Here is a 71,149-nt window from a genome sequence, read left to right on the forward strand (position 1 = left end):
TCCTCATTCCTTTTCCTAACACAGTCTGTCTGGGGTCATACAGGGTTAGAAGACGAGAGGGCTGTAATAAGAGCCCTGGTGCCCTGTCAGCACTGCTCAGCTGCCAGCAGCCTGCTCATCATGTATAGCACCCGTGACAGTGCAAACTACACCATACACTGGAATAAACTTGACACATGGAGAAGTCAGAGATTACAGCAGCACACCTCTTTCCTCCATCTACTAATGCAGCTGTGACCTTGCAGCTCCAGTTTCAGGCCGTAGGGGGGTGAGCTCACAGCGCACTCTGGTGGTCGAAAACAATACAACCGCTCACACTTCCTTTTTTTTTTCCAGTTTTAATCTGATATTAAAACACATTACAAAGTCAGTATGCAAATACCCTCATTTATTAAATTAAATTATTGGAAATGCACAAGTCTTGAACAGGTTTTGTCGTGATGTGAGCTAAAGCCAAGAGCATACATTTATCCAGGTCTGCACCTTAAACAGAAGGCCAGAAGGAAAACCAATAAATATGACACTACCTTTTACAAGTGTAAAAAACAGGCATACCACTTTGACGGTAAGTATATATATATATGTTCTTTTATATATTGACTTAAACAACCTGTAGCTTACACTACCTATGGCGCTGAGGAGAAAAAGCAATAGTTTTGTGAATTGAATCAGGCAGTAAATAAACCACTGATTTGTAAAGACATGTTGCAAACGTCTTCCTGTTGTCCAACACAGTGCAAAAACAATACAGCCTGGATAACACGCTACGACACAACAGACAGTGCAATTCAACTCAGCCTCAAGTAGCCCCAAGACTGTAATGGGTAGTGAGTCTGATCAACAGGTTGCGAGTTACAACCTGGCCCCACTGAATATGTGAGTGTGTGTGAACTGACCAATCATGAGCACATTTAAAGCCCTGCATGTTGACTTTACAGTTATAGCCAATTTTCTTTAGGTTGTTTGTGGAGGCCTCAAGGATGAATTTTGTTCCAGCCTTATTTTCCAGGCTCCGGTAATCATTTAAATGTTTTTATTTTTTTTTTATTAAAAAATAAAATAAAAAACTAAAATATGATTAATGCACTGATGTTAATTACTAAGACCTGGGAGCACAACATGTTTACAACTAAGTGTGATAAGGACATAACTGTAAGCAGAGCAATAACAGGTTGTAAACAAGCAAGATGTTTTAGCCGGTTATCTAAACCAGGGGTACAAGGTATTTTGCACCACAGAACAATTTCATATTGAGAGATTTACTGCCTGATATCATGACCAAATTAAAAAAATTTGACTGTAAGGCAAAGGATTAGGATTAGTTGAGGCCCCTCATTGATTGAACTGAGCTGCTCTGTTGGTGCAGGGGAGGAGGCTCTCACAGAGGGACTTCAGCAGCAAGTCGAATTTGGCACAACTTCTGCTGGGGCCCAATAGGTCATCTGACAGGAGGTCCAAGTCGATTACTTTGGAACCTGGGTGCCAACATGGTGCCATTTCTGTTAAACCCAGGATCTTGAAAAGCCATTAAGAGTCACAAAGCCTATAGACTGTTGTGCAGCGTTTGAGCCTTTAAATGCATCTCTTTCTGGTTTTATCGAAAACATCCATTGAGCCTGGAGAGATGTCCAATGCAGAGGAACATTAACGCATCGCCCACAGAGCAAGTAGATCTATGTAGAAGACTGATGAACCTGTGTGCTGATCAAAATGAGTTACATAATTGTTGTTCTGGAATTCTGGAAGGCCTCAAGCCGGTCATTTAGAAGTGAAAACAACATGCTACTCAAAACCCATTATTGTACTTAAAAGCAGTAAATTCAATCACAACAGTCTGCAAAGTCGGTCTGCAAACTGGGATATTTTTGTTCTAACTGTACCAATTTCCGTCTTCCTCCTTGAAATAAGTTTGGCTGACCTATGGGCTTGTTTATGACCTTTCTTGAAGTCTGACTTCCTTTCAGTAGCGGAAATGTGGACAGATCCCAGCACTTAGTTCAGTATGTACAGTGTTAATACTGCAGATACAAATGATGGCCAAAACTAGAAAGGCAAAACCTTGAGCTGACCCTCAAGTACAAAACTAACAGGAGCATACAATGTAGTCTTGGTGGTGATGCCTCGTAGCTTTTACATACTCACACTTGCACATACTCGCTCTCTCTCTCTCTCTCTCTCTCTCAGCGCACGCGCACGCGCACGCACACACACACGCACACGCACACGCACGCACGCACGCACGCACACGCACACACACACACACACACACACACACACTCAAAAAAGGAAAATGGCTACCCTAATGCTTGGCCTTAGGCCAAGTCAATTTGCGGATTTGGAAATTTGGTGTATTTACAGTTTCAAAGTCTGTGGTAGCTCAGTACAAGTTCAAATCTTCTCTGCTGGGTAAAAGAGGAGGTGCATCTCATTTCACTTTATTTTCTTCCTGAGTATTTTCTTCTATCACTACAATTTGTACACCTGACAACTGTCCGCTTGCATCCAGCTGCAGACCCTCAACCCCTTCAGTCTGCGCCTCCTGCATTTGGCATTGGGTCTCCTCCCCTTCTGCTGCCATTGTCACTTCCATCCCACTCTGGACAACCATGGCAGTGCTCTCTCTCCCTGACTCCCCGGTCAGCTGCAGCTCCATCACCCCCACCCCCTGTTCCACTGGAGCTGGGTTGATCTCAATGACCGTGTGCTCCTGGCTCGCGTCCACCTCGCCTTGCATCATCTCCTGCTGCACCAGCATGGTGCCATCCACCATCTGGCCCTCTATGGGCACCATCTCTGTGCTCCCAGTCTGCTGGCTCAAGTGCACCAGCTCCACCGGGCTCACCACTGTGCCCAACTGGCTGGAGTCCTGCATGGCTGTTGTGCCCACCAACGTGAGGCCCGAGGACGGGTGCAAGGTGATGGTGTCCGCCTTTCCGTCTCCAGTCACCATGTAGCGAGTGAATAGCTGTGAGCCTGCAGGAATCAGGGTAACCGTGCTGGAGGACTGGGCAAGAGAGGCGATTGGCAGACCCGCCATGGTGAATGGCTGACCCACAGAGGACAGTGAGATTGGTGAAAGAACTGTAAACTGCTGCGGCTGCAGTGTGGCCTGCTGGTTGACGGGCGATGTCACAAGCGTGGTGGTGGAGCCAGGCCTCTGGAGACGAGGCCTCTTGGTCTGGCGCTTGGTGGGAGTTTTGTTTTTGGCAGGCTGTGGGCAGGAGAGCAGAGTGCGCACCTGCTGCTGTTTCTTCTGTTCTTCCAGTTGCACCTCCAGGTCTGCGCAGAGCAAACAGCATAACACAGGGAATCAGGTATTTCACAGTCATTTTCTTGTTTTATTTTCTTAGATTATATTTTGCATGACCTAATGCTGGTATGTGATATAAATATTCATCAGCGATGGTAAATGTTACTTAAACATGCAAAGATGAAGTCCAAGTCTTATGCAACAAAACATATTCTTTTATAGTTCAGTCAGTCCTTTCGTGCATTGACACTATGTTAAATTCCACACTTTTTCCAAGTTGTTTCAGGTCACCTCACTATCATCATCACATTTAATGATTAATTAGCAAGAATTAAGAAGTTGGAACACGGACCTCCGCAGACAGGAGGCACAACTATGAGGATAATTAATGTCAGCCTTAGGAGAATCCACATAGACAATTAACAGCCCTTTAATATCTGATCTGTATCACACCGTAATGTCACACAGGGATATAAAGAAGTTTTCTCAATGCTGATGATATGTTAACGGTTGCAACAGCAAACACCTCCTCCAATTGCCCATTTTATCTTTGGTACTCCTTCAGGTGCTGTCCTCGACCTGCTGTATTCAGCTTACATATTTCAAGCACCATTTCAAACCAATAATGATGATCATTTGTCTGTCTGCCTATGTGGTGTTCAGCATTGGCTGTGCCTGAACTGTTCAAAATTCAGTGATGGTAGGACAGAGGTCATTATCCAACAAACTTGGCTTTTTGTGCTTTGTCTTTCCATCTTGTTCTTTTCAAGCCAGATCAAGCCAGATCTCTGGTACAAGTGAAAAATGTTTTCCAGTAATTCCTCAACTCATGCAAATTGCCAAAAATCTGGTCATCTCTGTCTCCTACAGATTTACACACTCATTCTTTCTTTCATATTCTCTCATCTAAATCACTACAACAGACTTTGTGCTCAAATCAGTCAGTGCCCCCTCGCTTGGCAATAATGAAACTGGCACTAAACAATATAATCCCATTTCTCTAATACAAAAATGCATTGACTGGCTTTTGCATTAAAAATTTTAATTTTAAAATTCTTTTTAATGCATATCAACCATTATTTGGCCTTCCAGCTTCAATATGGGCCTAGGCATTCGATTAGGTTAGTTATTTTATCTGAAAACTTACTGTTGGGAAAATTGTGGAGAAAAAAAATATCAAGTGTTATCCTTTAAGTTAACACTTAAGAGTCTTTTAATATCAAACCAGATGTCAAAATCATCATGAGGAAACCCAGTGGTTAATGAGTTGCTGTTCTACAACCTCCAGTATATAATTAGGCCATCAGTCATCTTGTTTTTTTTGTTTTTTTTTTTAAGATAAGAAACCATATCCATAGGAGAGAGTGGAGCTGAAGAGGCCTTAGGGTTGGATCTGATCTGCTCTGCTCTGCTCTGCACTAATTGTGTGGAATAAAGTGTGATTCACACAATAGCCCCATCCTAATTAATCCCCTGCTTTATGGTCTATTTTCCTATATTGGGATCCTTATTTAAAAAATGAACATCATGTTGCACTGAAGACTTGAAACTAGAGACTGAGACCCTATTCTCATTATGAAACATTAACTTGGCTAATAAATTGCGTGAGAAGCAGGGACAATTTTCCATAGACTTCGAAGCAAGAAGCACTAGCTTCCTAATGATGATTTTATTGAATGCAAGATTTCTTCAACTTGACTTCACAGACCCAGAGTCCACAACCACTTTATATACAGTCTATGGTTGAGACACACTGTACTCACTGGTGAGTGTGCTTAGGACCTGTTCATGGCTTGGATCCGTCTGCTGCCTCCTCTTCTCCAGGATCTTCTTCACCGAGTCCAACATGCCAAACACCTGGGCAAGGTTACTTAGCACCGCCACCTCTGCAAGACAGGAATGTGGGATTAGTGTGGCAGTCAATCTCAGGGTCGCTTTGTCAGCCAGAAAGAAAGAACTAATGCAGCTGCATTTAGTCAATACTCTTATAGCCTCCTCTAGCAGCTGAATCGGTTCTTTCTTTCCATTAGTTCATGCACCTTTAGGTTCTGCATATGCCATGTTATGATGGTGCCACTCACAGCAGCCAGTGCTTATTAGTGTAATTGCATACCTGTGTCCTGTATGGCAGACAGATCCCTAAGTTGCTGCACGCTGTTCAACAGATCCAGCAGCTCAGTGCTGATGTTGGTCACCACTTCTCCCAGTAAACCCACATCAGCAATACCTTTCCAGAAATTTAGCGTGTCCTCTGTGGAAACACAGCACACAGCTTAGTCATTGCCACAACTATAATGAACTATGAGATGGATGCTCTGAGGAGGAATGAGTACTCTCTGTCACCTGAGATCTCAGCCGACTCTTTCTTGTCTGCAGACTCTAGCGAACTTGAGATCCAGTCTCCCTTTCCAGTCAGGACGTCCGATCTGTCCTCACCCACTGCCCCACCATTACCCAGAACCACTTGGGCTGCAATTACACAGGAGATACTGGGATCATTTAGATGATCATTTAGTTGTAATTAATTTACTAAGTAACAACAATATATAAATACAACAACAATAAATGAGGCAGACTAATATTACCCTGTCGTTGACAAAGGCAGCAGCTATCAGATATATGATTTGACAGCTCTCTGATCACTGGAGATCACAGAGATTATTGTCCACCTGCACAATTCTGGTATAAGATATAACAATGTGGGAACCCTGACAGATTCGCTGGGAATACACCAATCATAGTACGTACTAATGTACAGCACACAAAACAACACAAACAAGCCTCCCCTTTTTAAAAAACACAGGATACACTGTAAGTTCAAACTGGCATATCACCAAGCCTATCACAAAAAAAAAAAAAAAAAAAGGCAAAAAACCAACCAACCAAAAAAAAAACAAAAAACAAGCAAACAAACCCTTCCACGGTCAAATTTTCTGTCTTTCATCTACTGTTTATCCAAGTCTACTGTGTCATTGGTCAAGTTGACTGACTATTCATGTTAGTGTTACTGTCTGCATGTGGCGAACACGTTAAGTAACATGGACAAGGAAAACATGTTAAGAGCTGAATTTCTTTTGCCTCCAGGCCTCATTAAAGTCTGGAGGCAAGTAGCAGCTTCTATTGGAAATGTCAGGATTATTGTAGGTAACTGGAGAAGTCCAACAGGCCAGAGTTTACAGGATGGCTAAAACCTATAACAGAGTGGCACAAAATAACACTGCCAAGGTAAATAATAAAATAATTGAATAATAAAGGAAAAGAAAAAAAGTCAGATGCAATCAACTTTCATAGCATGTATTACTTGATTACTATAAAGATTTTTCACATAATTTCACAAAGAAAGGTGAAGTATTTCACGATTGAATAATTTTTTATTTTATTTATTTTTTTTTATTATTTTCATAAAAAGTTTTTCAAGCACAGTGTCCAGTGCATGGCAACAAGTGTAAAAACACCAAACTATGGCTTTGATTTCCTCATTATTTAAATTTTTCTTTCTTTTTTTAATTTCTGAAGATCACAGCATACTTAATTTTTCAGGAAATATATTTGCTGCTGCTTTGGTCTTTAGTAAAAATATATAAAAAAAAAAATAGACTAACTCATTAACACTGGCATCACATTACAGATCACAATATTGTTTGTTATCAGATTTGTGTAAATCTGATATGGTCATGACCATGCCATTGTCTCACCTTGAGAGGACGTAGGTGTGGTAAGTCTGCTACCATCAGGTGGAAACCGTGTGTTGTTAATTAGAAGGTCAAACTTGGTGCTGCGACACGTGTTGGTACACAGCGTGCTGTGCTGGTAGAAGTCAAGCTGACCTGAGTCCATCATTTTTCTGGTGAGAGGAAAACTCAGAATGATATCAGCAACACATACAAACCCACGCAAAACAAAACAAACCCCTCTGCAAAAGAAAAGCAAGACATATTTACATTGGGTATACTATATAATGTAAATGCTGTAAAACGCATGTATATTTAAATAGCAGCAAATTAGAATTCTAATTCTAACTATCAGATGTGTCTTATTTTAATATATATGCATTGTGCAGCATGTACTGACATATTGTTGCCTACTGTGTGAGGAGGAGCAGCTGATTCATGCAAAACCTGGACACACAAATGGGCTGGGTTGTAAGAACTCAGTCTGAACAGGCTCACATAAAAAGCCCATACAGTACAAGCAGAAGATGTTTATGTCTAGGAGGACATTTCTGCAAAGTATTTTTTAAAATTGTTTAAAATGACAGACAGCTAAAAGGCAAAAAGCCGGTTTCTGTTGTCAAGCCCTAAATCTGGTAATGACTGCAGAAACAAGGTTCATAACATCTCATAAAACATAACAGCAAAATATGGTCTGAAATGACAGCAGAGATATTATAATCAAAAGGGGACATCTCAGTCAAGGACAATTATAGATATCAGATGATATGATGATGCCCTTGCCCAGAGTGAGCTGGGATTGGCTCCAGCACCCCCTGCAACCTGGAAACAGAAAAGCGGTAGAAGATGGATGGGTGGATGATATTATGATGAGCCCTGACAATGTGTCAGTTCTGCTGTTTGGATACAGGCCTATTTGGTTGACTCTAAAACAAAAACAGGCAATACAGTGCATATGATAAACAAAATCCCTATGGAGAAATATTGTTGAGCTTTGATTCATTCAGTCATATGTACACTGCTCTTAGGATCCTGGGGGGGGTTGGATCCAATCATGAATGACACTGGATAAGGACAGGCTGACACACCTTCATAGGACTTAGCCTCTTCTACTAAAATAAACAGTTTTGTTTTTTTTAAAACAAACTGTTTTTTAAACTCAAGATAAAAACTGATCCTTTTTCCTCTACCAGTCAAGTTTGCCTTTCAGCTCAGACTGAAAACACATGCACTTATATCAGGTTGCTCCTGCAAAATTTTTAACACTTCTGGGTGAGACACTAAGATTGATGAATATGTGTTTTTAAAAGTTGATGACTGCAGCTCACAGCTTTTCTTAGTGCAGCCACAATGACTCTGGTGTACCAGCACTTGGGCAGGAGCCACGTCTGTACACATTGTCTGTGTTATGCGACACACTAAAAGAATGAAAAAAGGTGAAAATCTGTGTGATCGCCTGGGGGTTGTGTTGACATCACAGCAAGAGCCAATAAATACTACAGTGACTGCAGAGTCACTTAACACAGGTGTGTATGCAAGGAGTCTGCTGTGAATTGCAGGCAGTGATGATCACTAATCATTACGTGGAGTGTATATGAGCAACTCACTTTACTCACTCACCTTAGCATGACTCCACCCATCCTGATGGCTCTCTTCCAGTCTTTCAGAGTAGCTTTTCCAGAGATGTGCACAAATTGCTTGGGGCTGATCAGCTGATCTTCATACTGGTGGAGAGAGTGGTGGTTAAGTCACTACCTTCATTTCATTCACTAAAATGTAAAAGATACAGTGGTGGAGGCACCTAGAAGCAAAACAGGGAATATCAGTAGCGTGGCATTTTAAAGTCACAGTAATACCATCGTGTCCATAGTTTTTAGTTTTGTACTGCTGGGTAACATCAGGTGGTAGAGAATTCTTTTGGCCGGGGTGTCAGTCTGTTTATCACACTTTGTTGTAAGTGATCATTATTATTTTTATTTTTAGTGGTGGAGGCCTTTTTTGATCCCCTCCAGTCCTCACGCTTCTGTTACTGTTGAGCTTGTTGCTCCCTTGTCCCTGTGTGTTACACAGGCACATTTTATGAACAAAACACTTGACAACAAATGTCACTTTGCTTTCTTGTTCCTTGACTATTTTCATTGCTCATTTCTACATTTCCTGTGGTGTTGTCCAGCTTAATGCCGCATGTGCTATTGCGCATGGATTGACTGAGTTCTATTTTTCAGCTTAATAAATATGTGCAGTGTATGTAGCGATGCTGGCAGTGGCCAACGTCCCCTTGTACCACTTCAACACATTTCTTCCATCAGGCTTGTTGCTACATTGAGTCAACATTTTATTTTCCTCAGAACATCTGTGGCACAACACTCAGTACAGAGTGCTGCCAGACCAGCTATGGTGGCTAATAATAGTTCAATGTGACTCATTCATGACATTAAGTTATCAAAATGTTTTAAGTTTAAAAGAGAACAGACACAACTCAGGCAGCCATTTTCCATGCACATTCATAGCTGTACTGAGCACAAAGCTTTGTAACAATTTGACAAAATATTCAAGTGGTTCAATAGTTATTCTTGGACACATGTAGAGCTACTGCAATTAGTTCTGCAAGTAGTTTTTCAGTGTCAGCACATCATTTCCCATATATTGATTTCATTTGTGGTGGCTGAACAATATATTAATTCCCAAAAACATCTTATCAAAACACCTTCGCAACAACCATCTAAAAAAAAAAAACACAAAAAACATAAGGATATAGATCCAAAGATTAAAAAAAGATATTTTAAACTGTTTTGTCCACTATCATGTCCACTCAGTATCAATCACACAACACTATTGTGCAGCATAATCTAACAGTGAATAGAGGAGTTTTCTCATAAGCTTAGTTCACCATCAATCTTTAAATGAGGCAAATTGTTGACAAGGGGCCTATCATTTCATGTTCATTCTGTGTGAACTTTTTAAGGCCTCTCCTGTTTGATTCTCATACAAGTTGTAAAGTCAGTCAGTCAGTTACCTCAGAGTTTACAATGCATTAGTGGTAGAGAAAATGTCTAAAGCAGAATCTGGACTTACTCTCCATTGACTGACTGTGCCAGTGTGCCATTTTCTGGAAGAAAATGAATCATTTGGATTAAGTAAATAATAGATTTAATCACTGAGATAAATACTCATTAATGTCAGATATGTGTTAATTTCCGTTGAATGACTGTTCATTGGCCTCCCTTACATTATTTATGTATGTTAATCGCTGGTAACAGCTATATATTAGTTTTGTGTGTTGTGTTTTATAGTTTTAATGTTTTAACGATGCAGCTTATATCCCCTGTGACACATTTTCACCCAAAATGTATTTGCATATGCATGAACCTTTGAAGACAAAAAGTAAAACCTATTATGTCGTGGCCATTTTTGCTTCATTTTGGGCTATAGCTGTAAAGAATACCAACCTTCACACATTTCACATTGATTCCTGGGCACACAAACTTCTTCACTAGCAACACAGCTTTACTGTCACCACATGTTATGGGACAGCCAATCTCTATGTCATCTCCTTCGGTTTGTCCTGGAAAAAAAAAATAAAAAAAAATAAATACATTAAAAAAATAGCAGAATAATTAAAAAATATTGCAGTCATATAATTTACAAAATTGATATTTCAGGGAATCATTCAAGTAGTCAAAAACATTATTCTGATAACGTCTCACCTGGATGTGCTTCGACAGCCATGACAGCTGCATCTGTTTCAGCAGATTCATCTCTATAAGGAAAAAACATTGGGCATTTTCCTATTTCTTTCAAGTACTATAGGATGTTGTGTATCTCCGAGTATCCATGCATCTGCAGTATCTATATTGTATCAACAGTAAATAAAATGACTGTGGCCCCATACTAAAACTTAAACCAATGGCTAACCATCCAACCTTACAGAAGTTGCGTTTTACACACTAAATTAGTTTGAATTTAACATTAGTCCTCACCCTGACCTTTAACATCATTCGCCTTGTTTCAGTACATACCCTGTGGTGATTGGTTGAAGCTGAAGGATGACCTGAGTCTTGTTGGGGTCATCGGGGTCGCCCTCTCCATCAGCCTTTACCATGACCACCTCCCCCATGGACACGGTGACCTCATCAGTGGCCGCCATCGCACTCAGGGTAAGACTCAGAGGGAGCCAGCGTCCACCACTGAACAGCTATCCAGGACCTTGTTCATCTAAAGGGAAGAAACAAAGAAAGCACAAGATAGAGGATAATAAACCAGTTGTTTTTTTGAGATCTTCATGTTCTGTATAGTAAGAAGCATATAATATTTATACATATATGTGTGTGTGTGTGTGTGTATATTTCATTGACATAAATACCTGTCAAGTCAGTTACTGTCAAAACCAAAAAAAAAAGAAAAAAGAGAGACAAATTAGGTTAGTTTAAAAAGCCAAAAGTCTATAATTGGAATGCCTTCATTTTAGCTGGCTATCTGACTGAACTCTCTCAAAACATGTCAGTGTGTGTACACATGTGTCTTAAGCATGATATAGTTTGGCCAGCTTTTAAAACCACTAATGCAATTGTTTTTAATGGTTGGTTGCTAGTAGAATGTTTCCCTCTGCCCATGATTAAAACAAATAAACAAAACTTCATTCAAAAATGTGTAATTTTTACGTTAATGCTGGCTCACTGGTAGTACAATAACAGGTTCAAATTGAAAAAAAAAAAAGTAAAAAAGTAAAAAAAAAAAAGTAAAAAAAACAAAAAACATATATATATATATCACTTGTGAGTATGACATTTTCAATATGAATAAGTGGGTGGAAAGTGACATATATATATATATATATATATATATATATATTTTTTTTTTTTTTTTTTTCCCCCCAGAAAAGCCTAGACTCCTCCAAATTGTAGCAGCTAATTAATAATTATTATAAAAGCGTCGTTATTAAGCTAACGGTTTGATGAGGTGCACAGCAGGAGTTATCACGTGACGACAGTGAGCGAGAACCCTCCATGTTTCCGTGCGGGCTATCTCCGAGTTACTGTGCTCGATTCCCCGCTCTTTCGAATCTCCCACTGTCACGTCCTGGTGAAACAGCAGCGGGGTGGGTTTCCCCCCGCGAATGGGGAATGGAAACTGCAGATATCGGGTGGTTTTGGGTGAGAGAGATGGGGGTGGGGGGGGTAATACTAACTCGTGGTTAGTGGGCCGCCTATGGGTGCTAAATTCACCCCTTTACATGAAGATGGAACGCTTGTTCTGGTACAGCTGGGTGTGCGGGGACGGTCACGGCGGGAAGCCGATAGTTTCTGTCTGTCGGGATCCACACACAGCTAGTCTCGGCGGTAGCCATTGTGGCTAACGCTAGGGCGTAACATGGTGTGTGTGTGTGTGTGTGTGTGTGTGAGCGCGCGCGAATTGGACGACATTGTGAACTATTACCGTCCGAAACGGGGTAAAGCTTTGCATTTACAGTGTGACGGCTACGTGCCGCTTGTCTATGAACCGTACGTCCCTTCGTAACTCTGCATTTTAACTCTCCGCTCCCCCTCAAAATGACGTCTCCCTGTGCGGCGGCACGTACAGCAAACAACGGCGCGGCGACGGCGTTGCCCCTCCATTCTGTACGAGCCTGGCCGGCCGAACCCCCCCCCCCACCCGCTCTCTCGTTCTCTCTCTCGCCTTCTCCGCAATTTACCCGAAAACCCCCAGTTAAAACGACCGTTTGTGTCGTGGGAGCGGTTGCCATCGCCGCCATGTCTATTTAAAACCGTACGGGTGAAAAAGAAGGCTTGTCCTCACCGTTTTATGAAGAGAAACGCATCCCGTAGATTGCGGAGAGCCGCGGCACATGCGCACTTCGCCAATGTGTCTTGACTTCCTGCCGATCTGCGCTCGCCTTGTTTTCACGCTCCCGCACACTCCGGACAACATGCAGCCGCGGCTCCCTCCGGTCTCACCGGCCGCTGGCGTCCGGCACCCGGTTAAACACGCGGACAAGGAGCCGGCCCCGCATTTAGCAAGCACGCTCCTCCAAGTTTGTGCAGTGTACTTGGAAGATGGCGTGGGTTTTAAATATCCCGACCGGCTGTCTCATTTGTGACACATTGGTTACAAACACGTTGAGCACAATAGCAGCAGAACAGAACAGCGCTGCCACATATTTAATAAAGGCCAAACTTGAAGCTACGCATTCGCAGTCTCCCTGCGACTTATAGATCTGTGTTCACGATAATACCCGTCCTGCTGAGTGAGCGGGGTGCCGTGCTTCAGAAAACACAAGAAATGGATTATATTACACAGTTTAGCGCGGAGCGCCGGGACAAGTGATCACCAGCAGCTCCTATGTTAAAAATTATGCTTCCGAAATCTCTTGATAGCGATTCCGCAAGAGCAACAGCACATACTGCTGCTCCTGTGCCAATCACGGCAGAAGCCCTTTTTAACAATACACCTGAACGCTCCACAGTATAGTCACAGAGCGGAGGTACCTCACTCAGAGGTGCCCTCACCTGCACCACCAAAGGGATGTCAGGGTGCTTTGTATGATTATACAAAACGTCAACTACTTGGCATCTGAAATATTTCTGTGGAATGATCGAGGCAATTTGAGAAGAGCTGGTTGTTTCGATTTGACTGCCGTAGAGCATGATGGGTACAAAAAGTGCCTGCCAACGAACGTTGCTCGGCTGTCATAGGTCGCCTGTTCCTGTGATGTGCGGAAATCCGCCCATACATAGAAACGAAGCTGATGTCTGCCGTCTTGGCTGCTCTTACGTTCGATCGGTTTGTTTAACTTGTATTTGCTGTTCTTTAGATGTAGCTAAGACATTTTTCTCCTCTTCACAAAGATACAATTGTGTGAGAAAAATACTTCGTCAACTCGTTATATGTCAATAGGATTTCGTATTTGAATTTAAAGATGTCTAGTCTAAAAAGCATCAGAATTACCCATCAGTGTTGGCCATACGTAATTCATTTTGAGTTTTGTTTTGTTTTTTTTTTTTTTTCATATTGCCCAGATATCAAACACTTAAACTGTTATGCCAAACTAGAGTTTACTAGCAGGCTACAGAGTATCATATTTTTTACCCGCCTGACCTGATGCTAACAATATCACACTATTGGCCTAAAATGAAAATTAAACTAATGTGGCTCTTTCTTTGGGCATAATTAGACATCTAAATAACTTAACAAAATATACAATCTAGGTCACGAGTATCCTCCTCCAATCTGCCAGAAGAGGGTACCAAATCCACGTCAAACAAAACTGCAAAGACAAACAACATTCATTGGACATCTATTTATTTATTTTTTAACCAATCAATAAAATCACAACATTTGAGCAAGTCCTTTCTACGTAATATATAAAATAAATAACATTTATTCAATAAAGCTGTGAAATGTAACCATGGAAGCTGTACAATTTTTGTGCTGTGAACCATTCCTGCAGGCCAGACAGTCGCTGATGTTTCCTAGGACGGAAGCCTGGTGGGCTTTTTTTTATCATTACAGTGGACTAAGTAAATTATTAGCACAGTTTAAAATTTAGAAAATTTCTACAGTCCAGAGTCTTTGAGAGTGAAAAGAGCAGACTGATGTCAATGAAATATACGATAGTTGTGTCAATCATTAACTCTCACAATCAGAGAGAAAAAGAATAATCAAATACAGAGAAATGATGAGCAACTTCTTTTCAGGTTTTATTTAAGAGAGAAGCTAGGCATGGACTGAAGATTGGTTATGGCCACCATCATGACCAGCTGGTCACTGTTATGTACAGTGTAAAATTACCAATGGAACTGCAAGTAGTCTAAATTTTCATCTGTTATCATTGGGGGATATATAGGTTTCTGCTATGAGCTGATGAGAAATAAGCGCAAATAATGAGTCCTTCAATATTCAGAGTATTTCGTCTTGTCTTTCAGTTTCCTCCTTCAAATATAAGTCCATGCTTCAGATGCATTGAGTTTTCAATTTGCCATTCATTGCAGTGATCAACAATGTTACTCGTTCTCATTTGCTCACAACAGTCTCAACACAGACATTCAAACAATATCATACAATTGAACCCTGTTTATATAATAAACCAAAGTGAGGAAGGTAGTTGTAGTATTAAACACAGTCAGATTGGCTGTCAAATGGTGTTTTTTTTTTTTTTTTTTTTTAAGGATGTTTAGCTATATTTAAAGGCATAGCACCCCTGTGATGAAGTCATCATCTTTACCATGAACATGAAATGTTAACAGCTGATTGTCCTAGAAACAAAAAGCACGCACACAGCATATTTAACACCTGGCTATAACATGTGGTAGTTTACCAGAAAGACAGCCATTTCATTCTGTACAGAAAAGTAAAAAAAACTAAGGGTTGGTGCAAATCTTATAGAATACATTCCTTACCAAATACTAAGCTGTCCCCACATACTATACAGTATATTCACTAGATCCAGCATTTATCAAGTCAAAGTGAAAATGTAAGCTTGATCATGTGAATGCAAAGTAAAAACTGCAGAGTGCATAATCTCTTGCTGGTTACAATGTGCGTGTGAGCAGTTTTTGTTTATTTTTTCTTTAATGAGATGCTGGTGAAAGGTGACTGGATGATGTGAGGTGGGGTGAGTAGTTAAAAAACTCTAGTTATAAAAACAGATTAAGTGAGGTCTGCAGTCAAAAGACTCTGGAAATGTAAAAATGATCCTGTTAAAGGGAATTACTGCCATCAGAGCAGCATAAGTCATGTGCATGTCATGTGTTTTGTCCATAGTATGTCAAGATTAAGTAGTTGAAAAATATTTTCAGCAATGTAAACAATTTGAGATTTGACTTAAAGTGGATGCAAATCCTGCACTTAATGGTCAGCTGATTAAGAAAAAAAAACACGTTGATAACTTTAAAGAAAATGTCCAGTTATACATTTTGGGGAACAAACCCATTAGCTTTCCATTTAAAGGTGTGAGGGTTAGGTAATAGAAAAGAAACCAGCTTAGTTTCAGGACCATAAGCAGGTGAAAATAGCTACCCTGACTAAGTAATGTGATAAATGCACTTACAAACACTTCAACGTATCGATTTTCTTTCATTTGTATCCAAATACAGTTATCAAAACAAATATTTGTGGTTTTAATTTCCCTACTTTAATTAATCATCTGTAACAAGCAGGATGTCCCATGGACTGCACTTAGTGAGGACAGCAATTGTCTTCACTCAGACATCATTATCGAGACATTCCAAGACAGCAGCGGTTACTGCAGCCAGCCAAAGAGACCTGCTACCCCTCCATTAAGCTCAGCTCGAAAAACTTCCTCCTGATTCAGCCAGTCTTTTCATCTCATTCACAGAAGTAAAGCAGACAATATTATTTCCCAAAATATCAAATTCTTCTTTAAAGGTGATGCCAATCAGTCCGAAAGGGGGAACTACCACGGCATAAAGGTGCCATTTGCCAAAACCCACTGTGGGTGTTGTGGTCTCATGCGGTTTTCTGGGCTGCTGAGTTGGTTTTTGCAGTTCCATGTTAAATTGGCCTCTTCGGGTTGGACAAATCATCAGACCAGATTTTCTGCTTTCCTCCTGACTTATATTTGCTAATGACTGATGCCTCTGAAATGCATCCAGGGTGCAAGTGGATTTAATGAGTTGGCATTCATCATTGCCTCAGGCCTGAATGGATTATTATTCTTGTGGAATGCAAGTGAATGGCAAAACTGCACGTTAAACTGAAACTTCTTGTTGTTCTCAAACAAACACACCTTTACACCTTCGTAGAGACCTTTTTATGTCTGATGTCTGAGATACAAATCTCTGGTATACTTGATGTCTTACTCCTGTTAATGCTATAATACAAATACCTAAATTGGATCTCGCATAATAACACTGGCCTATCTTGTATGTATACAATTCGACTAGAATTAATCTTTCTCCCTCTCTCTCTCTTTTTTTTTTTTTTTTTTTTTTAAGAAAGAAAATATTTATGTATTCACAGAATGATGAAATATTTGGCGGAGGTGCACATACAGCTTACAGTAGCAGTACAGTAGGAATGGCACATTGCTTTCAAATGCTGACACTTATTGTAGAGTGCACTGTGTCTGTTCAGACTATCTGTTAAATAGCTTAAGTGACTTTTTAGCTTTCATATCTATAGGGTTCACTATTATTTACAATATTTCAGTCACACAGGATTACAGGCAAAGCATTGCACAAATTTTGACGGCTATAGACCCACAACAGTGCCATATGAGATGGGAGTGATGCCAGACCACAGTATGTCATGGCTCATGGAGTCATATGGACCCGTGGGATCCTCAGCAGGACATTTTCTCCAGTGTATAAAAAGGACTACGGCTACACTCTCAGAACCAGATCCTGATCTCTTCTGCATGCTTTCTGTGTGTTTTGAACCTCACAAGGCCAAAAACAGGTTGATTCATGCCACACCACATGAACTCAGAGATACCACTTGCTTATAAGATACATATCAGGAGGTGCAGGAACCCCCTGGGCGTGAAGCACAAGGTGAAGGAGTGATGGGGGACAATATCACAGGGTGCTGAGCCTGAGTGACTTGTTGCTAATTGACAGACGAGGCAAGCTGTTAGTGTGACAGGACGGGGTGCAGACAATGAGTTCTCAGTTAGCAATGGCAGCCTTTTTCTGCAGATGTGGTAGTGAGTTCCTCTTCATCATCCGCCGGGTAGAGGACCTTGGCAGTGAGACCGCTCTTCACGCCATCCCAACCATCACGGGTGACAATCTCCCCCATCTTCATCAGCTCATAGATGTCTCTGGTCAGCAGCTCAAAGGCCCGGTCTACGTTGCTGTTGCACTTGGCCGACGTCTCCACATAGCGGATGCCCAGATCTGCCGCCAGCTGCTCGGCCTCGTCTCGGGTCACTTTGCGGTCCTTGTTTAGGTCGCTCTTGTGGCCAATAAGGATGTAGACCATGTGGTGAGGAAGGATGTGTTCACTCACTTCCTTGTGCCATTCCCTCACATGGTCAAAGGTTTTGCGATTGGTGAGATCAAAAACTAGCAGGCCGCCCACAGAGTTGCGGTAATATGATGTTGTGATGGACCTGGTGGATAGAAAGATGATGTATTAGTCAGTGACAGCAAACTCATCTGACAAAATCTGAGCATGCCAAAGTCCTCTTTCCAGATGAGACAAGTCCAAGCCAAGTCAAACCAGTCAGAGCCAAGCCTCAAGTTGGTTGCAATTTGTTTGGCTCAAGTCTCTAGTCAAATGTAACAAGTCCAAGTGAAGACTAGTCAATGAAAATCCCTAACAGTCGTTAAAAAGTCCAGCTCAAGCTTCAAGTTAGTCGATACAAGTCTGGGTTTAGTCTCAAGTCTTGTAAAAGCAGGTCTCAATGCAAATCTTACTCTAAAAACCAGCCAATCCTGTGCTAGAGTCTTCCTCTACAGAGAGGCAGGGGTTTCTGTTTTGACTTAATCGACATATGAACCACGCACCCACTGGATAAAATGAAATATAAAAGGTATTTTGTTCACACAAGGTCCCCATTAAGAGATCGGGCCTGGAATGGTTCTTCTTATAATGGGATTTGCTGTTTCATATTCAGCTGCTTTTGATTTCCCTGCTTAAGAAAGTGATTTAAATCAGTTAGCAGAATTGATCATATAACCACAAACCAGGCAGCAGACATATAGGACCTTTGGGGAATAGACTGTTTCCTATTCGGGACAATCTTCCATATATTTACCCACATATATTCAACATGCAGTCCATGCACATGGTAGCTTATTTCACAAAGCTTCTCACAGGCTGGAATATTGAGAAAGAAGTGAGGTGAAGCCTGATGGAAAACACCCTCGGAAGCCCGAGCCTCTGAAGAGAAAGTAGATCTAAGAGCAGAACAGCTTCTCCACACAGAGCCGTGTTTGAAAGGAAATGGTCCATGACAGCTGGGACACATGAAACAGAACGAGCAACAGGGTGGTGGAAAGATTTGAATACGTAGTTTTCATCTCGTGTGTCGCCCTGGAGACTGTGCTGTCTGAGGGAAATCAAACTGGGGCCTGAATATGAGAAGGCTGCCCGTCATCCGTGAATGAATGCGATGATGCGACTCCATTTGCGCTGTTTTTCTTATGTAGGCCAGGACATCATAAGATCGAGGCCCGTATAATCTGCTCCTGACCCTTTTTACCACTGACCAAACTCACGTCATTACATCACAATGAGAGAGGAAATGGCTTTCATTTCAATTAAACGTTCGCGTCTCTTAAACACAACACTAAGCAAAGGCCCGTCCATTATTTACGGTCAAATCTCGTTGAAGAATGGTCGTTATAACCAATTTCAGTATTTTTCCAGTTCAAAATGTAAGCCTGATTTCTTCTTCTCCGCCGTACCTGAATCGTTCCTGACCAGCAGTGTCCCAGAGCTGGAGCTTTATTTTCACCCCAGGCTCGATATCGAGGGATCTGGCATAGAAATCGACTCCGACGGTCGGATCAGCCACATCGCTGTAAATCCCGTCTGTGAAGCGCTTCAACAACGACGACTTCCCCACTGTCGAATCCCCAAGAAGGATGATCCTGAACTGGTATTGCCACAAAATATCCATGGCATGACTAGAAGGTGGGATGCCGGCGGAGTGAATGTGAGTGTGTCTGTGTGTGTGTGTGTGTGTGCGTGTGTGAAACAAAGCCCTGTGCTCTCCGTGTTTACATGAGGCTCCGGCTGTTACTTCTCCTGCCGCCGCTGCCTCTGGCTCAGGAAGAGACGGAGCCACTGCAACAATCATGTGATACATTCACCTACAAGCTTCACTGTTACAACGCGATATTACAACTACAGGCGCGTTATAAAAGGGCACAGAGATAAGCCACGAGAAACACACACATACACAACAAAATGGTTATTAAAACTGACGTTTTAATAGATGCACACGATCTATTAACTTCACCGCCGCTTTTGCCCATGCTGTCTTTAATTGTGGCCTATCCTTTCAGGTAGACTCAGCTCTGAGCACGAGGAGCAGCAACTAGCTGGCCGCTGCTGCTCCTCTCTGTGGAGGAGCGGCAGGGAGCAGGCAGCTGTCCGTGGTTCTGAAGTGGCTTCATTTCCACCTGCGGCCTTGCTTAACTCTCCTTTTAGCCGTTAAAACACAACTGAATGCGGTCCATTTTCTGTGGATAGTACACATCAGAGTGTGACTACGTTGTGTCGCTTGCATTAACGTGTCAGGCGAATCGAGAAACAACGGGCATTCATAAAACTCGTGAGCGAATACAGATCCCGTCATGCAAAGTAGGCCACGTGAGCAATGGGGACCAATCAGCGGGTGGCTGCCTGGCGCCGCTTTATATAAACGAAACGGGCCGTCCCCTCGCTCTCTTCCTCCTCTTCTCCTTCAAGGGGTGAAACGCAACTGTGGTCTTTTAATGTAAGTAAGGCCTTCACTCGTTCTGTTTTACGGCCCAAACGTCACATTTTGAGATGTATCGTCTTCTTTCTGGACCTTATGGCCCATTTGCTCCTGAATGGTCGCTTTATGGTTTCACGTTAGGTGCGGGCTAGCGTTTTAAGAAGCTACTAACAGCATAGCTAGCAGTAGATGGCTATCCATATCTAGCATAGCCAACTATTCTCAGTCTGGGTGGTTAAAATTAAAACTATCTTTTTGTTGTTTTTCATTCATCGTCAAACCGAACTACCCGGTCATGTTTTATATTAGGGATTCGATAAAATCTTCCTGAGCTAGGTTATTAGCAACGTAGCTCACTGTACGTGGTTTAACATGTGCGAACCACGTGCTTGAAGCTCTCGCTCGTTCAGCGAGCATTTGCCCACAATACATCTGTTCAAACCCTGCTGATCCCCTGGAACAGTTGTGCACCGTAGTGATCTGTGATTAGGTTTGGCGTCTACTCTGTTAAAGTGTTTTAGGTCGGTCCTTGTCTGAAACGTGGCGCAATGAGGCCTTCAGTTAGGCCGAGTTGCGTAATTTAAAGAATCCAGTGCTTATAAAAAACCAAGAATAACAAAAGGCGTACGTGTATGGGTCAAATACTACCCTTGTCGTTTTTATCAACGCATAATTAAAGACTGGTTAATAAGATCGTTCTGATTCATCTAGCTTAATGTAGACATGCTTTTCTTAACAGGATCAGCGAGTAACCGCTCTGAGACTTGACTGGATATGGATGTCTCTACAAAAAGCAGGTACGATGTGTCAGGGCTTCATCCTGCTCTCTCTATACAACAGGCTCCTATCGAAGCCGTTCATGCTCTCATGTAGCAGTGAACGGTCAAAAGGAAGCCCAGATGAAGACTTTCACCGACGGTCGCTGCTCAGTTTGACAGTAACTGCTCCAGCAACATTAAGGGGAAGGACACTAATCTACAGTGTTGGCCAAATGATTACTTAAACCTATAAGTGATGTCTAAAAAAAGTAACTCCTCTCTTACAGGTATTGGGTGTTGCTGAAATCAAGAGGTGATGATTCAAACCTTGCCACAAATGGGTAATTTCTTTTGACTTGCATCTTAATAAATGGTCTTGGCTGTGATGACACACTTGCCCTCACTGACATTAGGTCTGATTGAGACACCTTATATTGCTGAGCCGCATCTTCTAAAAGTTTAATCTTCAATCTTTTAGGATCTTTTTCTCAAAATAAACTGACGTTCTGCTCTTTCAGGTGACCCTCATGCCTGACCAAATGGTGACTGAATAAGGAAAGCTTATGTTGAGGTAACTTCCCACACAAACTTTGACTTTGAAGTTTATGGCATGCTTTCCTAAGGACCTGGACTTGTTTGTAGTCTTGGGTTCTCCAAGTGCATGCAAGAAAATGGGGTGGTCTTTGACTGTTGTGGCCCTCTTCTGCCATCAGCAGCCACTCAGCTGTCCTACAGATGTCTATTATTTTTGCTGATTCTAACAGAACCATTTTCCTACAGGCATTGCTCAGGCTCATGATGGAAAGGCATCGGGCTGGGGTCTCCAAAACCATGCTGGTTACGGTGTGTAAATGCATATGTTGCAATTTCTTGAAATGTATTCGATCCATGATGACACTTCATATAATGTGGACTGTTGGATGAAGCTTGCGGATATGGGACTGAGATCAGACCTGTACCACTGTGTCTTACAGGAGGTATGTGGATTGTGCTAATTTTATCTTGTTTTTAATTTCAGGAATGGCAGTGTGAAGCGGCGCTGTGGGTAAACTGCTTCAGATTGTCCAGGAGCCACGAAAGCACTGAATGAGAAGCGTGTGTGTTCAAACGGCCCTCACAAGTTGATCAACATATCTTCATTCTGAAAGTTTAAAATCCTGTCACTGAATATATTTTTTTATTAAAAAGTTATTAAACTTGTCAAACAATTACTGGAATTCCTTTTTTATATATTTCTTACAATCTCAATATTAGGAACTCTGAAGAAGCTGTAAATGCATTACCAGTCAATGCAGCACCTAATTACAGTAAGGCTACATAGTACAGCTGTAGGGGAGGGATAGTACCTGGTAGTGCTGCTCTGGACTGAGTCCTGAGTGTTGCTGTAGTTGACTTGAACCTAAGAAGGCAGGCAACATGCTTACGGCCTGGAAATCCTAGTTTATTTACAGCTCCATTGGCGGAGGAGAAATGCAACAAATCAAGTCGTGATAGAGTCCAAAGCATCAATGTGGATACACTGCATCTAAGTGTGAGTCAGTTTAAGAACTGGTGACACAATGTCAACGTGAACATGCTGAAATGGCATCACTCGCTTGAGGTCGATGGCAATTTCAGCTCAGATATCTCAGAATCCGGGGTGCTGCTGCCACTCCGGTCACTGTATGTGTCCCTGTGTTAAAGGAAAAATGCAGTAAACCGAATTGGGATGAAACAAAAAACAGATGATTCATAACGCTGCATACTTACCGTGGAGACAGACGGCAACCCTTCTGTAAGTAGCTCTGTAGTTTCCCTGCTGCAGCCAGCAGTAAACCAAGGTAGGGAGGTGATGGCTTAATGGGACGTGAGGTAAACTCTGGGTGGTATTGTACTCCAATGAAATAAGGATGATCTGAAAACGGGTAATTTGGAAAAGTTACTATTTAGGAGGTTCTAGAGGAATTGATCTTATGTTGACTGTAAAAAATGTAATTTGATTCATTTTCAGTACCATCCAGTTCTATGACCTCCATCCTTTCCCCTTCCACATCCTGACCCACAAAGTGCAATCCCTTCTTTTCAAAGTGGCTCTTCAGCTCAGGATTGACCTTCACAAGAGCAATATGAAGTTGAAATAAGTAAATAAAAACACAGCTGTGAAAATGTTTAATGCTGCTCATGAACTGAGCAATCATACCTCAAAGCGATGTCTGTGCCTTTCATCCACATATTCGGCATCTCCGTATAGTTTGCCTGGAACACAGAACAGCTCTGAGCATAATGCAGACATGAAAACATCAAACATTGGCTCAAAATGAATTCAAAACAAATTCTTACGCAATACACTGGTATCATTGTTAAATATGGTCCGTCTCTTCCCCAACCTCATTGTGCCACCCATTTGACCAGGGTTGTGTTCTGGCATATCTATGACCTGCAAAGGTGAAAGATGAAATATTGTAATGCTTGCTTCTTTTCTGTGAAATTATAACTGGACTGGTGGGGGATTTAAAGCGTTCTCACCACAGGATGCTTCGTCTCTGGGTCAAACTCTGTTGAGTTGGCATCTAAATGCAGAGTAAGTAAAGACATTCAGTTTGTTAAGAATTGATTAACTTGCCACTGTTAATAATTCGGTAGGTTAACATACAATATACCTATAACCACTAACCCCGCACTAGTTTTGTCAACACACCTTTTGATGACAAGCCTTTTAGAGTTAGTCTAAATTAACTCCTTAAGTTAATTAGTTGTTAGTTAGATGACACTCACCTTTCCAGCCAAGCATGTTTCTGGCAAATTCACACACAGCCAACTGCATCCCAAGACACACACCTGGAAAAACACACAATACAGCTAATCTTTAAGTCTGGCTTCCAAGTGTATCACATTACACATACATTATGCTACAACAGTGTGGTGATGCAGCATCAGTGCAGCTCTCTTACCTAAGAAGGGTTTCTTCTGTTTTCTTGCCCAGTTGATGGCGTGAATCTTTCCTTCAGTTCCTCTGACACCAAAACCTCCAGGAACCAGAATTCCACTGAGGATGGAAAAGAGAAATAAGAGTTCGTGTAAGTAAAGATCTCAAGTCCAAGTTGTATTACTTAGAAACGATACCTTATGACTCACTCAGCACTGCAGAGTTTCTGCCATGCCTCGTGGTATTTGACCGGTTCTTCATGCAGAGTGCTTGGCTCTAAGTAGGCCGAGTCTATATACTGGAAGAGAGGGAATGTAGACTTTAGGTGGTGGGTCTCAAAATCAAGACTTTTTTTTTTTTTTTTTAAACCATCTTTTCGTTTCTGCTTGGTCCATACTTTTCTGCCCCTCTGAATAAATGACATGTAGTCACAGTGAGGCATTGATTGCTTCTCCTGTCCCCACCTTCTGCTGTTTGTGGAGAAGGCACTGCTGTAACTACTGTTGCATCTCAGCTGGGTGTACATGGGACCACACCATGCTGTGCTGCAACAGTGGTTGTAGGGACAAAGCACAGAGCAGCACAGATTTACTGAGGGGATCTAGATCTTCTTCCACCAGCAACTTCTTTTAGCTTGTATATCAATGGACATGACATATAATAACAAGTGTGATGGCATTCAGTTCCCTAACATGCCCCTCTGGTGATCTGGTCAGCAGGGAACAGCTCGAAGCATCTCTTCCCATCCAGCAATGAAATGTCGTGAGTGAGACATATGATCAGAAGCAAATATACATGATTGCATTGTTGTATTTTTCAGGCTAACTGACAGCAGCTTTCCTTTGAATACATTGGAGAGAGGGAGAGGGGCAACAAGGTGCACAGCTCTAAATGTAATGAGGTTTTCTATGTTTTATAAGACTGTGTTGGGACTAATCAGACTGCAGGAATCAGGGTTCCTTCAATGTGTCTTTGATCTATTCAGACATGAACTTAGAGCTGTCCAAGTGTGATGGGCACACTATAGACAGCTTTTAATGCTAGGTCTGAGCGGGGCTTGTGTGTGCTTACCTTAACCTCCAATTTATGACTAATAGCCAGGGCTGAGTGCTCCAGTGCCTTAATAACAGAAGCATAAGAGTCTGAGAACTTGGTGTACTTCCCAACCAGAGCTATTGAACAGTGCTCCAGCAGTCTGTCTGACCTGTGAAAACATGTGCATCAGCTTTAGACTGGAACCATGACGAGCAAAACCATCAAACCAAATGGCACAGAAGAGACCAAGTGGAGGAGTGGTTATTTTCTCCTGTCTTCATCACACCTGTCAGACATCTCCTTCCATTTAGTCAGCATTTTTCTGGGTCTGGACTCTATGGGCATATTCAGCCTCCTGCTCAGGTAGCTCACCACGCCTTGATCCTCCAGCAGCAATGGTACTCTGTAGATGGACGAGACATCCTGCACACAGATAACCTGCAATGGGACAGGATGCTTTAGTGAGTCTAGAGCTGATGGTTGCAGGGCTCATCAGAAACTGAACTCTGTCAAAGATATACCTGTTCAGGTTCGACGTGGCAGAACATTGAAATCTTTTCTTTGACAGAATTGTCCAGAGCAGTGGAACAGCGACACATTATCTGAGGAGAGAATATGATGCAACAATGTAAGGACTACACAGTAAATCACAGAGACACTATTTATAGTGTCATTTCATATGACAGTGTCAATCATCTGAAGGACTAACGAGGCAGCTTGTTGTACATATACACATTACAGTATGCAGTCTGCAGCCTTATGCTAAAATCATTCAAATTCACATTTTCCAAATCTATTCAAAAAGGAGAAACTGATATACAAGTGACATAAATATTCAGACAGTTTGCTATGACACTTGAAATTTAGCTTTTTTCTACATTTCTTTTAAGTATCTGTAGTTTGTGTGGAGCTGATTGCTTGTATGTTATGAATTCAGGGAGCAGCAATATTTTACAAGAAAGTCATTTAAAGGACATTTATTTATACAGTAGTTGTTTTTATTCGTTGGGGTGGGTTGGTGTAGGGTCTGGTTTCTACATTTTGTTGTGGTTTGCCAGTTTCTATGATTAAGCACAGTTGCATTAAAGTCCCGCTGCATAATCCTGATTGCCAGGCAGGTCGTATAGTACAGCCTGTCAATCAAACAGTACATACGCCCTAATATATCCTGTTTTATGGTCTATTTTCCTCTTACATAATGTCATGTTTGAGGTTTTGAAACAACAGTCTGAGACAATAACCTCATTGGGAAAATGTTTATACAGCTAATAAGGCCTGTGAGAACTAGGAACATGGAACGAGAGGTGAGCAACTTGATGGTTAAGCCCCAGCAATCTTAGAGGTGACTGAAGTTTCTTTAAAAACATTGTGATGGATACACTACCCTATAAATGTTATCAGAAGCTATTAACTGCTAGTTGTGTTGTTTTGTTGGGGAAAGATTTTCTTAGCCCATCTTTGGGTTATTAATTCAAAATTTTTTTCATAATCGACTAACAAAATGTACCGATGTGACTCACCAGGTCAGGAGACAAGCCCAGTCCTCTCAGCTCTCGGACGCTGTTCTGTGTTGGCTTGGTCTTCTGCTCTCCTGTTGCACTGGGCTGAATACAACAGATTAAACCATGAAGAACCTGTCTGCTAAAAGTTAGCAGTTAGGTGCAACATATGACAATTTGTATAACTCACTCAAAAACACTTACATTAAGATACAAGAAACTTATAAACAATCTACAAACAAATCTTTTTAGGTAAAGTTGTCTTCTTCCATCTTCGTAGTGAATTTTTCGTCATCTTATATAAATGCTATGATATTTACAGATTAATAGTACTTTTGCTCTAATCAACAAAACTCTAAAGGATGACTAATAGTAATTTATCTATCAATATTTTTTTTTTTAATTTTACGTGTTAATTTGTAACTGTTGCTGTTCTTGCTTGAAAATATAGCCAGTGTTCACACCAATTTCAAGTTGTGAGTCAAATAGTGTTTCTAGGTACTTATATGTTTGCTCGATTTGTGTCTCTTCACTGTGTATGAGGCTGGCTTTCAGTTCCGACACTACACTTCCTAAGATCTATAATTAATTATTTAGTTTTTGTCACACCAGTTTACAAACACGGGTAGAACATAGCTGTGATCTGATTGGCGATCCTGAAGGAGAGACCAGAGGACAGTGTCATCAGAAAACTTGACAAGCTTGACAAGCTGCCTTCTTGGAAAGTCCTGTCTGTGTGTATGCAATAAAATGGAGGGGAGAGAGGACATAGCCTAGAGGAGAGCCAGTATTTGAAATGATGAAGGAGGACGTGTCCATTTACAAAAACATTCTGAATTCTCTCTGTTAAAAAGTTTAAAAGTAGCAATAAAATCTGGTCTGGTAACATAAAATGAGAGGATAATCACTCAATTAAAATATGCAGCTGTATCTTGTTTAAAGCTGAGCTAAAATCAGTGAATAAAAGTCTTGTGTGTGATTTAGGTCATTCTAGATGTTTACACAGTATACCCTAACTAGGATGAAGATCTTAGCATCCTCCACCTCATTACCAGCTTGGTATACAAACTGCAAAGGGCCCAGTTTGGTGTCCATGAGAGAGAGGATTTAATCTTTTAAGATTTTTTTCAAAGCATTTCATTGCAAGTGAGGTTAGTGCTACTGGTCAAAAATCATTAGGGTTTTTTAATTTGGGAATCGGTTATATAGTGGACATTCTCCTTACAGTGGGTATCTGTCTACTCTCTACACACATCTGGAAAAGAATCTGGAAGCATCACTCAGGTGATCAGCACAATAGCGCAATGTGCGTCCACAGATGGCATCAGGGCCTGCAGCCTTCTCCATTTTCACCCTCTTAAATAAAGTTGCGCCTAAGGTTTATTATCAGGGTAGATAACAACTTTTTCGGTTTGGAGGGCTGAATCCACAAGGATCCACACAGTTTCTATAAGTTCATTGATGCCATCACAACCATCAAAAGCATTTCCAGTATGTGCAGTCAAAGCATGCCTTGAGTGAGGAAATACTGTTCTCTGATCAGATTTTAACAGTCCTCTCATCCCATTGTAGGTGCCTGAGGTGCAGGTTTGTACACAGGGATGGACACTGCTATGGTAAGACGCCGAGAGTGAGGACATGGGCAAGGCTTTGTAAACGCTACCTACTGAGCCATAGCAAAGATCCATAACTTGTTCTTTCATGTGGTAGCACAATTTATTTACTATTCATAACTCCTTAGTGACTTGTTGTAGAATACAGTTGTTAAAATCTTCTAAAATAAATTTTGGTGTCTCAGGGCAAATCAAGTCTTTGAGAGACATCAGCAATCAGCTGAGCAGCAGCTGACACGTTGCCTCGTAGTTGTATACACACTAATCTAAATCTGGTGTAGCCATCTATTTATTTTTATATATTTATATATTTGCTGATTAATGATTAATGTCACAGCACATTGTCCTTTATAAATTAACTAAATAAATATCACTCTTAATTTTGAATCTCTATGAATGATGTGTTGTGACTGAGACCGTGTAAATTTGTTTAACTGCCCCTCAGATACAACCAGAGTTGCCTGGAAATAATTGTCTTACCTGGGGTACCAGACTGACATGAATGTTGCAGAAGTTCTCCCGCTTCACTTTAAACTGGAACTGCCTAAAGGCCTCGATGAAAGGCATACTCTCTATGTCGCCCACAGTGCCTCCCAACTGCAAACACACAGATGTTGTCAGCCCCAGCAAGAATTGCCCCTGTGCAATTTAACTAGAATGAGAAAATGGAACGGTATAGCTCACTTCTATCACACAAACTTGTGGCTCTGCATCGTCATCAACTGGTACTGCAGCCTGTTTCACAACCCACTCCTGGATGGCATCTGTGATGTGTGGCACCACTGGAATAAAGGAAATATATCTTATCAAAACACATTTCTCTAGCATGACACCCTCATTTGCATTTGAACAAAAGATGTTTTCTTTTTTTTTTTTTTTTTACCTTGCACTGTTTTTCCCAAGTAGTCGCCCCTCCTCTCCTTGTTGATGACAGACTGGTAGATCTTGCCCGTAGTTAGGTTGTTGTCTTTGGTTAGTCTGATGTCAAGGAACCGTTCATAGTTGCCCAGATCCAAGTCTACCTCGCCCCCATCATCCAGCACAAAGACTTCACCTGGACAAAATCAGTGTGACACAGCAACATTAGCATGTGGCCCTTTAATTATGAATGTGTAAAATAAGAAGCCTTACCATGCTCATAGGGTGAAAATGTGCCTGCATCTATGTTGATGTAAGGGTCAATCTTGATGGCAGTCACATGTAAACCACATGACTTCAGGATAGTACCCACACTGCTTGCTATGATGCCTTTGCCAATGCCGGAGATGACTCCCCCAGTTACCAGGATATACTTCATCATATTGCTCTGGGCTCTGGAAGATGGAAGTAATTCACTGTGAGCTAAAAATCCAATGTTCACACTGTTCTGAGTGTGTGTAAATTAGATTTTTAGGCACTTTTTTCACTTCATACACATTAAAGTAATATAGAACATCAAATAGAATTTTAAACATCGCTAAAGACCAACAGTTACTATGGTGTCAAACAGGGAGGCACGGATCAACTACTGATGAAGGCTACAAGATGTGACTGAAAGAACTTTAAGTACATTTTGTCAGTTTAAGTGCACCTTGAGTAGATAACTTTAAGAGACAAGATCTACATGTCCTTAAAAATCACCATTTGAATATAGCTGAACGAGATTGAATTTTTCTGTAGTCGTATATTGGGTACAGGATGTTCTCTAAGAATGCGGATTTGAAGAAAACAACACCAGCGGCTGAAATGCTTTTCACCTGTATGTTTCTAGACTACAAGGTCTTCAGATGTTTGGCATGAGGATGAGGATGGGGAGCGTTGCCGTAAGAAGCTAATTCTGCTGTGTAATTTAAACAAACAGGGTTAGGTTTATTCCTCCTACATCGTGGAAAGAGTTGTTGTTGCCAGGGTAACTGAGCGATAACGTTTACTGCCAAAAAGTTCAACTAGTTAAATGAACGGCGAAGAGATCGATGCCGACCTTTGAATTTTGAAAAAAGATCCGGAGAGATAAAAGTTCAAAGGTTACACATCAATCACTGAACAAAGCGTGGCACCAATGAAGCGCTCGGTATCTAACACGCCGGGGCCCGTGTGGGTGGGGAATGCACTAATTCCGTTACGGAAGACCACACAAAGTTAGCGGGCCGCCCGATCGTAATGTCACCATCCACACAGACAACCACGCGTGAGCATGTTAGCTTTGAGCTAACCGCGAGTCCAGACATTCATATGCAGCGGTTTCTCGCAAACAGGCTACACCATTACATACTTTGGTCTGCACAGCGATAAATGGGAACCGTTAAATGTCACTGAACAAAGTTTCACTGGTACACGGCGCTGCCTGTAAACAGAGAGGATAGGCTAACACGCTCGACATTTTTGACGAACCGATCAAGCTGGCTAACTCGTGTGTGGTACATGTAGCAAACTGCCCATTCAAAATAAAAGCTAATGAGGGTATTTGTTAGCTTCTATACGAAAAAACGCGTGATAACACGTGCAGAAACAGACAAACAAGCCCATCTGAAATATAATAGTCTTAGCTTTAGTTGTTATTAATAACTACGGCCCGGCTATGTGTACTTTGAGTGCAATTTAATTTTGATTTTTGAGCGGAAGTGAAGCTTATTTTGTCTAGCTTTTCACTCACGAGTGTTTGCTAACTAAGCTACAGTCTCTCCTCTTTCAGCATCAAATTTCAACTCACCAAAATATTCTTCAGCCAGAACTCTCCTTCCAAACAGTTGTAAACCACGAAAAACTAATCTAAATCACAAATTACGATCCTAATAGCGATATTTTTGTCCCTGTGCTTTCCTAGAGAGCCATCTGTCCTCAGTTTAGACCAACACGTGCATGGACCACGAAGCTGAGATGCAGTACATCATTCATTACACGCTTACAACGTAGTGCTACCTTCAGGTACACCTCGGATCTTTGCTTATTAGAAAATTGATCATCGGTCACGAGCTTGTCACTTGAAGACTTCACATGCTCAATATGTCGTCAGGGCACATTTTGAGATTTTTTGCATATTTTTGATAGTTTTTGTGATGAACCCATTTCCCCCTAGCATTTACTTATTTAAAAGAATCTCAAGTGTTATTTATTTTTTTTTAAAACGTATACCTTGAAGTATATGCATTCATTTGAAAATAAATCACATCACTATCAAAAAAAAAATAATTCTGTTTTCTGTAGAGTCGAATCATTTTGTACTTCTGAAACATTCCTCTATAATGGCATAAAATACTGGAGGTTCAATATTTGCCATCATGTTCCTTTTACAACGAAGCAGTCTATGTGTATATGAGGTTTTAAATATGGTGATTTAAAAGTGAGATTTTTTTCTGAATTGCCCTAAAACAGAAGTACAAAGTAATATAAAATGGATGGCGTAAAACAAAATTTTAAGCAGCCAAATGTACAAGAATAAAATGTAAATGTACTAAGTTAAGTTGCCCCTTATATAGTAAAATCGTAATTTATACAACATTATAACTGTTATATTATAAAGATGGCATTATCATTTAAACATTATATGATATTCAAAGTACCTCAAAACTGTGATGGTAAAGCAAAAATGGTAAGTTAATATGGAAACATGAAGGCAGCACAATTTCCATTTTTGAATCAGCAGGGGGAGCTTGTGTTTCACGTTTGAAGGCTCACATTGAGCAAGGGATGAAAAAAACAGTAACACTTTCTTCACTAATGACGGTCTTCAGACAGCTGATAAAGAAGACTCCATGTTTGGTTTGGCTTTATAGATCGTACACGGTTTTTATAATCACAAGATCACCTCAAGGTCTTCATCTCTTGTTCTCAATTGAAAATTTTCCCACCAAGTTGAACAATAAAAAATATAAAGAATACTTGAATATTTGTCCAATGACAGAATATGGTTAATTGTTAGTGTCAGAGGCATTGTGTGCTGACGGTAAACGTAACACTGTGCTAGTGTGGCTGTATTGATATTGCAAGCTGCTGCTCAGAAGCAACAAAGGGAGACTGAACTGGGCCTCGCAAGAGTTGCTGGAGGCAAAGAAATGTGTGTTTTGTTTCTGTGGGTTTACAACACACAAGTTGCTCTTTCTCTCCCTGGCACAAAACAACACATTCTCCTGCTTTGCTCTATATAATAAATGGCCGCAGTCCAAAGTTGTTAGTTATAGTGTACTGTGGAAAGGTCAATGGCCTTGTGATGTGGATCGTGGTGTATTATCCTCAGTGTGCTCAGTGAGATATGAAGTCCAAGCAGGAATTGCAGCATCTCAATTTAGTCAAACTGTGACTCGTCCAGATTAAAAAACGAGGCGTCCATGTAGCTTGCTGCTGTTTGGATCATTTGCAACTGGTTTCATTGGGTTCACTGCGTGGGTGAGCACTAGCGCTGCAAATTAAAATAACAAAAATCATGGAGTTGGTGACTGATAGCTGACTCACAGACAGATATCTGCAGAGATGATTGATGCCTCCATATAACACCCAAATTTCTACTTGAGAGCCGTAGCAGCCGGCTTAGTCTCTGGAACACAGGACGGGGGCTTAATGAGAGTTTTAATTCATTTTTGACCGAGGCTGTGATTGAATTAAACTCCCACAGAAGGGCTGGATCCTCTCCTCACCACAACCCATTTCCTCCTATTAGAGATGTAACAGAAGCAGCAGGCAGAGAGGCAAGTAAGCCTGAGATGAAACTCTCTGCTCTGCCTTTGTGTCATAGACATATATTCTCTTACTTACTGTCTGCAACTTGTGGTTGGGCTCTGCTTTACTGTACATTTTTAAAGAAGAAGTGCATTACTTGGGGGTATACAGCACTCTTATTTATTCCTTTACGAGATTACACGGAAGATCAGGACCAATGATGAAAAGTACACAGCAGATTAGCCTAATTGAGCATTAACCTGTGCACTGTGTGAACAGAATGTAAAAATAATATACATGGTCACACAGAGGCCATTTCACTACAGGTAATGCTTCTTGACATTTTCCATGTATGTCCCTCTGTCTATTGGTGACTAATGTATCAACTGGTCAATCTAACTACTGTCATGTGGTTTCACCTGTACCCTAATACTTTCTTTGAAACAGCTCCAAGAACTTTTTCTTTCTTAGTACAAGATATTTAGCAATTGCTACATCCCTTGGCATCTTGGAATGGAACACGGTCGTTAAAGCATTGAAGTATTGCAGTGTTTTTAGTAGCAAATGTTGCAAAACAAGAGAAATTAGGGTGACTGAATTTGGTTGCACAATGCTACCGAACTGAAACCAGGCCAGTTGTCCTTGACTTTTCCTTGATTACTTGGAACTGAGAAAGAGTTATTATATTGTATTGTATGTGTATTTTTTACATTTATTTTATAGCAGGATTACATAGAAAATTACTAAACCTGTTTTCACTGAATTTGGTTGTTGAAGGATGTTGCGCAGGCAGGGGGAGATCCCATGTTTTGGGATAGATTCAGCTTATTATTTAGTGTACATTGGTTGACACTCAGGCAGCACGGCGGCATAGTGGTTCGTGCAGTTGCACCTAAATAAGAAGGTCATGGGTTCAGTTTTTTCTGTGCAGAGTTTGCATGTTCTCCCCATGCCTGCGTGGGTTCCCTCTAGCTACTTGGGTTTCCTCCAACTGTCCAGACATCATGTTTGGGTTCATTGGTGACCCTAAAATGTCTGTAGGTCTGAGTGTGAATGTGAGTGGTTGTTGGATATATGTTACGGGTACAGATTTGACACATTTTCACAGTTTTTCCTTGCTAAAGAAAATGTATACGAAAGACCAAAGGAGGAGAGTAGTGTGATGTAGCCACATTACACATAGAGCCAATGAATCCATGCAGAGAGGTTGCTGGAGGGGTCAATAAAATGTCAGGCTTTGCCATGAGAGACCAGTGTTTTCTTCCTGTTTTCAGCAGGCAGTCAACATTGATTTCATTTTACCATGATCACGGTTGTTCCGTAACCTTAACAAAGTAGTTATTTTAACCCCAAATCTGATCTTTCCTAAAAGTTGTTTTTGAGCCGAAACCAAACCAAACTTTAACCTCAATGTTGTCAAATCACAAAACTGAGTTTGTTTCTCTAAAAGTACTGTAATTTCAAATAATCTTTGGTACAATTTAAGTCATCCTGCCAACAGCTTTTATCTATGATGAGAGGCTAAAATTGAAAGCCACAATGACGGCCACAGTATTGGCTTAAAGCCAGTTGTGTCTTTAGTTGCAAAACAGTTCTTTCTGAAGGAAATAGATCAACATTAGATTATTTGCGTTCTGAGAGTGAGATGAGAGAATTTAATGTTTCATTCCATCTAAGATTAATGTCAGCTATCAAACCCAGGAATGACATTGCACCCAGGCTGACTAGTCGGAAGCCTGTTGTTGTTATTAGTCGTATTACCAAAGACTCATTTTTCTCACATTTGACTCATATTTTGTGCAGTAAGATGTTCACAAAAAGGTTGGACAGAGCTGTGAATAAGAGTGATTCAACGTAACCGACGGTCTGGTCTGCTGACATTCGCAGTCCAAATTTAGTCAGGGCCCTGAATTTCACAACTGTAAGCTTGGAAATTTCATTGTCCCATTTCAACACCAGTAAATCAAATATCGGAGGTTGGAATATAAACCTAGTTTAGCATAATTTACCATGACTCAAATTTACCAACAAGCTCACATAGTGTTTCTTAACCATTAAATAAACATAAAAAGGTAAACTAGTAGTTTAGGTGCTGATGCACTGTGCCCTTGTCTTTGGACAACAGTTGGTGCCTGCACATATTACAGTATTTTATTTTTTTTTTTTAAGAGTTCAAAATTTTGTGGCTATAATTTTGAGATCGAATGAATGTAAACGGTACAGGGATGAAGTTGGTATGTGTTTGTCATAGCCATATCATGGCAAAAAATTGCAAAAAGAACGAGACAGATAGCCTTGCTGTTTCCAAAGCTCAAAAATACATCTGCCAATGTTTTAAAGATCACTAATTAACATGTTGCATCCTGTTTCATTGATCCACACAAAACAGAAATGTAGAAATGACAGTTTATTATTACACACTAGCAACAGCCTGACCAGAATCAGTTTACATTGGCAAACTCATGGATCGGTCAGATCATGCTGTCTTATACATTACATTTCACATGCATGGTGAGCCTAATCCCACTCATCCACTGCGAAAAATTTAGATTTGTCTTACTGAAGCTTTGGTAACGATGTGGGGGTTTGCCGTTTTAGTGCTGGCGATTGTCTTTGCATGTGAAGGTGTAAGCCCACAGCGGAGTGGAGTAGAGCTGCGAAGGGGGGATGGGCAGATTACTTTGTCTCACACCATGGTGAAAATGTCTCTTTCTCTCTCTCCCGTTCACCGTCTCCTTTCTGGTTTTCAACTGTCATTTCAACTTGCTCATACAGGGTTTGTTCATGCAATGGACTCTTACAAGCTCCTGTCATTCACTCCTCATAAAACAGGTTTCTCACTCACCATAGTCATATATTCACAAATTCTTGTGATATTTATAATTAGAATATTAATGGCTGAAAATATTTCTCTGCTTAGTGAAATGCTTGTATGTCACAAAACCTCTCCCTGCAATAATAATGAAGAATACATGAAAATATTATTACACACTTTGCACACTAAACATTTGGTGTTGCATGGTGGCCTTTCATTTGAAAAAGTGTAAATCACAGTATACACATATTTTGGTGACCTCGTACAACCTTATTATCATGTCATCATGATATTTTTTAAGTTGACTTCTATATGCTGCTGGTGTCTGGCAGAGATGGAATGTAATCATAAAAAAAGGCTGCACTGGTGAAAAACTCAATGCTTCTTAAGTCTGGATGTTCATCAGGATCATCATTAAATGACACCACTAAGCTGTTTTTAATTTCGATTTTGTTTTATTTTTCTCAAAAGTGATCCAATATGTGGCCGCACGGTGGCATAGTGGTTAGCGCTGTTGCCCTACAACAGGAAGGTTGTGCATTCATTTCCCGGGTGGAGATTGCATGTTCTCCCAGTGTCCCCGTGGGTTTCCTCCCACTGTCCAAGGACATCAGGTTTGGGCTAACTGCCTGGGTGACTCTAAACTGTCTTTAGGTCTGAGGTTGAGTGTGAGTGGTTGTTGGTCTCATTGTGTCTCTGTGTGTTGGCCCTGCGATGGACTGGTGATCTGTCCAGGGTGTACCCCGAAACAGATAAGTGGTAGAATGAATGAATGATCCAATATGACAAAATTAAATTCGGTGCTATGACTTAAGTATCATTGTGGTCTATACATTTTTCTTCATTTTCACAAATAAGAGATAATCTTAGAGTTCAAGGCATTCTTCTGAGAAAAGAATCCCCCAAAACGAAACAGACTAGCTCAGAAAATAGGATTTTTTGTTACCACTCTACAACAGCCACCCTGTCTTTGAAAAGTCCTTCAATGGAGTTGAATTTTAATTTCTCCCCTGATCATAGTCTGACTGTTCTGTGCCACTCTGATCATTTTTATATAACGCGAGGCCTGACTTTGCTCCCCATTTCAGATTGACAGTAACAGTTATTAGTTTTTGGGGTTTGGAGAGAGTAGTGGTAACAGCGGTAACACAGTAGACATGAAGTGGATGTGAACACGTGTTTTTCCACAGCAGATCAGCAACATCAGCCAAAACACACACAAAATAACATTCATTATAAGGTATGTGGTTGAAAAAAATGTTACTGGTCAGTAGCACATTCCCTTTGTTACAGACAGGAGATGTGCAATATTTGTGTTGTGGTTGTTGCTGTTGATAGAAATTATAGCATTTCAGATCAGATCAGATCAATTTACTTTGGATGGAAAATATAATAATAATAATAATAATACATTTATTTATAAAGTGCTTTCCTTCAAAGTGCTGTACAGCAAGTAGAATATGAGGATAAAAACAATGCAAAGCATATTAAAACAATGCCAATAAAAAGAGTCGAGAGCCGATTATAATCATAAAATAAAAACATTTAAAACTAAAATTGAATTAAAACACACACAATCAAGAGTTGTATGTCAAAGGAAACAAGTGGGTCTTTAGCTTTCCTTTAAAAATGTTCACTATCTATAAAATGTCTCCATATACAGTCTCTGAAATGGTTAAGGATAAACATATTTTTTAACATGTCTGTCACATATGTCAAATTCAGACTGGACACAGGAAAGTCTCACCACTGTGTAATGTTGCTGGTATGATGTCAAAATGACATCAACAGGCCTTTTTCTGTTCGTGCTGCTCAATGTGCATGTGTCTGCTCTAATCCAATAACATAATTGAACTGCAAACCAAGATGTATAGCAGATGTATAGCTCTTGTGTGATCTGAAGATAGCTCTTGCCTATTTTTTTTATTTATTTTTTAATTTAAATTTTTTTTTTTAGAATGACATGAATAAGGAAGCAAAAATAGACAGTGAAACAGCACGTTGTCTGTTGTCTTGACATGTTTGTAAGATGATACTCTTCGCTAGAGTCTCTCTGCTCAGGCCAAATCTCAACTGGCAGCAGTTCAACAACAGCAGCTGCAATGCTCACGCATACTGTTTCTCCTCTGCGTCTCCTACATCAAGATAACAAAACAATGCACCAGGCCACACCTCCATTACAGGACCAACACACCCATGGGTGCTCAGACAACTCCAAACTGTTTTGTGTTGTAAACAATGAATGTGTTTGATGAGAAAGTGACAACTGTGCTGATCGGAAATGATCGGACTTACATTTTATGTCTTCTCTTAAAGTTATTATTTTTATAATCTCAGGTTATTAAAAGAACATCCTTCATTTCAAGGTGGGGGTTTATCTTTGAAAGGTGCTACAAAAGACACTCTTTTTTTTTCTTTACGCCAGATGCTATTGCCACAAACCTAACCACCTCTGTGGGCATGGGACTGGCACAAGGCTACCACTGGTTTTGCCTTTTGGCTGGGGCAAAGCATGTGCTCTACCACTGAGCTACATCCCCAGGCTTCTTTTCAATTCAATTCTGCATTATACATCACCTCAATGTTCTTGTGCTCTTTTTCAAGGCACAGCATTTTGGAAACAAGTACACATGTCACTTATGGCTAGTAACAACAATAAAATTCATCTTTATTGAATCATCTTTAATAGGTGAAAGTGGCATGTTTTCAATTTCTGTTAGCGCATATTTAACCTTGCTTAATAAAAGAGACAGATATACACATACATTAAGAACCAAAATTTATATTATTAATACCACAGGAATGAAACTATTAATACCAAAGGTATTTATGTAATGAATACCACATGTATTTATAATTCATTAATGCAACAGGTGTTTATGTCATTAATGCAACAGGGATTTATGTAATTAACCTGACAGCATTCAATTCAGACACCATTGTAGTGATAGCTTTTCAAATCTTATTGCGTTATACATCAAAGTAACTGGGGTGTCAGACATTGAAATGGTGAACAGCCATCGCTCTTTGGTAATGAAGTGAATGTTTCAAAGAGGCTTTAGCAGAATAAGAAAGAACAATTATCATCTGCACAAGGGAAATTTACTTTTCTGGCTTTCACTGGAGAAATAACACCACTTATGTTTGGTGACGTCTGCTCCAGACAGAGGAGCATTTGAACAACACTGTGAGGAAACATTCATTACATGATGTTATTAGCCACTTAATGGGCTATCACTGCATTTGGAAAGCTAAATTTTACCTCGTCGAAAGAAAATAAATGCAAAGAGGCAATCTTCACAAATTTTAATGCATTTACTCAGCAAATGCTCGCCATAGAGAGATAAGGATTCAGCGCTGCACTGCAGAGAGAGCCCTGCAATGCTGCAATGGCATTTTACCTCAGACTCAGGCAGGATGTCAAATTATGTACATCAAGGTGATTTTAGTAAGTTTTTGAGTAATTGATTACAAAGTTATAGTTATAATAATTCACTATCACCTAGACTGAGTCAACTGTTATGAGAAAAAACTGCTTTCATCACCAGTAGAGGCTGACAAAGGCATAGGTATCAAAGTATGTTAATTCACCTGTGTTTAACATAAAATGGGAGGAAATCACTTATGCTGTAAAATGCAGACATGATTCAAGCTTGTAAAAATATTCTGATGTGCTAATATTTTGTTTTTAACATTGTTTTACCACATAAAAAATAAATACAAACAGAAACTCTGGCTGGAAGCACATCTGCTCTTACTTCCTCATTGAGAAACTGTGGATCAGTCCTGGGGTCCCTCCCACAGTTGTTACTTGCATTTCAAGACTCAGTCACAGTCAGTCTCAGTCAGACACAGACAACAGATGAGGAGTCTCTTGAGACCAGTATCAGAGACTGGCAGACGTATCTTTTGACTGTTTATTTTTTTTTGTTAGTTGGCAACTGGCAGCAGCTGACACTGGGCTGGTGGTTGTGCTAATGCTCGCTTTCTATTCTGACAAGATTTTTTTTTTGCTTTCTTACAGGAAGATACATATCATTTGCTGCCAGTTAACTAATTTCAGGGTCAGTTTCAGAAAGTAACAAAGCACATTTTGGGAAAAGACAGAGACTTAATGGGTGGGTTGAGAGGGGTGCGAGGAGAGAGAATATACACAAGGTGGGGGATGAAGGTGATTATGTAACCTGGGGACTCATATAGGAAACCAGAGTACCTGGAGGAACAGGGACAAGGCACGGGGAGGACATGCAAACTCCCAGGCTGAGAACTGAACCCACAACTATAGTGAACAACAGGACCATGTTGATGGGAAACAACAGCCAAACTCGGAGTCAACCAAAGAGTGACATTAAATAAAAAATACATGCAATTTGATTTAAAAATAGTAATTTGTGGGTAGCACACAAGCATTGCAGTTAGTGCTGTTGCCCCACAACAAGAAGGTCGCAGGTTCGTTTCCCTGGCCTGGGGCCTTTCTGTGCGGAGTTTGTTTTTCCCGTGCCTGCGTGGATTTCCTCTCACGACATTATTTTGGGTTAACTAGTGACTTTAAATTGTCTGTAGGTGTGAGTGGTTGTTGGTCTCTGTCTGTCTTTATGTGTTGGCCCTGTGATGGACTGGCAATCTGTTCCCCGTCCTCACTCATTGTGAGCTGTGATTGGCTCCAGCACCCTCCACAACCAGGAAATGGATAAGTGGTTACGGAAGTTTTTGTATTTTTCCCTTGGTATACTGTGAAATCCAGCATTAGACCGTTTGGTGACACAAGGAGAAGAATATTGTTTGGCTTGAACATATTGCCTGGATGGAAAGCAGCCTGTTAAAGGGATGGCTTGTTCATCAGTGCAAACCTTTTCAGACTTTGGCAGGCTGAGACAAATTTGCATCTCATGGTGAAGTAATGGCCTGAGCCACCAATGAATGTCTGCCTTCTTTGTTTCCTCTGTTACATCTAAGTCATCAGCAGTCTTCAATGGGCTTCTCATCTGGAAAAACCCATCCCTTGTTATTCTGGAGTTTACAACTGGCAATTCAGTTTCTAATCCTCATTCTCTTCCTTCTTCACATTATTTGAAAGCTCCAAATACGAATCTCCCTCAACTATCTGCTATAAAATTTGCTCTGTTTCACTTCTGCCTCCTACACAAATACCATGTTATGAAGTGCAATAAGATGGTCTTGTTTTTCTAATTTTCTAAGTTAACAGTAACATTTCTAATAAATTAATAAAGAATAACATGTTTATTTCTATTTTTTTTAAAGCAACAGATAAACAATATTTGACTTGCTTTCCTTTTTATGTGAAATGTGCATGTTGGTGTGACAGCCACTTTGAATGAAAAGAAATAGAAAGTTCCCAGTGTATCAGCATATTACATGAACTATCACCGGGAATCCCAGGATCCCCACTTTACAGCACAGCAGGAACTGATAGAAAAACTCCAAAAGGTAAAAGGTGATGGATATGAATAAAATTTCCACTTGAAGGCACACAAGTCTGACAAGTCTGACAAGATCTGCTCTGCTGACAGGATAGGTTCCTCTTTCTCTTGTCTAATTGTCTATGACAGACTCGAACACTTACATTTCTCGTTGGATCTAGAGTTGATAAAAAGATAATTTAAGTTGAAAGTCTCTACTGATTGAGATTGTGTCATTTGTTGAGAGGCATGAACCCAAAATGTGAATCACTTGAACGCATGGCCTCCATGTGCTTAAATGCACCCCAACATCTGGGTATACTCCTGAAGAGCCGGCGGATGATGTCCCGAAGGAACTCCTCCCAGACTTGGATAAGGCAATCAGTGAGTCCCTGGTATTGGATGCACCAATACATAAGATCGTATTGGCCCTCAATTGGATTCAAGTCTGGGGGAATGTGAGTGCCAGTCAATGGCATTACTGCTTTATGTCTTCCAGTAACAGCCTACACATTCTGGCCCTATGTGGTCAGGCATTCCTTCCCCAGGAGGGGCCAGGGCCCATCCTGTTACCAAACAGCAGTCAGGTACTGTTGGCCATGTGATGGAAGTCTGTGCAACCCTCCAAGGATGTACCTTCTCGGACCATTACTAACCCCAAACTGGTCATGCTGGATGATTTTATAGGCAATAAAACATTCACTATGGCTACTCCAAACTCTTACACGGTTGTCACATGTGCTCAGTGGGGACCTGCTCTTGTCTTGTCTGTGAAGCAAACATGACGTGATTGGTAGACATACCACCCTCATAGTTCAGTCTGAAACATGCACAGCAGGAGTCTGGTTTTTCAAGCTCTGGCAGTGCTCTTCATGCTCCTCATGTTATATGCACACAAATATTTTTAAGTCACGGAGATGCTTTGTCATTGATAATGTTAGCTCTAACTGTTGCTCCAGGTAACATTGAAGTATGTTGTATTGCACGGTGAGAAGCTTTATGACCCGAGTATAGTCCATGATGAGCAAGCATGCTTTTCCCACTGACATAGATTTGCTTCTTGGCTCTTTTAATTTCTGGCATGAAATGCCAAAGGGTCAACCGTCTTGACAGCCTCCTCTATTCCTGCCCAGCACCACTTGCTCTTATGTTCTTTCAACTAGAATTTCTTCCCCTGGATTTCGTAAATATGGCATCCACCCTTTAGCCCATAATGCTCCCACCACAGATTGCGCTGCCAAGACCTACCTTACTCTGCTTCTGATTGGCTAATACAGTTAGTTAGGTTGAAAGTTGGAAGTGTGTATTTAGATTTTTTTTCACACAGCCATATGTGACAATTCCGGCACAGTAATGCAATACTTTATGCAGAAGTAAACGGAAATCTTACTCAAGGTGTTAGATTTGAAGGGATCCCCAATAAACCTGATGTTGTCTTAATAGGACAAAAAGCTTTAGCACTGTACAGTTCTAGAGTTTTTCTACAGTTTTAGAAAAAAATATCATATTATATATACATATAATATTTTGGCAAAAACAATATTTTATTTACATTCTTTTCCCCAGCTGTTTGCATGTCATTTCAAAAATGTGATCTCTGCCATGATTCTGCGGCAACTCAGCATGTCATTGTCTGGTTATGTGATTTTAGAAGCTGACATTGGCTGCTGTGTCAAATGTTGTCTGGGAATGAAGCTGATGAGGAGAAAAACATGAGGAAGACTAATTCAACTTAAATCCTATCCATCACCAGGGCAGTCCATGGCATTGGTGAGACTCACCAGCAGGCAGGACAAACCAAGACACATATACCTGGTCAGCATTAACTGAACTTAAAATAAGCTTAAATATTCCTTTTGTTAATAGAAGGCAGAAATGAGGGGAGAGAGCAGACAACAAAGAAGAGTCAAAGCAGCAGTAACATGAAAATATAATTTCCAGTAAAGCCTTTCACAATAAAAAAAAGAAAGAAATTATGATTGCAATTGTGGACTGTGATTCTACCAAATAAGATTGGCTGTGATCACCCAATACTATTTCAAAATTAACTGATAAGGACCAGAAGGTTTTCAAATAAATGTAAAAAGTGAAGTAAAGGTGAATTAGGTGATAGACAGGTTTAAATTAACATGACTGACCTCTGAGAGAGAGCAGTATGTTACCATGGGGCACGGCATTTGGTCTCATCAGAGGCATCCCAAAGATAATGTTCCTCTAAACTGTCCTCTGTCTTCACTGTCATTCTTCAACAGTTTCAAAAATCCGGGAAGGCTTGAGGAGTTGGCCTAGTGATGATGGTCTTGCTTGTAACTCTTGACTTGGCCTGCTGGTTCGCTGCCAGTACAAGGAGGTACTCTTTGTTTGGACGCCTTTCCTCTTCCTCTGTGTGGATGCAAATCTGAAGGAAACAGTAACTTGCAGTTGCTCTTTGGAGGAAGCAGCAAGCACAAAAACAGCAGGCTCGGTTTGAGAGTGAACTCGTTTTTCCCTTCATGTCCGATAATTTCCGTCCCATATCTTCCTCCAGAAAGCTGAAGGCTCATCGATAACAAACCCTTTCATTGAACCTCCTGTAGATTCTCCTCTTCTCTCTCCATCATAGAGGAACTGGCCTGAAGGTTAACTTCATCCTGTTCTTCACTACTATTGACAATGTCCATGGATTTGGGACTTATGAGTCAAATCATTGACAGCCTTGTTCAGGTGAGACAAAGTGGAAAGTGAACCTGGGGCAGCGAGAACAGAGAGGAGCGCTAAGTGGAACCTGGTCTATGATGTCACATTGTGATGTCACATACTGGGTTCTGGAACAAAATTGAGTTCCTTGAAGTAATTAAATAAATAAATATAAAAAATAGGTATAAATTAGGGCAGCACAGTGTCATAGTTAGTGCTGTGGCCTGGGGCCTTTCTATGTAAAGTTTGCATCTTCTCCCTATGCCTGTGTGGGCTTCCTCCGGTTACTCCCCTTTCCTCCCAAAATCCAAGGTTAATTGGTGACTCAAAATTGTTCGTAGGTCACTCAGGGTTTCTGTACCTTAAACTGATAATGATAAATTATCAAAATAAAAAGCAGCGCCTTTTATCCACAGCGAAGTCTCAAAGTGCTACAGTAGCCACAACATCTAAGACACAAATGAATTGAAATAGTAATGTTTTTTTTATTTTCTTCTTCTTCTTTTGGCTTTTTCCCTATTCGGATTTGGTTCCTTGTTGGGGTCTCAAACCCCGGTGTCCTGCATACCAAGTAGGTGATCACCATTACACAAAAAAAAAAAAAAAAAAAGATAAAAAAAAGTAATAACAGTTAAAAAAGAAAGAAAAGAAAAAATATGACTTTATGCACCATGAATTACACACAATGTCAAACCCAAAATACCTTCTAACCAGGAACTAGGATGCTAGCATAAATGTGATGGTATTAAATGTTAGTTGTAAACTGCTGCTTTAAATGTGTCCGTAAAGTTGTAAACTATGTGCAATTGTTTTAAATACTTGCACAGAAATCTTGCAGCTCACGATAAAATCTATCAGCACAGATACTAATGTGTGTCGGTCTATGCTTGTCTTGCCCATCTCACCCTGACCCCCGCATCTGTTAGTGCTGCAGCATGTTCAGGAGCCTCCCCAGCAGGGATACAGTTAGACCCAGAAATATTTGGACAGTGAGTTTTGTTATTTTAACTGTTTACCAAAACATTCAAGATACAGTTATATAATCATTGCGAGCTTAAAGTGCAGACTCCCAGCTTTAATTTGAGGGTATTCACATCCAAATTGGAGGAACAATTTAGGAATTACAGCTCTTATAATAATATGTAGCCTCTCTTTCAAAGGACTAAAAGCAATTGGACAATTGGCTCAAAAGCTGTTTGGTGGAAATGTTTGAGTTATTACTTCTTTATGTCATTATCAATTAAGCAGGTAAAACCTGGAGTTGATTCCAGGTGTAGCATTTGCATTTGGAAGCTGTTGCTGTGAACCCACAACATGCGGCCAAAGGAACTCTCAGTGGAAGTAAAACAGACCATCCAGGCTGAAAAAAAAAAGAAATCCATCAGAAATGTTAGGAGTGGCCACATTAACAATTTGGTACATTCTGAAGAAAAGCCCCTTCACAACATCCACCCAAGTGAGGAACACTTTCCAGGAAGTAGGTGTATCAGTGTCTAAGTCCACCATCCAGAGAAGACTTAATGAGAGCAAATACAGAGGGCTCAACACAAGGTGCTAACCATTAATCAGCCTCAAAAATGGAAAGGCTGGATTAAACTTTGCCAAAAAACATCTGAAGCAGCCAGTCCAACTCTGGAACAGCATTCTTTGGACAGATGAACCAAAGATCAACCCGTGCCTGAATGATGGAACAAAGGAAGTATGGAGGAGGCTTGGAACGGCTCATGATCCAAAGCACACCACATCTTCTGTATAACATGGCGGAGGCTGTCTGATGGCCTGGGCATGCATGGCTTCAATGGCACTGGGTCACTAGTTCTTACTGCTGATGTGACAGAAGACAGAATCAGTCGGATGAATGCTGAATACTTTCTGCTCAGATTCAGCCAAATGAAGATTGGACGGTGCATCACAGTGCAGATGGACAATGACCTAAAACATACTGTGAAAACCACCCAGGAGTTTTTTAAGGCAAAGAAGTGGAATATTCTACAATGGCAGAGTCAGTCACCAGATCTCAGCCCGATTGAGCATCGATTTCACTTGCTTATGACAAAACTTAAGGCAGACAGACCCACAGACAAGCAACAGCTGAAGACAGCTGCAGTAAAGGCCTGGGAAAGCATCACAAAGGAGGAAATCCAGCGTTTAGTGATGTCCATGGGTTCCAGACTAAGGGTTCTCACCAAAGTATTAAAAATAAATAATGTTTGTCCAATTATTTTGAGCCCCTGAAATGAGGAGACTTTGTATAAAAGTGGTTGCAGTTCCTAAATGTTTCATAGGATATTTTTGTTCAACTCCTTGAATTAAACCTGAAAGTCTGTACTTCAATTGCATCTCAGTTGTTTCATTTCAAATCCAACGTGGTGGCAGGCAGAGCCCAAATCATGAAAACTGTGTCAGTGTCCAAATATTTCTGGGCCTAACTGCGTAACTGAGCATGTTTGTACTCCAGAAACGTGAACCGACAGCAGACTGATGCAGATGTCGGCCTTTAAGGGTCCCTCCACTGCCACAACTTTTATATTAATTATACTGAGAGGTTGACACTGGAGCAGGGCTTTTGTACATGCTGCGATACGGTCATGGGATTCTGTCATGGGGAAGCATCAGTTGGCTACTGTGCCCCCATACTCTGCCATCCCGCACCCCCCCCTCCAATGCAGACCAATCTCTCCATCTTCCTCCTTTCATTCAGTCTTTAATTACATTACTCATCTGGCCTCTGCGGTGTCAGTGGAACAGCTGGGGTTGTTTCTGGAGCAAAGATCCTGGGAATCCTAAATCAAAACTCCTCCTGGTTGTATTGATTGAGACAGAGGGGAGGAGGGAAGGGCATCGATACCTTTTCAAGAGGAAGTTCTTTGCTCTAGTTTGGACCTTCCACGTATTCTTGTTGTGCAGCTGGGCTCCAAAGTGATCAAACAAGATTTAAACAGCTGCTTAACAGTGTTTTGGGCTTCTTAAAAAAATAAAATAAAATAAAATAAAAAAACCCATTCAACATTGGTTTTTATTGCGGCAACAGAAAGTGAATAAGCAACTGTCTTCAGTCAATTCGATGAATTCAATTTGAGAGTATAATTCAAGCCATTCCACAGATGGTACATACATAGTTTATGTTTCTTCAAGGTTTTAACAGCTGGCCTGATGACCTTCTTTGGCATTGTAGCCAGCATCTGATTGGTGTGGTGCACCAGAGGTGGGTGTGTATGTGTGTGTCAGACTGAATAGCCTCCAGCTGTTACTGTGTTTCGTTTATGCATCAATAAATGATGATGCAAAACACAAAAATCTGGCTGCATTACTATTACCTCATCAGCTATTATGTTGTCTTTGGAGTGGTGATTAATATGATAATAACAGCAGCAGTGGCCGCAGCAGTTGGGGAATTGAGGGCACGGGGTAGCCGAGGAAAGTACAGGGTTAAGTCACATGCTCCCAGGAATGTTAGGCAGTGTTGTGGGTGAGCAGTGGGAAACTCTTGGCCAACAGCACGAAGGGAGCACAGTTAATGACAACAGGGAGTGAAACAGTCCATGTTACATTTATACTCATGTATAAATGAGTATAAATGCCTAGTTACATTTTTGAATAGGAACGAGCTGAGCAGTTTCACAGATGCTAATTTATGTTTTACATTTAAAAGTCACATGCAAAAGCAGACTGAAGTAGCTGGTGACGCAACAGGTCAAATGATCCAGTGCACTCTGGTCACATTATATCAACTGAGTACTCTCTGGCTCATTTAGGTACACAATATACATCAAACACAAGAGTTTAATACGCCACACCTTGGGGAACAGACTGGGGTGGGTTCAGGGGGCACTCTGTTGGCGCACCACCCTTTCCACCAGCCTTAATGGACCACACAGTCCCACAGTTGCCTCCGTCTGTGTGAGTTGAGTGCTCAAGTCCGGTACCTTGTGGCACCACAGCCCCCCGCCCCTGCAGTCATTCCCCCAATGCTCTGCCTGCCTGGGAATTGATTAAGCTCCCAGGTGGATCTCTTCGCCCTCTTTGACCGGTGGGGTGCCTCTAGCTTGTCCCGTTACTCCTCTCCCGACCCTAGTGAGCCTCAGACTCAACCTGACTCTGGGCCCTGGTGATGAGACCAATTCCTGGTGGAATTGATGAATCCTGCCTAAAATGTGCTGAGCTGTTCTTTCATCCCATCACCATGTACCCTATCTTTGACTCAGCTCCTCTGTTGGGACACCTTCAACTATCTGGACTCCCATCTCTCCAGAGATCTTGTTTGTCTTTTGTACCCCCCTGTAATTAATCTCATAAAAAATTGACATGCCTTGTAGTGTTAAACTATGAGGTCAAATGCAGACAAAAAAACATAAATCTGAGTAATGAATAATTAATCAGGTGAAAGCAATAATAATTCTCAAAGGGCCATATGTTCATCATAGTGAAGAACCGGAATATGCTGTGAAACCCCACAGTACATGATATAAACTAAAATTACAGCCAAGTCAGAGGTAATATTTCAAACTGAGCTGAGTGGAATTTGCTTGATAAGGAGATAAGAGGTAAAAATGCATGATCTTCCTGAACACAAATTCTGATATATACAAATATTTCAGTAAAAATAAATGAGTATAAATTAAAACATACAGAGGCAGAGTTGTGTTTATTATATACAGTCTCCAGGATGCGCTGGGACTCATTATCAGTGTTTTGACCTGGGGTCATAAGGTGTTTCGGGTTTCACAGCATTCACCTTTGCTGCGGCGACCCAGCCGGGGTTGATCAGGCCATCCCAGCAGCTACCCACAGATCAGCCCTCTTTAAACATAACCACCTAGTGGTTATTTCTGCGGCCTTACTGGCAGATTGAATGGCCTTCTTCTTGACTGCTCCTGTGACGAACAGTCAAGTAAGGACCTTACAGAAGGAATGTCCTGCAAATCCTCTACAGCCAACTTCTGTGGACTCGTAAAATGTTTTCCAGCCTCTGCCCCTGCTCTCCTCCACTAGTTCCTGGTTATTGGCACGCTTCCTCTTATTAACTTCCTCAATGTGCTCTTCCCAAGACACTGTCAGTTTCAGTAGGATGAGGTGTTTTTGGGCCTCTGAGATGATGATCATGTTTGGATGGAGTGAAGTTATTGAAATGTGCTGTGGGAATGTCAGCCACTTTCCCAGGTCAACCTTCAGCTTCCAATCCGAGGCTGTGTGGAGGAGGCCTATTTTTTGTTTTGGCTGAGTCTGGGGTTTTTCTCCAGCTTTGATGAAAGTAATTGCTTTTTTTGGTGCTTTGTGGTGTTTGCCACTGTTAATGGCCAATGCTAAACTCTCAGCAACTGCCTTAAGCACCTGGTCATGTTTCCACCGCCCGAGCCTTTGGACAGCTGCTGAGGAGATGTTGAGACTCTGAGATGAGATGCTTTCTCATCTGTGATCTGTTAGGTCTCTTTCGATATTTTTATAAAGAGTTTGGTCTAGACCTGATCTTGATATAAAGTGCCTTGATGTAACTTTGTTATGATTTGGCGATATATAAATAAATTTGATTTGATTTGATGTTGTTGTGAGATTTGCTGGGCGTGGCAAAGGGTCGAGAGAAAACTGCGTGCATGATGTTTAACCAGGTGGTTCTGTGCAGCAGTTTACTCGACCATCTGGTCCAAGCTCCCTGCTTTTGGAGTCCTACTGCCTTGCTCACTCACTCTTCCACACCTGCTAGGACCTCTTCCTGGAGAAGGTAGTGTCTTTCCTTGCCCTGGGCTTTACCGACCTGGGACTTTTGGAAGTAGCCCAGATCTGATTGCCTGAGTACCCACCAGTGCCTTTTGTCTCAGGCGTGACTCTACCACCTCCACTCCCTTCTCCGTTCTCCACTTCCTTCCTGTCCTCACCGTGATGCTGGCTGCTGACAATTTAGCATCCCTGGACTCTGTGAATGAATGTTTATTTTATATATACAAGCACGCATATATATGGTGTGTATATAAACATAACACACTCTGCCTCTGTTTATTATCATGTATAAAAAATGTATTAAATTAAACATTAACATTAAATATATTTGATTCAATATTACATAATAATTACAAAGTCTGTAACTTTGACTTTTACAGGTTCTGATTAAATTGGATCCACGACACAGCCACTGGAGGCAGAAATGAAATTAATTTTACAGGTTGAAATAATGGCAGCAAGAAGGTTACAGGTTCAATTCACACCCTGGATGGGTCACCAGTCCATCATAGGACCAACACACAGAGACACACAGAGACAAACAACCACTCAATTGTGACAATTTAGAGTCACTAGTTAACCCAAATATGATGTCTTTGGACGGGGGGAGGAAACTGGAATATCCAGAATAAACCCACACAGGCACGGGGAGAACATGCAAGAGAAGCGTCTGGCTTGGGAACTGGAACCATGACGTTCTTGTTGTGGTGCAGCGGCACTAACCACTATGCTGCCATGCTGCTGCCAACGTTGAATGAAACGCTAAATTTCTGAAATGTGAGGTAATATAGACCTTTCACCACCAAAAGCTGCATTCTGTCCAAGTGATGATTTGTGACAAATGTTATGAACTTTAATGAACATGTTATAGGTAAATATCACATTTAGAAGAACGGGACTCTGGACAACACTGGTGAGAAGGCATAAACCTGACATAAAGCTAACATTAGAATCAGTTTGAATGTCATCCAAAAATAGATGAGAATGAGATTACCCGATTAGACCAAGATGCCTTTGTGGATGATACTAATTGCATAATATAATATAAACTGTTTCACAACCAGTTTGCTGGTTTCATTAGCGTTGATCCTTTAATCTGCAGTTTTCCTTTAGCTTGTTGTGCTTCAGCTGACACGGTGGAGGGGGGGGGCAGCCTCTGTGATCTCCACACAAGAGGGGCCTGCTATTGCCTCTGGCTGATTGAATTCCTTCTAGTCACCACAGGAACAAAATCCTAATTGACAATTTCACACCAGCTCCTTCCTTCCCCTGTTATTCATTTCCAATCATTAGTCCGTGATGGCTCTTAACAGTATTCCATCTCTTTATTAAAATTACATACACATTTCCTCCCCTTCCCCCCATAACACTAGTACGCTGCTTAGTGCTACTCGGAGTGCCCTTGTGAAGCTGGTCTTTGTGCTGAATTGGTTTTATAATTGTCTGTTATGTAACTGAGTGAATTAGGCAGGAGATATGTTTAAAATGAGGGCACGGATTGGTGGCAGTGAAGAATACAGTGTTCTAGCTTTTTGCCTTGCAGAATAATGGGGGAGGAGAATTGTGTGTGTGTGACAATGGCAGCAAGGGATGGAAAATGAAAGACAGAGAGCTTGTTTTCAGCAGAGGGATAGATGCATAGGTATGGTGTAACAGCATGAGTCATCACAACTTAGCTGATGGACATGTGGCCTAAATTCTAACTGCCCCCCCTCACATCCCCTCTCCATCACCCTCCTGGAAACCTGCCATAGAAAAATGTCCTGTTAAATCTTTTAAAGCAGAAATCCATCATCATCATTATCCGGTTTGCATCATGTGACTAAGGGAGGAAGTTCGGTGAATTCATCTCTGTAATTGTTGCTTTTACCTGCAGTCATGCTGGCTATTAACCAGCTAATCCAAACACAATGAATGATTCCTTTCCTGACTTTTCCAGAAAAGTAATAGAAGATGAGGATTTCAGAGAATGTTAATTTAAATTTTTCAAGAACAGACATAATGTTCTGCATAATCGAAAGGTAGCTGCTTTGAGTGGCAGGTGACCGCGGAGTTTATGTTAACCAAAAGTGGAAATACAAAATCTTAGCTCAACACTTGGCCTGCCTCTTTGCCTGATTTTGGATTTAGTTCATTATCTCTAGCGAGACCTGTGATGTTAATTACACATTTGTTTTTGAACAAAATGAGTTGCTAACTTTGTGTTCGACTTTTGTGGTTTGGGTTTATTTTGCCAGTGGGTGAGGGTTGAATGCAAGTCTATCTTTATGCTTTGAAAAGTATATCTCTGTCAATGTCTTAAGAGATCTATTTAATTGAATTTGTTCCTTATCATGGACTCTACAGCAAACCTTTTTTTTCTTATTACTTCAATGTTTTTGAAAAAGACAAACAAAATGTTGTTTTTTTTTTTACTTTTATATTTCTACTGGAACTGCTGAGAAAGTTCTAAAATCCTGCAAACAGCTCACCTGCTGCAGAGTGTTATCTCTTAACTGAGCTGCATTCAAACCAATTAGAAATGCGATGAAGGCAGAGAAACAGTCTCTTGGGTAAGTAACCTTTAAATTGATGTTTTCTTCTTCTCCTACTCCTCTGGTATGTTGCTGAAGCTACACTCCATTTGTTCTGGTTATCTTAAATGGCAAGTAATTAACCACTGACCCCTTTTCAATCATAGCTACCAACTGTTTGCACACTATTTCCATTATGTTTTCTGCATCCACAGTAATATAATCGTTCATGATGACGACAAAGGAGATTAGATGCCATGCCATGAAATTGTTTAGAGAAAATCTCAGCACAACTAAAAAGCCAGTGATTTTATTTCTAAACCCCTGTCGGTTTGATTGATAATGTAGAAATGATTCAATAACAATAGACTATCCAAAAGAATTAAGGTGGTTATCGGAATTAGTGTACATCCCAAGCACGAACTCGGAATCGGTGCAGTGTGAATAAAACATGAAAACATTGATTTGCCGCAGGGAATTTTCAGTCGTCCTGTACTTCATCTATCCAGTAGTACTGAAATCTATAGGTGCTATAAAACAGCGTGTGCAGGTCTCCTTCTTTGAGTGCCTTTTCCCTTCCCTCAGTCTTCTCTCAGAGTAAACACTCTTGTGTACAAGGTTAAAACATTTGTACACAGCAATTCACAGACTGTGCTTTGTTTGCTCCACCAGCACCAGAGTGCTTAGAACGGGAATTTTTTTCTCTTTGGTGATGCTGAGACCATATATATTTAAGGGTTAGATGTTAATTCCTAATGTATATTTGAATTAATTTACTCAAAATGTTGAGACAGTTAATTGACTGCTCTGATGTGACTTCCACTGAACCCATCAGTCAACTGCTCACGTGCACCAGACGAACAACAAGGATATGGACCAGGCTAAAACCTTTTCATGGCAGTTCCAGCACCAGATCTCTCTTAAATTCAGGTCCTGTCATATCTCAAAGACTCTGTGCTTTCCGTCTCTCTTCGTGCTAAAGGTCTCTCTCCTCCATCTTGTTGATCTCTGCCTGGATACCTTCACCCTCCTCCTTCCTGGCTGAGGAAGCTTAGTCTTGTGAACGAAGACTAAACAGAACTAATATGCACTGTGGAGGAAAGATAGCTAAGAATCCCTTCTGTGGTGATCTTCAAAATATTTACAGCTATTTGACAACTACACAATGACAATGTGTTTTCCCGGCTCAGTGTTGTGAACCTTTCCTGGATTATGGTCTGGACTGTAGCTGAAGCTCTGGGGAGAGGATGGCGCTTCAGTCTGAGGAGTTTTCTCTCACCTTATTTTAAAATTGGGACACAGCTGACTGCGAATGATGCGACCTAGCCAGTTCATACAAATCCTTGCGCAAACAATGGCCAAAGTGGGTATCAAGCCAGACAAGATGAATAATACAGTAATGGTGCACATACATTCATTATTGCACAACACCATAAGGTCACCCGACTGTTTGTGACTGACCAATATAATTTTTTTACTCCTTAACTCTGACCCTCGGCCCTAAACACCTCAGGGAAACACTATGTAATCATCTAATCAGTCTGGACGGCATCACTTTGGCTTCCAGCTCCGCTTTAAGAAACCTTGGAGTAACTTTCGAGTGGGACGTGTCCTTTGTCCCTCACATAAAACAAGTCAGCAGGGCAGCTTTCTTCCACCTGAGAAACATTAGGACAATCAGAAACATCCTCTCTCAAGATGATGCAGAAAAACTAGTCCATGCATTCGTAACTTATAGGCTGGACTACTGTAACTCATTACTATCTGGATGTCCAAACAAATCTCTGAAAGGCCTTCTGATGTGCTGCTGCACGAGTATTAACAGGAACTAGGAAAAGAGATCCCATCTCTCCCATGTTAGCTGCTCTTCACTGGCTGCCAGTAAAATACAGAGTACAATTCAAAATCCTTCTTTTAACATATAAAGCTCTTAATGGCCAAGCTCCATCATATCTCAGAGAGCTCATAGTTCCTTACTGTCCTAGCAGGCCACTCCACTCTGTAGATGGAGGTTTACTTGGGGTTCCTAGAGTCTCTTAGAGTAAATCTAGAGGCAGATCTTTCGGTTATCAGGCTCCTCTTCTATGGAAACAACTTCCAGTATCAGTCCAGGGAGCAGACTCCTTAGTCATTTTCAAAACCAGGCTTAAAACATTTCTGTATGGCAGAGCTTATAGTTGAAAAGTTGAAGTCCATCTACTCTTTAGCTATGCTGCTATAGTTTGTTTCCCATAACCAATCCATCCTCTGCTTTATGGTTTATTTTCCTTTAAATTGGAACATTCATTAATTCATTGGACATTCATTGATTCATTAATTCATTGGACATTCCCTGGACAGGTCACTGTTCCATCACAGGGCCAACCCACAGAGACCGACAACCGCTACGCTGCCATGATGCCCTTAAATGGGGACATCATTTCAAAAATAAATGCTGTATTGAAGACTTGAAGCTAAAGGCTGAGACCATAAAATCATTACGACAATATTTACTGAGTTAACCAATCAAGTGAGAAGTAGGGACAATTTCACTTCGACTTCAATACAACCTGACTGCTTTTTACAGTGGAGCGTATGATCATTAGAGAAAATGCAGGTTTGAAGTACGGTGGCACTGACTTCAGTTCACACTCAAAATAAAAACTCGACATCTATTCCATCAAAACAAATCAATGAAGTCAGACTACATTGATTGCATTATTTCAACACCACATGGATTTGTGAGTGAAACATCAAAAGAATATGTACATTCAATTAGATCCCTTTTCGTCAGTCTTGTCCACTTGATTTAATTGGAGAGTACATGGGTTTTTAGTTCAACAAAATCCAGCCTTGTGGTATGAACTACTTTACAACTACTCTGCTACACCAATGTCAGCCTTGTTGAATGAACTCAAAATTTTTTTCTGTTGTCTGTTAATGAGAGTTTTATTGTTTCAATTAATGATATTTTCATTACTATCGCTAGAACTAACTTAAATTAAATTGCCAGGCATACAAAAGGTGAACATGGAATGTACTTAATCCTTTAAGCACATTTGGGTTAACATACAGACGAGTTACAGATACATTTAGAACTGTTCCTTTTGCAGTTCAAAGACACACTGCTTAGCACCATCCCAATTTTTGAGGTGAAAATATTTCTTCCACAGTGCATAACAGGCTTTGAAGTGTTTCCCCTTTTGGTGGGTGTGTCATAAGAGATACCCAATCAGCTGCCACATATGCAAACATCTATGTACTGTAAACACTGGCATAAGTCCAATGCTTCATTTCTATTTAAAGACATTCTGCTATGTGTTGTCTGCTTTGAACGTGGCCCACTTTCGAAGCTTCCGAAGCAGCAATGCGAAACAAATATATTTTCTGTCATTTAACATTCAACAACCATTTCTCAAATGTATTTTGCCAACACAACATTTGAAGCACATTTAGGAAACATCAGCAGTACTTAATAGATAGAACTTGTTGCTAACAATCTTGTGCTTTTAAGCTTTTTTTTTTTTCCAGAAATTGTGCCTTGGACGACAATATCTGCCCATTAAAGTTTAGAAGAATCCTCTACAGCACGTCAAAAGTGCATTAGAGCTCTGCTGGTTTTTGCAGGGTGAAATAGTCTGTCAGTACAAATAACAGAGCACAGGCCATCCCCAATGTTCCCTAGATGACTGAGGACTGTCAAACCTTCGATGAGGACGCTACTGTCCTCTGTATCCTGTCTGGGCTCCATATCTTCCTTTTGTATGACGTACACTGCCATCAGAGTTTGCTGCATGCAAACATTGTTCAAATAGTGGGGTGCAGTAACATGCCAGGGTGGGGGTTGTTGCACCAAAACAAAATGTAATGGTACACCAGCTACCATAGGTGGCACTTTCATGTGGCGTGCCATTAAACGGTGGGAGATGAGGAAACACCAGTGTGTGTGTATTGTGTCTAAAAACTCTGGCAGTGGACAGAATGAAGCCAAATAAATTAAGACTGCACTTACAGACATTACACCCCAATTATGTGAAAGACGTCATCATTCTGATTAAAAAATCTGTACAATTTCTTTTATTCATTTTCTTTTTGTAGGTTAAAGTGTTTTATTTGCTTCTGGCATAACTGCGACCAAATCAATCAACTCTGTCATCTCCTCAGTCTGAGGTGTTTCCCAGCCAATGTGCTGTTTCTGATGGGAAAAGCTGTGTGCAGCTTGGCTGAAACAGGGATCATCCCTGATGCATCTTTTGCACCAAATGCCATTTTATTGTTTTGAGATTATTTACATATTTGAACTCTCAAACGTTGTTTTTTAACTAATAAACAGAAGATGGAGTGTACAATATTTAAATAATTGAAATGTATTTGTTGATTTACATTATATTTAATAATTCCCACTACCCCGCATATTTGGTTATATTTTGGTCTGAGACACATACGCAGTGTTTCCCACAGATAACAATAACTGCGCATCTCTCTCTCCCTCTCTCTCTCTGTCAATTCAATTCAATTTGATATGCTTTACTGGCATGAATGTACAAAGACAATGTTGCCGAAGCATCCAGCAACAATAACACTGAGCAAAACACTTCAGAAAATAACAATACAATAATAGCAATATTGATGTACAAATATCAATATAAAAGATTTGGAGAAGTGGAGGTATGGGGTCATGCAAGATGGAAAAGCACAGAGAAAACAGATGAATGAGTTATTTATGAGCAGTGTTAGTTTGTTGGGACATGGAACTCACAGAGTTGCACAGCTCATGACGGGCTGCCACATATGGCTATGCACACAAAAAGGGATGTAGAATGGGTGAAGAATAAAAGAAGAGAGCATGAGAGAAGGTCAACTCTCTTGCTTCTTCACCTCTAGACACTTGTTCGATCACCACACAAGGTGAACGTGCTTGTTTGGCTGTCAGTTCCAGAAAGGTAAACTATTCAGAGTCATGCTCTGTTTCAATATGAGAACCACGAGGATGAGGAGATTTCGGATGTTGTTCAATGGCTTTACCAGCACTGTAAAGCACCATCTGCAGTCATGTAGGCGTTGTGCGACACTGTCAGCATGTCGTACTATACTACAGCTACAGGGATGAAAATTATTTTGCTGGTCACAAACTTTTGGAAGTGACAGAAAGTTTTCAGAAGCAGTAAATAAAATAAAAAACAAATTGTGCTTCTTTTACTCTAAAACAAGATAGATGGGGTTTCTCAAGCCTCTGATGAGGAAGATTCTAAGACATCTCAGGCAGAGCAAGAATACGCCGAAGGGTTTAAACTCATGACATCACCTGACTCAACCAGTTGGACAAAATAGCACAAGGGAAGTTGATCCACACTTCTTTTTGCTAAGAGTGTTATCAATAAGATCTCCAAGTCTGAAGTCTGAAATAATACTTACAATAGCACTTACCACAAAGCCAAAGCAAAATCAATCTGTAACTTTAAAGGTTATATGGACCAGGTTTTTAATTTAACTCTGATATTCAAAAAATACAATAGGGATCGCTTCTATCTTTGAGAGGCAAAACCGACATTACGAATGAACAACAATAGTCACGCTGCTGTTTTAAGAACGGTAAAAAGAATTTCTGTGACTAAAACCTAAATGGATGTTATTGTAACCTTAACAACAAAGGTCACCAGCCATGGGGCTTTTTTTTTTGGTTAGTTTTTTTTGTTTTTCTTATCTAAATCAAGATCTTTAGGCAATCCCAACCAAGATTTTTCCAAGCCACACAAAGTCTTTGAAGTAAATAAACCGTTTCACTTTGGAAACAATGCCTTGGTGTTTTCAACAGTTCTGTTACAGCACTGACCGCCAACATGTTTTGCTGTTTGATTTGTCGTCGTACTGGACACAGTGTGATACTGTGGTGACAGAACACAAACCAAATATTATTACTGTATCCTACTGAGGAACTCCTTCCATCTCACTTTGTTTTCCCATCGTAAGTGAGATACAGCATATAAAAATGTCTTATGTAAGGAGCAATAAAGTGATTTTGATTGTACTTTACTGATGTGGGAGTTGAGAAGCAAGTTGGGCTGTTATGCCCTTATCCTACACTGATTGCAAGGCCATTGGCGAAAATCAGTAAGTGCTCTACAGTCTAATCAGGACCAAGCATGGCTTTTTGTCACACAATCCAGCTCAATAAAGAGACACAGCCTAATGAATACAGGAGCTGTTTCAACCAACTGAAATGCCAGCTGCTCCAAAAACACCTTGCTGTGCAATTAAACCCTGCGTAGATATACTATGTAGCTCTGATTTATCAACATTGTGTATGAGTGTGCCTTTGACTCATCTCTGCTACTTCTGGCTGCCTGGTTAGGGAAATAATGATGATGATGACGATGATGCACTTCCTGGGAGTTACTGTGAATGAGCTTGTGGGCCCAGGCAGTGACCTCAATGGAGTCAAGAGTCATGAATGGCAATCAGCTGCTTCAGGAACTGAAGATGTGAATGAAAAGCTATTATTGCAATGATTTTGATTTTCAGACTTAAGCAACTGCTATAATTTATTATTTATGTTCAGTCACTTTGGTGTGCAAGTACTGGAACAACACTGTAACAGTGAAACATGTGAGCTGAAATTTACGTGGTGCAATACACTCAGTTATTGTGATAAATAAAATGAGCTAAAACTAATGTAGTCTACAGCAACAGTCCTACAATAAGTCCATTTTCCTTTGGTGAAATATGTGGTATTGAATGTGATCTGATCATTTTTGAGCAGCCTTGCTGGACTTCAGTATAGCACAGCCACAGTTTGTGTTTTTACCACACACATCAAAACTGATAGCGACTCTGAGATTGGACAAAATGTCTCCAGATATTAGAAGTCTGGGAACTTCTTGTGAACTTACCTTAACCCTAACATTGTCACCAGACAGAATCACTAGTTGATGAAGATCCAGGTCAGATAGACCGGATCAACTAAGACCTCCGACACAATGGACACAGCAGGAAGTGTTGTTTTACTCTAATCTTGTCACCATGGCTGAGACCTGTGGTGCGTCTAATGACATTTGGTTCGAGTTCAAATGCCTTCCTGTGTAATAGCATGATGTAGTTCAAAGAGTGCTCCTGATACATTTGCAGTAAAGGCCCTGTATCATATGATGGTGAATAGAGAGCTAAATGTTTAACATGTCTCAGTGTTTCACAATGCCAGCTGGATTTCCCATTGTTCAGACTCTTTGTTGCTTTGCCCTTTTAATTCCAGGTTTTTGGGTTGTGAATAATCTACCCAATAAAGACATCAAAATGAAAAAAGAAGAAAAAGTTTTCTGTGAAAGTTTTCCCCACGGTAGCACTGGATTAGTAGCAATGATAATAGGCTGAATTGGGAGCCAATTTAGCGCTCGGACAGGAAAAACGCTGTGGAAATGTAAACAAGTGGAACCTTTTTAAAAAAATATTTGTTTGCTTTAAATTCAAACACAAATGCAAACAGGAATGAACATGAACAGGAGGACAGGCAAGCTCATGAACCAAAGTGGAACAGGCAGGAGCAGTCCGACCCACCAAGTCCAGAAAACTCACCAGAAGTTAGCCACAGCTTCAGGCAGATAATGTCATAATCTGGCAGAGAATTTTCAAACGAGGATACATCGTCCAGCAGCGGGCTGGTTGTAGACAGCTAAGACAATAAATACACTGCCGTGTGCATGGTGGCTGCTGGAGATCTTTTTAGCAGATCATCTAAACAGGTTAGAGAAGACACATGCCGCTCACGTTGCCAGCAAAAACAGACAGAGAAAAGACCTGTTCAAAGTGAAGTTTCAAAGTTTGCATGACAACAGAGCCCACATGTGTTATCTAGTCATAACAGAAACCCAATATGGGCTAAAAATGTATTATGGAGTGGGCGAAGAGCTGGTATTTTACCCAAGCAGTATTTATAATAAGATGAAAAAAAAAAAGCTATAATAATAAATAATATACAATACATGCAGTCAAGCAGTCAGCAACATAAAAATAAAAATAAAATTCTCAAAAAACGCTTTTTCTGTACAATATTTGCAAATGTGTATCTGTGCGTTACTCTGAAAAGAAATAAATCTCAAATATAGACCCCTGATTTAGGAATGGATTAGATGTTGGCAGCGACCTTGGAAGGAAAAAGACTCCAGATAACGTGTTGTCCGTAGCAATGCTGCTCGTATCTGAGTTCATGGCTGTTTTGTCCCAAGACATTGGTTATTTGGAATAACAATGAACAGCTAATTGAAATGTGAGTCCTTTTACTTGCTATAGAAATGTCCCCCCCACACACAGACCTTCAAAACTCTCTCCCTAAAAACTCCACCCCCACGTTGGAATGAAATAACTGGCTTTTATGTTGTTGTTTTTTTTTTTTAATTAAAACCCAGTGTTAATCTGTTGTACTGGCAAGCAGATAAATCTCTGTTCTGAATTCACCTTGTTTGTTTACCAAGACGGTAACAAACTGTTTCTCCCAGCATAACCCTGGAGAACAAAATATCCTACACTAACTGGAAAACACACACACGCAGCTTGCTGATAAGGCTTTGGGTCTCTGTGTAAAAACGCAAATTTCTCTGGTTTACTGCTCCTTCAGCACCAGTATTTTACTGCAGACCGCGTGTCATCAGGACAGAATAACACAACATGAACTCAGCAGAGAACGCACACTCATGCTTCCCCACATTCATATATATACTATACTTAATGCTATAATAAATATAAATATATATAAAGTACATTGTACACAAAGTACAATGAAATTACAGTACATTTAATGCAAAACACTCAGAGAAGTCAAACCCTGTTAGAGTGTTTATTGAGTCCAGGTGGGCTGGGTTTGGGGTGTGACTGAGGACTGTGCTTTGTTGTGACATCAAAAAGGTCCCGAAGTCCCGACAGCTGGTTTTAAAGTTCAGTGACTGAACACAGACTGGGAGCATTTCTCTGTGGACTGAGACCTTTGATATTTTCACTGTATTAACATACAATCTAGGCCTCATTTATAATCAGTGAAGACCTGAAAATCTAATTTCATTACACAGGACCTTCAAACAAGCTCTTTTGGCGGTTCCAGTGTTTACCAGCTAGTTGCTGACTTTGTCAGTTTGCCTTTTTTCAAAGGGCAGGTAGTGTGTAGTGGGTTTAGCTGAGCTGTTTGTTTAAAACGGCTGAAAACAGCTGCTTCCTGGCAACTGGAAGCAAGATTAATGAGATTGCGGTTTTTGAACCTGGAAACCAAAAGAAAAAAGTTAAAAAAGCTTAATTGAGCTGCATCTGTTTGTCCCTAAAAGTCACTTCACACAGTGATTTCATCCATTGTTACTAAAAATAATAATAATCATAATCATAATAATTCAGGCAAGTGCAGCATCAAATTTTGACTATATCTTTGTCATCTTTGATGACTTTGGTGAGATATTATTGCAACCTTTTTAATCAAAGCATAAAAGAAGCTGTTCACATTGGGATATATCTATATTAATATTTTGGTGTGGAAATTGACTTGTTCCATGTTACTCTTTAAAATTAGCTGAATTTTGAAGCAAATCTGGGTGCAGGGTTAAAATAGTGGTTGATGGTAACATGGATAGGAAGTAGAAGATGAATGAGTGAATGAATGAATGAACCAAAGATTAAAATTTCATTTATCATGTTCCCAGCCATGACATCAGGTTTATAAGACGCTTGAGCTGAATATTGTCTTCAGTATGAGAACATATTTACTATGAGTGATGTTTGGCAGGTCACAACATCATAAGCATCTTATACTGTATTTACATGAAGTACTAATCAGGCAAATAGATATATCATTAGTTTTGCATGTATTTGCCTATTAAAAGCATTTTGCAAGTCATCTTATCTGGCGTTGTTGTCTGTACAAAATCACACAGATATTTCAGTCCTCAGTTCTAAGTTGACATTATTTCTTGAATTAAAAAAATTACTGTTGAACATAAAATTACAACGTAAAGTCAGCCATCCATGGAGAAATTATCTCAGTCTTGGAAAATATTATGTTGAATGAATACAGGGAACCATTTAAATCTTCAATTTAGTCATATAACTTCAGATTAGGCAAAACAAAATGTGAACTTTTTTTTTTGACATTCAGTGTCTATCATGGACAAATTCATTCTGGGAAATAATCCACTTGAACTTTGAGCAAGGCACAAATGTAGGCGTAGCCATGTACTACACACCTTGCAAAAAATTTATTATACAACAATTACAAACTGAAACAAACAAACAACACGCCAAGTCACAGTGGTCTGTAAGATGAAAATGAAAATAAATGTGTAGTATGCGCTGGAATACAAATCCACATTCAACCTGCTGAGAAGCAGATTTCTAATATATCACCATGCAGCATGAGCACAATTAAAACCCAAACTGACAAGAAGTCAGAGATCTTTGGTTGCTTAGTGAACAACAAGAATCGTAAACACAACAAAGTTTGTGTAAATGTGATTTAGGAAAGTTTGCAGAAAGTTTACACCCCCCCCCCTCCAATGCCTGCCTGTCTGTCTCTCTCTCTCTCTCTCTCTCTCTCTCTCTCAACCCAACCGGTCGAGGCAGATGGCCGCCCCCCCTGAGCCTGGTTCTGCTCGAGGTTTCTGCCTCTTAAAGGAAGTTTTTCCTTGCCACTGTTGCCAAGTGCTTGCTCATCGGGGGATCTGTTGGGTCTCTTTAAATAAATTTATAAAGAGTTTGGTCTAGACCTGCTCTATATGTAAAGTGCCTTGATGTAACTTTGTTATGATTTGGCGCTATACAAATAAATCTGATTTGATTTTGATTTGAGATGAATCTCATTTCTTTTATGTCCCTTCCCCTGTGAGCAAAGAGCATCTTTGATGAATGAAATGTACATTCAAATGTTTAGGAGCACGGATCATGATGGGATGGAATGGTTGTTTCATTTCAAATACTTACTTGTCAACCAATTTTTTTCTTAAAGCCTGGCAGAAATGTCCATGATATTTTATATCATCACCTTTAGCACTTTCAGACATCTACTTTTGGTTTCCAGCCTGTTTGAGCTGGGCATATTTTATGCCTTTATGAATGACACAATAATAAAATCAAAATCAAATCAATCAACCTCTAAAGTAACAGAGCAGTTGCGCAGTAATGCAGAGAGGTTTCCTTTGAGGCGAGTTCCTCTAACTCCTTTCACACTCAGATCTGGCTATACAGCTGTAAGAGGATCCTCTGAACTAAGCAGGCCATCACAATGTTGCCCCTTGTGTGATTATAGAGCACATGTTGCAGAATCAGGGACGTGACATGCGGCACGATGGCGGTGGTAAATGTCCCATCATGCTGGTTCTTGATCCCTTTCGCACAGATGCCGATGTGGCTCTGTGACTACCCCAACCCCCTCATTCCATGTGTCTACCCTTTATGTGAGCAGAATAAAGGCAAGACATTCCCGCCTTGAACAAGCTGCGTGAGGAGGTTTCTGTCTGGTGAAGATCAGATGAGTGAAACAGTCACAAAGAGAGGGCTTTAAAACTCCTGCGGAAAGTGCCTGTTGAATGACTACAAATTGCTCAGATGCCTGTTTTACTGTGGCACTGAAACGTCCTCAGGACTGTTTGTCTGAAAGTCACAGATTTCCTCTTCTTTTAAATCCCATCCTGATGTTTTTCGTTATGATGGGTTAAGCTCCTGCTCCTGTAACCAGTGGCCTGTGCACTCCCCCATAGGGCTTGATGGGAGCTATTAACAGCCACTTGTTCATCTAAGCAACCCCCCCCTCAACACACACACACCCTCTCCAATAGGTCTTTGAATGTAAACACTAGACATTGCTTCGGGCCTGGGTTGAATGGAGAAGGACTTCCAAACAAATTTATGGCAGGCAGAAAGCGCAATGAAAGTTTTGGGAATATACTGGCATGAATTACCCTTCTGCAATATCCCAGGGACCTAAAATATCCTACATATTTTATTGACAGGTACATTTGTTTCAGAGAAAATTCATATTTCTTCACTTTGTACATTTAATAGTGTTATAGATTTAATTGTACATGGGTGAAAAGCCAATTTTGTCTACTAATATAGACCCAATAAACTATAATGGAGCATTTGTTAAGTTGCACATGTATTGATTTTTTTTTTTTTTTTAGATGCTTAACATCACTTGTTTTCTCTAACAACTTAAATCCAAACATTGATGGCTACGATCCTTCATCTTCCTAAAATAGATTAAAAATGACCTTGGCGATTATTGTTTATCCTAAAACAAATGGCTGACCGTGATTGAAATTACAGGTTTGAGAAACGTAGCCACTAGCCACTAGCCATTTGAATGTGGAATGTTATGTATCATAACTTAAATGTTGAGTAGAAGCTTCTTTAACGTTCAGTATTGAGGATTACGGACTTCCACCTCCACCTGATAAAGTTTCACCATGTGACCAATTTTCTGTGACAATACATTGTAATGATGTACTTGTTGATTGGAGGCTCCGGCTAAGCCGGTCGGTGATTAATATTCTGGGTTCATGCCATCATCTAAATTATCATGTTACATGCTCTTCTCTCCATCTACCTTGTCTCCCTTTATGTTGTTGATCAGACATAATGGATCTTAAATCACAGAAGGTCAGCAGCTCAAATCTGCTGCAGGGAACAGTCAGGCTGTTGGAACACTAACCAAGAGGAGGTTGTGATGCTGTACAGTGATAAGATTACATAATTCACTGTGTGCTGTGTCATGGCAACACTGTTTCATAATCTGGCACAGGAGACTGTTATTAACATTTTAAAAATGTAAACAATAGTAGTTATTCACTATATGACGTATATTAGCACATTTTTGTTTCTGTTACTACCTTTGAGGACTTTTTATACACATTTTATATGTGGGCAGCACAACTGCGTAGTGGTTGACGCTGTTGCGAACCACATCAAGGTTGTGGGTTCAGTTCCCGGCCTGCATGTTGTCTGCCTGTGTGGGTCTCCTCCCATGTTTTGGTTAACTGGTGACTCTAAATTGTTTGTAGGTCTGAGTGTGTGCGTGTGAATGGTTGTTGGTTTCTGGCTCTGTGTGTTGGCCCTGTGATGGACTGGGGACCTGTCCAGGGTGTACCCCGCCCTCACCCACTGCCAGCTAGGATCAGCTCCAGCACCCTCAAAAATGGATAAGTGGGAGAAGAAGAAAATGTGTGTAACTGCACTGCTCATGTAAACATGCGCTGTCAGAGCAGTTCTTTAGTAGAAAGACCCTACCGCTACTTTTTAGCCCTACCCCTAAATTTTGCGCGTTCCCATCAGGGTAGTGGTGTCCCAATTCCTTTTTTTATGTAGGGGTAGTGGGCATAACGAGGGGTGGGGACTATGAATCTATCCCTTCAGATCGACGGTTTTCTGATGCTGACTTCCTGAGGAAGGGCCAGTGAAAATTCCCCAGAATGTTTTCACATCATCATTTGTATACTGAATCAAACAACAATGGTGACCTCCAGAGAGCGAGAGGATGTGGAGGAGTCGGAGAAGAAAAGCCACAAAAAATTAAAAAGAGACAACAGATATCAATTGTGTATTCTTCTCTGTGTACCTCTTGGTTTATTTATCAACCGAAGCATGATGAATGCTAAAAACACGATTGCACTTGATTGCAGCTGTAGCCTCCATGTTGCTGCTGGGACCACACAGTCACTTGTGTGCCCGAATGTAAACTACGCAGCAATGTAGCAAGTGCTGTCCCAATTTCTAGGGTAGATTACAAAGCCCTACCCCTTGTGGCTTCCTTTCGAGGGTGAAGGGGTAGTGGGTGAGGGCTTGGGATAGGGTGAACATAATGCCATATAGATTAAATCAGTAGAACCAGAGTGAGGCCTATTAACTATGCTATAAATTCAAACTGAAAAATGTTAATTTGTTCTCAGTTGCTAAGGGTTTCCGAGTTGCCTGTTAGAGAAGCAATTCAATTCTTTCCAAACATAGCCAATTTGGAATGGCTTTTTTTTTTTTTTTTTGCTTGGGACATGTAATTCCACTGTTTTACACAAGATTATGTCTTTCTTAATTCTGGAAATGTCTATGTTACTGATTTTAACAACACAAGATGCTCTCGCGAACAGTTTGGAAAAGAAAGGGTGTTGAAAAGGCTGAAACCAGATGTGGCAACCAAATGCAACAGTCAGATACTAAGTAAGTTTAAGTAAAAGTCTTTACTGGCAAGCCCGGTCAGCACAAGAGTAGGCAGTCCGATAAGGCAAGTCACAAAAACAGGTCACACACAGACTCACTGGTAAGACGGAAAGCAGGTGGGGGATAAAACAACAGGACCACTGACACAAAGTGAATGAGACAAACTGGCACAGGGGAAAGGGAACATTGAGGGTAAATACTCAGGGCAACACATCAGGGCTGGAGGACAGGAAGTGAAGGGACCTGAAACAAGACAAGAGGTGAGTATCAAAATAAAATACACACACGCGCGAGGAAAACAAATGTAACCGTGATGGCTTGTGACAGGTGCCAGCCATACCTGGGCCGCCACAGTAATCATGTCTGAATGGTGTTCATCCTTGCAGGGTTTCATACGGCCAGCCACAGTCTTGTTCATGTGTTTGGTTTTATTAACCCTGCTGTTGTGGCCATTTCGGCTAACATCCATAGTGTTCCCGGTCACTTTTGACTGGATTCATTTTATTCCATTGTAAATCCATAATAATACATATATTATCACCAAATGTTGTATTAGATCTTTTTGTCAACTTCAGCTCAAGTAAGCATTACAAGTTTTGACCTTGTATTTGCTGTGTATGTCCTCATTTATTTAATGAAAGCAAACACCACAGGGAAAGGTACACAGGGAAAACTTACTACAACTATACTACAAACGAAAGCTACAAATAGCTTGAACCCTACACAGCTTGAACACATTTGCAGCTTTCTATTGTAGCGCTGAAAAGACAGTGCCATAGGATCATGTCCATGGTCCTCAGTTTTGCCCTCTCATACGCATATTGGACAATACGCTGAGGTTGTTGCATGTTCTTTGCAAATGCATACACTGTATCTGTGGCACACATCTTGTTTTTTTTTATCTCTTAGTGTACACAGTTAGCACCTCTTTCTTTTGACTCCTCCTTCTCTGGTGGGCGTGGATATTGCTCGGGGTTGCCATGGTAGCCATAAAGGGGCATAAGATGTGTGTGTGTGTGTCTGCTCACAGACGCCTGTGTGTTGAGGTGTGAGAAAGGAGAGTAGATATGTGCTTGAACTCTGTTTTATGCACTAATTGCAGTCTTACCCATTCATTTCCAATGACCAGTCATTTTGGACCGGGAACACCATGGGTGTATGCAAGTTTCTTAAATCACACAAAGTTTTACAAAAATATTTCAAATTTAATTTTTTGTATTAAAAAGCCATGTATGAACAAATTCATGGGACCTCATGACAAACAGATGAAATTTACTGCACTTTTTTAGAGAGGAAACTTGTAAATTGGTCAGATTTGTGTGGAACACAACAGGAGGGTTAAGGAAAACAAATACTGATACTGATGAAAACAATATGCTTTAGGTAGGAGGTTTCTCGTTGACTACCCATCAAAATCCCAAAACAACAACATTACACCACTTGACTATATTTTTTGTATGTATTAATCAAACATTAATCATTAGTTGATACAGAATACGGTACAGCAATGTTACCCAAAAAAGGAAGTTCCCCACAATATTCCCGATTGCAAAAGAAATGTTTTGTTTGGATGCCTCGAAGTTTCAACACCAGCAATGACTCTGGGCAAACACAAGGTAATCTGAGGATGTCATGTAAACCAGCACCCTCAGGTTATCTTTGCTCACCCATTAATTGCCTCTTGTATTCATCAAACTCAGAGTTGGTGGCGCTCTAGGTGAACAGGAAATGCTGGTCAGATGGCTGCCGCAAGACATCACAGCATCAAAATATGGATGGATGCTGAAGTTGTGTTTAAACTTTCGTCATTTCTTGTATATAGAAATTAAATAAATAAACAAACATATCAACATTCTGACTCTGCAGATGTCAGTATGCAGACAGAGATATAGTTTTCAAAAATTTTAACTCAGGAATTATTTTTATGTGAGAAATTGAAGAAAGTAGTTTGGCTGGCTGAATATTTTCTTTTCATATTACCAGTTGTGGACCGTAAGAAAGTAAATTTACTGTACTTACTGTACTGACGTAAATTTACTTTAATACTATACTTAAGTACAGTTTTTGAGGATCTTTACTTGAGTGACTTATTTTTTGGAAACTTTGTACTTTCACCCCACTATATTTGAAAAGGTAAATAATGTTCTATTGGCTCCACTACGTTCCTATGAAGTAATCGTCACATTTGCGTTATATATGCACATCTCTTGTGTTCAAATGGTGTTTCCGTAGCTGTCCATCGCGCACGCGCCACTCATTTGGACGGTTAACTCACAGGTAACATTCTAGCGGGAGAGGAAAGGTGATCCACTGCAAGTCAAGGTTTCAGCTGCCAATGACAACGAAGCTGCTCCTGATCGCCTTGATAATTCGTGTTTGAACTTGCAGAGCTAAAGAATGATTGCTATCGTTTTAAATTTGTAATCTGTAAAATTTGGATTTCACATGTTGGCTTCGTTCCCAGCTGTGTCCAACCTGTCTGTCAAACTAGATGAAAGAGAAATGCAGAGCAAAATTGGACTTTTTGGACTGTTAACAGGACAACTACGGTGTTAGTCCTTTTGTCAGTTTAAATTTGTTTCTATGGGATTTTCTTTTTCCTAAGTAATTTTCTGTTCAAATCAATTCATTCACTGACTTTTTTTAGGAGTCAGATTCTTTGAATGTATTGTTTCAGGATACATTATGATGAAAATTACTTTGAACACTTAATTTTTAAATCAAGTACTACTGTATTTTTACTCAAGTCATAGTTTAACTTATTTAGCTTTAGCTTCCTTCGCTTTAACTGGAGTAACATTTGACCAGGAGGATCTTTACCAGAGCTGTGTTCTTTGTCCACCACTGGATACTACTTTACGCTATTTAGAAACCCACCCATCTATCCATCTCCTACCATGTTATTTGGGGCGGGATTGGGTATTTTAAAACCTCTTGTATATAAACAATAAATTGATTAAATCCATCTTTGAGTCTAAGGTTATTTTCTTTCGAGTGTAAAAAGGAATTTTTATATTTTATATTTTGTTTGTGGATTCAGTCCAGTATGTATATATATATATGTATTCAGATTATATAGGTGAATTTACACTGAAATAAACAAACTAACCACTGGCACAAGTATATATTTTTAACCTGGTATATTAAGGTGTGGAGAGGGTGAAAGTACCAGTGCCTGCCCCCACAAATCCATCACGGTTAGACTGTAAATTTCATTTGACAACTACATGTGTTCCTTTCACTGTCTCTCTAATCATCGCACACTCATGTACAATGAAATCCACTAACAAAGAGGTTCAATGCATGAGCCTGGAAAAGTAAGAAGGAATAATCCCAGGTCCCAGTGGGATCAGATGTCACCAGCAAAACAAGTGACAGATTGCCTAAGCCCACGGCCAGGCTGAAGGTTCTCTGCAGAGCGGAGGGAGGTCATTACTTTGGCCCTTCTGCACAGGAGGAAACAAATGGGGGGGAGGGGAAGAGGCTGCATGGCTCAACACAGCACTCAGACTCTCTGCTGAAATGCAGCTGAAACCACTTACCAAGTGATACTGTGTAACCTACAGCAGATGAGCTATGTTGCAAATTGGATAATAGATGAACAGCTTGACCTATGCAGTAAATAACATTGTGAATTATTTAGCACAGATAGTTGAGACCTACAGTGCACATTTCTTACTCTACAATTTATCAGTGAATTTGAATGGAAAAAGTTCATGATCCACTGATGTAGAAAGATTTTTTTACTGGTGTAAGTTAATTGAAAATCCAGCATGGTGTTTTATTATTCCTTAATCTCTTACTCTCACTGGAGGTTCTTTTTAGAACTAAACTAACTGTCAATAGATGAGCACAAACCCAAGATTCCCCCTCAAAGTCTGAAAAGTCTGATCGAAGAAACAATAAGGTGTGGATCTCTGAGATGTTACAAATACGCTCTCGTCATTCCCTTACAAGTGTTCTTTTCCTTGTCCCTTCCTGATGTTTTGCGCTTGGGTACTCATTGTGAACACCACTGAGACAAGAGGCTGAGGTCTGATCAGCTGCCTTGTCCCCTGCTCTCTCAGCTACCTAACCAACCAACTTCCTGACATGGCTGTTCTCATGATTCTAAGTTCATCCTTATTCATGGTCAAGGATGGTGGAGTCACGAGGGCTTGTTCCCTAGTTGCTAGCTATCCATGTCAACGCCTCACCTCCTGCCCCCATCTCCCTTTGATGGCTGTGCTTTCCAGCCGCTGTTTGTCACCTTCCTCTTGTTCTAGCTACTGTTCTTCACAGAGTGTTTATGTTCATCCTTTTCCAAAGCACGTTCATCTCAGACATCAGCCCTCAGAGTTCTCCCCAGCCTTTTGATCTTCTTTCTTCTCCCTTCTCCCAGATCAGCTTGAACTTTACTATTTTCTCTGGAGAGCTATCTGGGAACTGTCCTTGGAGGGGGAGAAGCCACACTCCCTCACTCCCTATGGCCCCTGCCTTTATATAGAACTTTTTCCAAATGCCATCCCCTGGATGCTCTTGGGCTCATATACTGTCACCTGACCTTCCCTGCCCACTCACACAGCTACTCCCAGTTTTCCAATTAGCCAGTTCTTTTAAACCTATCTGTTCCACCTGCTCCCTGTCAGACTTTAACATGTTCCTGTGTTATCTTTCATGCTGGAGACTCTTGCTTGTGTCTCCTATAATGTAACTGCCCACACAAATGCTTGCCCGTAACCCTTTACGATTTCTTGCACAAAAATCCCAGAACGGTTCCTGTATGCCTGATCTTTGTCAGTATCAGAGTTCTCTTCCTGTGCTCCATAGACACAGGGTGTTAGACTTCCAATATCGCTCTAGCACTTTTTAGCAGAATCCAAGTGTATGCTTATTCTTTAATGGTCAAATGAGTCCATGTTGCTTGTAACCCCTTGTAGTCAGATGAAACTGAAAACTTTGCATATAGCTAGTAAATGGAGCAAAGACTTGTGCAGGTTTGTATGTTACCTTCTGTTTCCCGAGGTCAAAAATGAACACCCCTGCTGATATTCTGGTATATAACAGGGTTACTCATCTTTTGTACTGCTGATTCAACCAGCAGAGTTTTATATCCACCCACCC

General features: G+C 40.6%; 3 protein-coding genes, 1 long non-coding RNA gene and 4 other non-coding genes across 11 annotated transcripts; 4 read left to right on the top strand and 4 right to left on the bottom strand.

Annotated features, from left to right (window-relative positions):
* Positions 1-337: 337 nt before the first annotated feature.
* gmeb1 (glucocorticoid modulatory element binding protein 1) lies at positions 338-12,783 on the bottom strand. Of its 3 annotated transcripts, XM_029514754.1 has the most exons (11): positions 12,718-12,774; positions 11,285-11,299; positions 10,941-11,136; positions 10,629-10,681; positions 10,371-10,486; positions 8,542-8,645; positions 6,946-7,094; positions 5,594-5,719; positions 5,364-5,501; positions 5,014-5,136; positions 338-3,279 (listed from the first exon to the last, which is right to left on the bottom strand). In XM_029514754.1, the coding sequence occupies exons 3-11, from the start codon at positions 11,066-11,068 to the stop codon at positions 2,426-2,428; spliced, it is 1,791 nt and encodes a 596-aa protein (XP_029370614.1). In that variant the 5' UTR covers positions 11,069-11,136; positions 11,285-11,299; positions 12,718-12,774; the 3' UTR covers positions 338-2,425. The 3 variants fall into 3 exon arrangements, with proteins under 3 accessions (XP_029370614.1, XP_029370616.1, XP_029370615.1); XM_029514756.1 differs by lacking the exon at positions 11,285-11,299 and having other exon boundaries at positions 12,718-12,783; XM_029514755.1 differs by lacking the exon at positions 12,718-12,774 and having other exon boundaries at positions 11,285-11,609.
* A 442-nt stretch (positions 12,784-13,225) lies between these two features.
* On the bottom strand, positions 13,226-13,359 carry LOC115051551 (U11 spliceosomal RNA). The gene has a single exon (XR_003841284.1). It is a non-coding gene; the product is annotated as a U11 spliceosomal RNA (small nuclear RNA).
* A 3,564-nt stretch (positions 13,360-16,923) lies between these two features.
* On the bottom strand, positions 16,924-19,568 carry rab42a (RAB42, member RAS oncogene family a). Its single transcript, XM_029514432.1, has 2 exons — positions 19,293-19,568; positions 16,924-17,992 (listed from the first exon to the last, which is right to left on the bottom strand). Exons 1-2 carry the CDS (start codon positions 19,505-19,507, stop codon positions 17,551-17,553), a joined length of 657 nt encoding a protein of 218 aa, XP_029370292.1. The 5' UTR covers positions 19,508-19,568; the 3' UTR covers positions 16,924-17,550.
* A 692-nt stretch (positions 19,569-20,260) lies between these two features.
* LOC115050780 (uncharacterized) lies at positions 20,261-22,277 on the top strand. The gene is made up of 6 exons (XR_003841229.1): positions 20,261-20,329; positions 21,051-21,108; positions 21,357-21,410; positions 21,588-21,640; positions 21,850-21,912; positions 22,088-22,277. It is a non-coding gene; the product is annotated as an uncharacterized LOC115050780 (long non-coding RNA).
* Positions 21,148-21,284, top strand: LOC115051554 (small nucleolar RNA SNORA16B/SNORA16A family). The gene has a single exon (XR_003841288.1). It is a non-coding gene; the product is annotated as a small nucleolar RNA SNORA16B/SNORA16A family (small nucleolar RNA).
* Positions 21,676-21,806, top strand: LOC115051547 (small nucleolar RNA SNORA44). Its single transcript, XR_003841281.1, has one exon. It is a non-coding gene; the product is annotated as a small nucleolar RNA SNORA44 (small nucleolar RNA).
* On the top strand, positions 21,950-22,022 carry LOC115051553 (small nucleolar RNA SNORD99). The gene has a single exon (XR_003841286.1). It is a non-coding gene; the product is annotated as a small nucleolar RNA SNORD99 (small nucleolar RNA).
* A 212-nt stretch (positions 22,278-22,489) lies between the features above and the next one.
* Positions 22,490-30,981, bottom strand: ctps1a (CTP synthase 1a). Of its 2 annotated transcripts, none has more exons than XM_029513839.1 (18): positions 30,811-30,981; positions 29,253-29,434; positions 29,005-29,175; positions 28,806-28,903; positions 28,602-28,718; positions 26,530-26,613; positions 25,531-25,611; positions 25,296-25,447; positions 25,046-25,178; positions 24,184-24,272; positions 24,000-24,094; positions 23,824-23,886; positions 23,575-23,618; positions 23,389-23,485; positions 23,249-23,304; positions 23,063-23,159; positions 22,819-22,963; positions 22,490-22,741 (listed from the first exon to the last, which is right to left on the bottom strand). In XM_029513839.1, exons 2-18 carry the CDS (start codon positions 29,419-29,421, stop codon positions 22,657-22,659), a joined length of 1,776 nt encoding a protein of 591 aa, XP_029369699.1. In that variant the 5' UTR covers positions 29,422-29,434; positions 30,811-30,981; the 3' UTR covers positions 22,490-22,656. The 2 variants fall into 2 exon arrangements, with proteins under 2 accessions (XP_029369699.1, XP_029369700.1); XM_029513840.1 differs by lacking the exon at positions 30,811-30,981 and adding an exon at positions 29,858-30,479.
* Positions 30,982-71,149: the final 40,168 nt, after the last annotated feature.

The sequence above is a fragment of the Echeneis naucrates genome, chromosome 11, assembly GCF_900963305.1.
Source record: "Echeneis naucrates chromosome 11, fEcheNa1.1, whole genome shotgun sequence".
Taxonomy (NCBI): domain Eukaryota; kingdom Metazoa; phylum Chordata; class Actinopteri; order Carangiformes; family Echeneidae; genus Echeneis; species Echeneis naucrates.

Coding starts and splice junctions, on each gene's coding strand:
- ctps1a (XM_029513839.1), bottom strand. CDS start 29,421: ATGATGAAGTATATCCTGGTAACTGGGGGAGTCATCTCCGGCATTGGC. Junction 25,612..26,529: donor TGGGCTTGTCTCCTGACCTG/GTGAGTCACATC, acceptor TTCTCTCCTCAG/ATAATGTGTCGCTGTTCCAC. Junction 23,486..23,574: donor CAGAGACGAAGCATCCTGTG/GTGAGAACGCTT, acceptor TCACCTTTGCAG/GTCATAGATATGCCAGAACA.
- rab42a (XM_029514432.1), bottom strand. CDS start 19,507: ATGGATATTTTGTGGCAATACCAGTTCAGGATCATCCTTCTTGGGGAT. Junction 17,993..19,292: donor GCTGGTCAGGAACGATTCAG/GTACGGCGGAGA, acceptor TCTATCCACCAG/GTCCATCACAACATCATATT.
- gmeb1 (XM_029514756.1), bottom strand. CDS start 11,068: ATGGCGGCCACTGATGAGGTCACCGTGTCCATGGGGGAGGTGGTCATG. Junction 7,095..8,541: donor ATGGGTGGAGTCATGCTAAG/GTGAGTGAGTAA, acceptor TCCTCTCACCAG/AAAAATGATGGACTCAGGTC. Junction 3,280..5,013: donor GGTCCTAAGCACACTCACCA/GTGAGTACAGTG, acceptor TGCTCTGCGCAG/ACCTGGAGGTGCAACTGGAA.